The sequence below is a fragment of the Coenobita brevimanus genome, chromosome 62, assembly GCF_032717465.1.
Source record: "Coenobita brevimanus isolate Jiangsu-jjx chromosome 62, ASM3271746v2, whole genome shotgun sequence".
In the NCBI taxonomy this organism is placed as follows: Eukaryota; Metazoa; Arthropoda; class Malacostraca; order Decapoda; family Coenobitidae; genus Coenobita; species Coenobita brevimanus.
Genome location: NC_137015.1, coordinates 24,672,917 through 24,733,864, shown reverse-complemented (window position 1 = coordinate 24,733,864; position 60,948 = coordinate 24,672,917). Strand labels below are relative to the sequence as shown.

At 43.4% G+C, this 60,948-nt stretch overlaps 1 protein-coding gene across 1 annotated transcript; it reads left to right on the top strand.

The window, feature by feature from the left end:
• The first annotated feature begins 2,746 nt into the window (after positions 1 to 2,746).
• LOC145404009 (ionotropic receptor 93a-like) lies at positions 2,747 to 34,820 on the top strand. Its single transcript, XM_080275613.1, has 4 exons — positions 2,747 to 2,976; positions 5,731 to 5,865; positions 31,825 to 32,011; positions 34,728 to 34,820. Exons 1-4 carry the CDS (start codon positions 2,747 to 2,749, stop codon positions 34,818 to 34,820), a joined length of 645 nt encoding a protein of 214 aa, XP_080131739.1.
• Positions 34,821 to 60,948: the final 26,128 nt, after the last annotated feature.

Here is a 60,948-nt window from a genome sequence, read left to right as displayed (position 1 = left end):
AAGGTTACTACTTGACAGTATTGTGATACCAACTCTAACTTATGGAAGTGAAGCTTGGACCTTGTTGGCGGGACACAAGTCAAGAGTGAGAGCAGTGGAAATGAGTTATTGAGAGGAGCATATGGAGTCACATGGAGAGACTGATGGACGAATGAGGATGTGAAGGAGCATTGTGGCGTGGATGTGGATGTGATAGGAAGCATTAGGAGAAACACAATGAGGTGGCCTGGCCATGTGGAGAGGATGGAGAGAGAGAATGACGAGGAAGTGTACAGTATATTGTATGAGTGAGGTGGAGGGGGGGAGAGGGAGGGGGAGGCCAAGGATGAGATGGAGGGATGGAATGGAGAGGTATATGACAGAGGGGGGTATGAGCTGGGAGCAGGGCAATGAAATGGCAGGGGACAGGGCGACATGAAGGCGATTTGTTTGTAGCCACCCTTTTCGGGATTAAGGCGTCTGGCAATAGATAGATAGACCTTCAAACAGTATCTGGCTAGTCCATGTCATTTTTCACTTTTTTGGAAGGTGCAATACGTTATCAAAAAATTACATTTGAAAAAGCAGAAAAAGGAAAAAAATACCCTAAGAAATTGGACTTACCATGCAACTCCGGAAAAAAAAAAAAAATGGCACGAATGGCCTCATTTGAATTATACAGGGTGACCCAGAAAAAACTCCCACATTTTAAAGGTAAATGAAAAAAAAAATGGTTAAAGATAATCAAAATATTATTTGGACACATGAAACTTCATTCAATACAGTTTTCATTCATCATGTTTTAAAGATGACATCCTCCAAATGGTGGCCGTCATTGTCTATACACGCTTGGAGCCGATTTCTGAAGGCTACCATGGCTCGACGGGTCATGTCGGGTGGAACAGCGGCTATCTCCTGCTGAATAGCAACCTTAAGGGCTTCAAGACTTTGGGTTCAATGAGCATACACTCGTGATTTAAGGTAGTCCCACAGAAAAAAATCACAAGGGGCGAGGTCAGGGGAACGGGCCGGCCACCCAAAATCGCAACGCAATGAGATTATCCGATCCGGAAACATTTCCCTCAGCACTTGCAATGATCTTCAAGCTGTGTGTGCCATAGCTCCATCTTGCTGAAACCACACATCGAGTTCTTCAAGCTCAAGGTGTTCGAGTTGTGGCCTTAGAAAGTTTTCAGGCATATCAGTGTAATGGTCAGAAGTTACGGTAATAGTTACACCATCCTCTTCAAAGAAATAAGGACCCACGATGCCAACATCAGCAATAGCACAGCACACAGTCACTTGATCGGAGTGCAATGGTCTTTCGTGTAGTATGCGAGGGTTGTCTTCAGACCAATAGCAAAAATTATGTTTGTTAACAGAGCCACTCAAATGAAAATGAGCTTCGTCACTGCACAAGAGAACAGCATCTTCCGGAACATGTTGCAGAATGTTCTCGCATTAATCCCTGTGGCTTATCCAGTCTCTTGCATTGAGTTCTTGCACAACTATCGTTTTGCTTGAATGGAAATGAAGGTCTTTGTGTAAGATTCTCCTTGCAGTTTCCCGGGATATCCCTACAGCTAAAGCACGCTTCCACGCAGAATGTCTCGGAGACTGCACAACAGATCGCCTCAATGCTTCAACATTCTCAGGTGTATGAGTACTCCTAGGTCGACCAGGTGATTTTCTTTTTAAAGCTGAGCCTGTTGCCCTGAAATGCTCAACTCACTGCAAGACGGTTTTCCGATCTTGAACGTTTTGGTTCTGTGGAATACTGAAACGTCTTCAAAAGGCCCTCTGCACGGCGATCACAGAACGGTTGTTTGTGAAGAAAGCTTCAACAGCGAACGCACAGTGTGCTCCCGACCACGCCATGTTGGTGACTGAGGATGGTTGGGGTTGGGCTACCAACAGTCCCTAGCCCCGCCCCTCCCGCCTCACTACTGCCTCTCGAAATGTAGGAGGTTTTGGGGAGTCACCCTGTATGTTTTCCTGGCGGTATGGTGAATGGAGGTGCACTTTCTTTCAAGACTCCTGTTGTTTAAACCATTCCACTGTCCGAAACATCACTGTTCGCCCCCATAACAAAACAAGAATCATTGTCAGGGCACAGCAAACTGGTCCCCAGCAATCATTTTAGTGCTGACGTATAAACACAACAGGATATCTAATCAAACATGTTGCATATCAAATTTGGAGTAAATCGGGTGAAAAATGACCATTTTATGTCCATTTTAAATTTTAGGCCCGACCCACTTGACATTGCCCTCCCCACCGCTGCCTGGGGGTGACCCCCTTGATGTAATAAGGCATGTTATACGATGCAGATTTGAAAGGTGCACCTTTAGGTTTTAGTTTCATGAAGATATGACGAATTTGAAAGGAGTTGTGGTGAAAAAAAAAAAACATTCTTGGGCCATACAGACTGGGCCTTGTCCCAGTTTGGTCCAAATTTTATCAGGTGATCAGAACGTGATAGCCCAGCATCCATGTAATTTTAGTCAAAATCGCAGCAGTAGTTTTTGCGTAAAATCGTTTACAGACAAACTGAGTAAAAACAGTACCTGTCTCCGAACCCCTCCGGGGAGGGGATGGATAATAAAGAAACAATTACACACTCTTATCATATATATATATATATATATATATATATATATATATATATATATATATATATATATATATATATATATGTACTTGTGTGTGTGTGTGCTTGTGTGTGTTACAGATTACGAGGAGGAAAACGTGGCAAACGCGGCATGGAATGCTGAGTACTGGGTCGGTGGTGCTGGAGTCTGTGGGCACCCTGTTCGGCCAGGGACTGTATGGGCGCCTCTCAACCAGCCAATCCAACCACGTCCTGGTCGGCACTTGGTTGTTCTTCGGTGTGGTGGTGGGCACAGCATATCGCGCCAGCCTCATCGCTTCCCTCACCCTCCCAAGGCTGCCACCCAGACCAGAGACAGTTGAGGAGCTGGTCAAAGTAGTTGACAGGTGAGATTTTAAAGGACAAATGCTTGGATGCAAAGGTGTTGGATGAAATTGAAATGTAAGTTCATGCCAGGCCCTTTGGATATTTTTCTCTATCACTGCTTCCAAGTTCTTAAGCTCTCCCAGGAGTTCTATTTCTCCTCCGTTCACCAACACATCACACAGAGAATTAGTTTTCACCCAACGGCTGGTGTTTTATTCATATTCATCGATACATTACTTTAAGACCTGATTGTTCACAAGCAGAGCAACACTGAAGTAATCAACAAATGGAATTTTCAAGTACCAAGTAATACATCCTCCACTTTTTTTTTTTTTAATGCGAGGAAGAAGGAACCAAAGGCCATGAGCCCGCAGTAACAGTTCCCTCCAAGAGAAATACAAAATACAATAGAGAGCCAAATTCAAGATCCGATCATTTTGAGATGCCTGGACACACTGCGTTTGAAAGACTGGAGATCATAGGCAGCAGGAAATACAGACAGAGGGAGACAGTTCCAGAGCTGACCTGTTGCATAAATGAAAGACTGGGAGTAACGGTTAACTCTTGCATTAGAGAGTTGGACAGAAAAGGGATGAGAGTTTGCTGCCAGACGGGTGCTACGCACCCGTCGTAAAGGTGGAGGAATGCAAGCAGACAGTTCAGAGGAGCAGTGACCATTAAAGTACCGATAGAAAAGAGATAAAGATGCAACAGTGCGGCGAAGAGACAGAGGTTGAAGGGAGTCAGTAAAAGGAGGAGAGTTAATGAGACGAAAAGCCTTTGACTCCACCCTATTCAGAAGAGCTGTATGTGGGGAGCCTCCCCACACATGAGAGTTGTACTCCACACAGGGGCAGATAAAACCCCTGCATAGAGTCAACAATTGTGCAGGGGTAAAGAAAGAGCAGAGTCGGCTTAGCACACCCAATCTCTTGGAAGCAGATTTTACAAGTGATGTAATATGATCTTTTCAAGATAAGTCACGAGTAACTGAAACCCCAAGCATGTTCAAGGATGATGCAGGATTAAGCTGAATATTATTAAACATTAGTGGGTATAACTGTGGAAGACTTTGTTGGGTTGATAGGTGTAAGAACTGAGTCTTAGATGCATTAAAAACAACCATATTACTTTTACCCCAGTTAGAGATACGAGCCAAGTCAGACATTAGGTGTACCATAGCCTCATCCCTTGTTTGTTGAAGTAACTGTTGAGATGGGCGTTGCGGGAACCGAATGGAAAAGTGAAGGGTGGAGTCATCAGCATATGAGTGGATAGGGTTAGGTGTACAGCTTAGAAGATCATTGATGAATAAAAGGAAGAGAGTTGGTGATAGGACAGAGCCCTGAGGAACACCACTGTTGATAGATCTAGGAGAAGAACAATGGCCGTCTACAACAGCGGCTATAGAACGACCAGAAAGGAAACTAGCGATGAAGGCACAGATACAAGGATAGAAACCATAGGAGGGCAGTTTGGAAATTAAAGATTTATGCCAGACTCGATCGAAAGCCTTTGAGATGTCAAGTGCAATGGCAAAGCTTTCGCCAAAGTCCCGAAAGGAGGATGACCAGGAGTCTGAAAGGTAGGTGAGAAGATCACCAGTGGAGCGTCCCTGACGGAACCCATACTGACGATCGGAAAGAAGGTTGTGATAAGAAAGATGCCTTAAAATTTTTCTATTGAGAATTGACTCGAAAACTTTTGAAATGCAGGACTTTAAAGCAATTGGACGATAGTTGGAGGGTTGGGAGTGGTCACCCTTCTTTGGGACTGGCTGAATGAGAGCAAACTTCCAGCAAGAAGGAAAGGTACAAGTTGACAGACAAAGGCGAAAGAGTTTGCCTAGGCAGGGTGGAAGCACAGAAGCACAGTTCTTGAGAACAACAGGAGGGACCCCATCAGGCCCATATGCCTTGTTAGTACTGAGGCCAGTGATGGCAGAAAATACATCAACTGAAGAAATTTTAATGTCAGCCATGAGGAAGTCAGAGGGGGGAAGTGATGGAGGAACAGCACCGGAGTTGTCTAAGGTGGAATTGGAGGAGAAAGTTTGTGCGAAGAGATCTGCTTTATCAGTAGAAGAAATAGCTACAGAACCATCAGAGTAGAAAAGAGGAGGGAAGGATGATGAATATTCCATCCCTCATTATTTATCTCCAGCTTTACTTTTTTTTTTCGATTTATGTGCTCACCGCTTTCATAACTTTATTCACTTCCCCACGCACTGCTCTCCACGACCATCACTGCCATACAGTCTTTCATTTATGCTCCCCCCACTGTCCGCCTTACTACATGAACTGGTTCCGCACATCCTGTAGCACTCTGGAAATTATCTTGTTCATTGCTTATCGTATATTCAGACAGTTGTGTAACTTATTCATTATTATTCATATACCACAATAGGATAAATGCAAGGAATGTGCATTAATAAACGGTATAGAGAAAGGCCTAATAAATGCACTATACTTTTCAGTTTAATTTGACCCCGATTTTTTTTCCATTTGTAACTTATTTCACGAAACTCAGTGGCAGGAAGAGACAATACTGCATCTCGCTTCCTTTCCATAGCACTTCATCATGACTAGCATCATATATTGGTTTTAATTTATTGTCACAAATTACCAATAGAGATGCAAAAATGAAAATTTTAGACCAAGTTAGAGAAAAAAAAAATTACTGAATATATCATGAAGTTAAGTTTTGGAGCTGCATTATTCTAAGGGCCTCAGTTGTAATACTAATTAAATCATTTTTATTTGTACATGTTACAGGGTGACAATGGAATCTTATGATGGTGCATACAAGAAGTTCTTTTTAAACTCTGAATCAAGTGCCATTAGAGAACTTGGGAACATGATGGTCGAGGGAGATGTTATGGAAGGACTCAATGCAGCTCTGAAGATGAAGTGAGTTGGTTTTACTAACAGTGATATTTTTTTTTTTTTTTAATAACAAAACAGAGGATGGAAAATCAAATGCATTAAAAAAATAATCCAGACACCGTTACTGAAATCCTCCATTCATATGAAATCTGTAACAGTTGAACTTGAACAACTGTAGGCTGAAGTTTGGGGGGAAACAACTATGGGGACGCGAGTTCAAAAGAGATGCAGTTCGGGAAATAACAGATTTCTGACAGGCGGTAGTTCTGCAATATGGCAGTGTCACATGCCAGTCATGAGCTTTGCCAGATGACCATGTAGCACAGAGTGTAATGCTGGGAATTTTAGAGATTATGGAAAATGGGGTAGCGTGATCTTATTTGAGAATTTTAGAGATAAAGAGAAATAGGGTACCGTGATCTTATTTGAGAATTTATGGGAAATGAGGTAGCATGATCTTATTAGAGTTTATGGGAAATGTGGTAGTGTGATCTTATTAGAGGGTTTATGGGAAATGTGGTAGCGTGATCTTATTTGCGAGGGCGTGAGTAGGTAGATATTAGCACACCTTGCGGGCCACTCAATCTCGTCTACACCAGTCCCCAAAGGACAGCAAAACTCAAACTCGAATTAACTTGACCTAAGATTTACTAAGCATTAAGACTGAGACAGATTACTCTTCAAACTGTGAATGAACCCAAACGAAATATTAATGAAGATCTACATCACTAGAAATATGAAACTTTACAAGCTAAGTTAATATTGAAAGAATAGTTATACACATGATTATAATAATCCAGTGGTCACAGTTGGACTCTCGGGAAGATTCAAAGAATACAGATTACCACCAATATATTCTCTTAAACTTAAACTCGTATAACACAAGAATACACAGTATACAGTAAAGTTACAGAAATGGATTGTAATCAATATGGAGCAGCCGATATATTCGTTACATAGGCTACATGAACTAGGAAAAAAAGGGGGGGAGGGTGATTTAGTATGAGATGTTTGGCAGTGGCTTGAATGGACGATCTGTAACAACGGAAAGAGGAGCGGCGTCCCATTATTCAGTACAAGAGGGATCAAGGGAAATATCACAAATTTAACTTACGTGTATGAGGACTTATCACACGAGGGAGAGAGGGGGGAGGAGGGGGGATGAGAGTTCGACACTAACCTGTAATGATGAAAAGGGGAGTGGCGTCTCATTGCTTGGCTTTTTTTTTTTTTTTTTTTTTTTTACCTATCGACCATTGGGGCCAAAGCCCCTGGTCATTAAGGCCGTATATATACTGTATATGTACACACACACACACACACACACACACACACACACACACACACACACACACACACACACACTTCCATGAATATATATACAGACACACTTTCATGCACACATACATATATATATATATATATATATATATATATATATATATATATATATATATATATATATATATATATATATATATATATATATATATATATATATATATATATATATATATATATATATATATATATAATAATTTTTGTTTTATTTTTTCTATTTTTTTCTTGGTTTTATATTTTTTAGACCTTATAAAGAAAAACCTAATCTAGAGTCCCTAAAACTAATCACCTGACAGACAAGCGCTAACCTATACTAAATCCTACAGCGACAAATAGCTAGACCTACATTAATGGTAAAAATACCTTGACTAACAGAACACCATCGACTGCAGATATGTAATGCCTTCCTACATTACATACCTGCACTCATCACCTGGTGACTCTCAGTCGAGGTACAAACTAATATAGGGGACATCAATATATGAAAGGGAACCGGACGAGTCAGGAACAGTTCCATATACTTCAGCCGTCGGCCCTAATTAGGACAGTTTAATCAATATGGTATAATGTATTTACCTAATATGTACAAAAAGTTACGAACCTCGCCCAACAGACCACCATCAACTGCAAGTGCCCAATACCTTTCTATATTGCACACTTGGACTCATCAGCTGGTGACTGTCAGTCGAGGAACGGGGTTAATGCAGGGGACATCAATATTAGAAATAGGTCAATGGGAGGAGGAACTATTTCAAATATGTCAACTATCAACCCTAATTAATAGTACAATATATGCATATTTACAATCGATAAAAACCATAACCATATAGTAAAAAGGTCACATCACTCTGATCAGTCCGGTCTCTCTCAAGAAAGCCATCCATTTATCAGTCATAACAATGTCCCCATCACCCAGGATGGTGGCAAGGGTGAAGGGGACATCTGCTGCGCTGCAGTAATTTATAAGTGAAGTGCGTTCACGAATAAATCGCCGACAGCACAGGATGATGTGACTGATAGATAACACTGCATCACAGATGTCACAGGGAGGTGGGAATAGTCTTTCCATATAAGGTTTCATATGCGTTAACATGGTGGCAGTAAGCCGTAGACTAGCCAACACTTTTTCTTCCAGGCGACTGGGATGGTTGGCAGTGTCCCAGCCGCCCAGGTACAGCTTACACGTTCGAATATTTAGTCTGGTCCATTGACCTTGCCACAGAAGATTTATTGATTTCTTTCCGAGAGTGAGACTCGACCGTAGATCACGAGGAACGTCCCAAGTCTCCTCGAGCTCTACAGCCGACTTTGCAAGTAAGTCAGCCTGCTCATTGCCGTAGATACGACAATGACCAGGCACCCAGATCAGCGTGAATGACTTGTTGCATGAATGCAACTTATTAACGATGCGGCCCTGGATCTCGTGAGAGTCCGTAGTACAAGATGTAATTGCCTGGAGGGCTGATTTTGAATGCGAAAATATGACAAATGAGTCATGCCTAGAATTGAGAGCATAGTCTATGGCTTTGTCAATAGCAAAAAGTTCGAAGGTAAACACGGATGTATGAGTCGGCAGCTGATACCTGAGTCAACCACACACTTGCACCCACACATTCACTGGACTTGGAGCCGTCGGTGAACAATTGGTGGGACCCCAAGTGACACATGATGATGTTATGAAACAAGTGGTGGACCTCCGCCTCCGGCGCCTTGGCCTTTGGTGATGGGAGCCATGATACATCCACTGTAAAGCCGGGTGGCTCCCAAGGCGCTCTATTTCTTGACACCAACTTGTCACAGCCACTGCAGTCCACACCAAGCTCCTGAGTCAGTAAATGGAGGCGAACGGCAAGTGGCCGACGCACCCCACGCATAAGGTGGTAGTAATGATGCAGGGGGGTACAGGCCACATTGCTGATATTACTTTCCTTAAATGTTCTAAGTCCATAGGACCAAGCCAGGTGGTCAAGGCGAATACGGAGGGGAGGCACATTCGCCTCCACTTCCATAGGAGCTACATGGGTACACTGGACGGCTCCAAGACTCATTGTCAAACATTTGTTCTGCAACGCATCCAACCCTTTCAGCGTGGCATCGGATGCCGAGCCATACACCTGTGCGTCATAGTCTAGCTTCAGTCGAATAAGGGACTTATACACCATTAATAAAGATTTTCTGTCGGCACCCTATGTAGTTCCTGCTAGGTACTTGAGGACATTTACTGGTTTATCACAACAAGCAATCAAATTATTAACATGAATTTTGAAGTTCAAACAACGATCAAAATGTATTCCCAAAAACTTTACAGAATTTTGAAAAGGTACTGCCTGATTATCCAAAGTTAAGCACAAATTAGGTACGTTACGATTAGTGAAGACTATAGCAGCACACTTAGGGACGGAAAACTTAAATCCCCACTACAAGGCCCATTGGTGGACGGAATCAAGTTCAGCTTGAATCCGCCCAGTTGAAAATTGTGCATTATGGGAAGAGTGCCATATTGCACAATCATCAGCATAGAGCGAGTATTTAAGATTCCTCGTGATGGGAGCTGATGACAGATTATCATTGATCATAATACTAAATAAAGTGGGACTAAGAACACTTCCCTGCAGCACCCCGTTTTCCTGGATAAATATATCCGATGTTAAGTTACGGGGCAATTTGACAGAGGAAGTTCTGTCTCTTAAGAAATTTGAAAAAAAAAAAAGTAGGGAAATTACCTCTTAAATCATAAGCATAGAGGTTCATTAGTATACCGTGTCGCCATGTCATGTCATAGGCTTTATGGATGTCCAAGAACACCCTTATCATGAATTCTTAATTGGCAAATGCCTCTGCAATACAATGCTCCAAATTCATTAAATGATCTAGTGAACTTCTGTATTTACGGAAGCCACATTGTTGATCATTTAACAAATTCTTCGACTCTAAAACAAAAAGAAGCCTATTATTAACCATTCGTTCCATGACCTTACATGGACAAGAAGTCAACACAATAGGACGAAATGAAGTGGGATTCATAAGACGACCAGCCTCTTTGGGTATCGGTATGACATGCGCAAAGTGCCATGAGTTTGGGAACATTCGAGACGCCCATATCTCATTGTACAATGCTAACATCTTAATCAGGTTGTCCTGATTAAGATGCTGGATCATACCGTACGTGATGGTGTCTGGTCCAGGGCTGGTGTCTTTACAGGATTTAAGGGCAAGAGCAGTTCATCTAGCATAAACTCTTGGTTGTATGGGGAGTCTATGTCTTCTGTGGCAAAGTCTATTAATTGTAGCTCAGCCGTACATTTATGATGTTGGAAACGCTGGTCATAATTGCCTGAGCTACTTACATGGGAGAAAATCCTGGCGAGGATGTTAGTAACGTCCACGGGCTTGTCATAGATGGTGTTGTTCACCTGCAGGGTGGTCACAGGGATGTATGGACCTTTATTATTTAATATTCTTATAGTGGACCAGATTTTACTTAATGGTGTTGTACGAGTCACGGTGGACACAAAGGACCGCCAGGAGTCACATTTGGCCCTTCTTACTATTCTCCTTGCCTCAGCCCATGCCTGTTTGTATGCAATAAAATTTTCCTCAGTGGGCTGACTATCAAAAATCCTGTATCTCCTATTGCGTTTCCTTAATGCTTGTCGGTAATCCGGCGTCCACCAATGTGCTCTATGCTTCTCATGAACTATACAAGTCTTGGGAATAGCAGCCTCAGCTGTGTGTAATATGGAAGTAGTTACATTTTCGACCTTAACATCTATGGTCTCCCCAGATATATCTAACTGGCAATCCTTGAGAAGAATCCCCAATCTGCTTTCTTATAGTTAAATTTTGGAGGTGGAGGGTCAGAAACGATGTCGCGTGTATAAGAAAGACAGATGGGGAAATGATCACTTCCCATGGAATCATCATAAGGATCCCACGAGAAATCTTGATGTATACCAGGGGAGGCCAAAGATAAGTCAATGGCTGAAAAGTTACCAGTACGATCATCTACACGAGTCGCTCTACCATCGTTCAGATGACAGAGGTTGGACTGTAGTATTAGGTCAGCTACTTGCTCCCCACGACCATCGATCCTCAAGCTACCCCTTTGATAGTGATGGGCGTTAAAGTCGCCCAACACTAATTTATTCCCAGGAAGATGTTCAACTAGTAAATTTAAAGCAACACTATCAATGGGGCCATGTGGAGGACAGTACAGAGAGCAAATAGACAGATACGTGTTATTAAATTTTACTCTGCACACGACAGCTTCCAGAGTAGAAGTTAGAATCCCTTCCGTTTGTGGGTGTAATTTGTGTGTGTATATGCCAACTCCATGACCTTCATATCTTTTGTACGAATGATAGTGTTTGAACTGTGGGGGATCAGGATGATCCTCCAGGCGCGTCTCCTGTAAACAAACTAAGTCTGGCCTGTGTATCGAAAGCAAGATTGCTATATTTTGTACCTTATTCCCGACACCTCTACAATTCCACTGTAATATAGTGAATGCGACGGTTTAAGATTTACAAAGGTGGCCAGTGTTCTTAGTTTTTTTATGCCTTCCGCCAACAGGCGAGTGGCTACCGGGGGACCTCTCCCGGTGCTTGTTTATGGAGACCTAAATATTTTCGTCAATAACGAGGCTCCCAGAATCCACCAAGGAAGAGCTATTCTTCTCTCCCTCGCTGGACCAGGAGCGGGAAGGAAATGAGAACGTGCTGGCTTGGTGAGGGTGATCAGATAAATTTTATTGGACTTGTCGAACTTTGATTTTGGCCACACCGACTGCAAAGGAGCAGTGGCAGCCTGAGAGTAGGAAGTAGCGACAGGGATGACTGTAAGAGAGTTGGAACGTACAGGGGTCTAGACTGAGAGGTGGGGCGAGTGACAGGAGGAATGAAGGTAAGGTCAGTCTGTGTCTCCACGGTGCACATCACGGGACGGGACACAACCGCCGATGCATAGGAGATATTAGGCTTAGGAGTTGCATGCAACTCCTTCACCTTCTTCCTAGCATAGTAGAAGGAAATACCCTCTCTCGCTTTCACTGTGCAGACTTCCTTCTCCTACTTCCACTTCAGACAGTCCTTAGAGGAAGTGGAGTGAGTGCCCTTGCAGTGGAAGCAACACACTGTATCAGATGTGCAATGTTCCGCACCATGACCCTGGCCTGCACACTTGTCACACACTGGCTGGGAAGCCCAACAAGTCTTGGCACCTTGCCCATACAGCTGGTATTTCAAGCAATGCAAAGGGTTAGGGATGTAAGGCCGAACATGAACAATTTCGTATCCAACTTTGACAGAACTAGGAAGAGACACTTTGGCAAACGTCAAGACAATAGTTGACGTCTTCGTCCTTATGCCTTCCAAGTAATGAGTAATAAATCTAGCATCAATCACGTCTTGGTGCACCAATTCACTTACGATTTCGTCCTCACTCATCACCATGAGATCCCTGTAAGTGACAACACCCTTGCAAAAATTCATGGTGACTGGAATTTTCAGCTCGACATTGTAACTGTGGAATTTACGCAGTTTCAACAAATTTTTCACGTGTGCTGAGTTAACAGTTTTGACTAGGAGATCTCTGTTCGCAAGTTTTTTTTACTTGTTCCACCTCTCCTGCACAGTGGTCAATCACCTTCTTGATAAGGAAGGAATTGGGACTGGACAGGGGAGTGGAACCAAGCACATGGAGAATGACATAGGTTACATTGTCTACTGGGACATCAAGCAGGGATCGAGTCTGGCGTTCGTCCGTCTGGGGGTGGTCAGTCCGGTCATGCCTATAGTCGTCAGGACCACTTCCCCCCCCTGAAGGGGGGGGGAGGCAGTAGGGGCATCCACCATAGCAACCACTCCCCCCTCAGGGGGGAAGTGGGAAGAAGGAGAGAAACGAACAAGGGACAAACAACCCGGGACCCAAACACCTAATGCTGAAATTGCCCTCTCAAACTACTCCAGGGAGGCCCGACTGTGTCAGTTCACGCCCCAGAGCGGTCAGTGGGGGGGATCCTCCGTGGGCAATACACAAAGGTAATCTCAGTATATCGGAAAAGACACCTACTGTTCCAAACTAACAGGGAAGGAAGGTAACTGAGTACTAACTAATGCTAGACATCACCAGAAGGGTGAAAAAAAAAAAAAAAGCTAATGCCGGTGAAGCAGCCCTGAAAACTAGAGGAGAGAGCAGATGAAAACACGTCCACACCCTCAGCGATCATGCATCAAAGTCCCTCCATTGTTTGGTGCGGCTCTCCCCGCCTTTTATAAGCATCAACCCAGTGTTCAGGAATTGGCTAAAACTTTAACTAATTACTTTGTAATATTTTCTTTCTACTAGATCTCCAAATAATATAAGATATGCATTTACACTTGACATACATAGATAAATGTCTTACGATGTTTAAAATTTTTGTACTAAGCATGCAGGAACTTTAATCATAACGAAGCCAAATCAATTAGGACTTCGAACAGTTTTATTACCCGCATCAGTTTATAGCCTGCGTGACTGATGACATGACACAATAACATGAATTTCGCGCTTCAGAAATGACTATCATCAGCAACCTTATTATCGGGGGAGGCGGTGGCTGAATCGGTAGAGAGGCGGCTTGCAGTACTAATGGACCCAGGATCGAATCCCGGCTGGGGCAGGGAACAGTTTAAGATTTGAATTTCCTAAAAAGCAGACTTTCCTGATCTACCAGATGACCCGCCGACATGTCATAAAAGTATCCCCGCTAATACCAGTACACCAGTCCTGTATGAGACAGACATGTATTCAATATGGACGGTGGGAGTTAGCTCCGAAGTGGTGACATGTGGAGATGTAGGAGGACTACTGGGCCTTGGGATAAGCCACTGCCCCCAAGAAATAGGCCCTGAGCCTTTGCCCAGAGTCGGACACGTAAAAAAAAAAAAAAAAAAAAAAAAAAAAAAAGCTCTCAATCACCACTGCATAGTTCAAAAGGGGATTACTATTAACACTGACATGTAAATTTCAAGATCAGAATACGAAGGTTGATATTCGCGATTTTTAATCCTTACTAAAATTTTCGCAGCTGTACGCCTTTGTTAGAAAAGAGCTGGTCCATTATGTTAAAATATTAATCATATTTACATCAATACTTGACTTAGTACTATCAGTATCAGAATCATGCTCACATTATGAATATCATTTAAGACTAAACCTAAATATAGAACTTGAAAGTTAAATCATGAACTGTCCAAGCTAAACAGTAATGTTCGTACTATCCGGATGGCCGGACATTGCGGGCCTGGACCCTAGGGACCCAATTATGGCCAAAAAAAAAAAAAAATCCCCCCAAAATCTGAATTTTTTTCCACCTGTAATTTGATATTGCCGTGCGGCACCAAACAGCTGGTTTACACCATGGCCCCTTCACCCCTTCCTTCCTCCCCCCCTCCTCTCTCAGGGTTGCCATTTGGTATTTTTCATTACCAAATGTGGGCCAATTTGGTAATGAAAAATGCGTTTGGTAATGAATTAGAATAATGTATTATCAAACGGATTTTTCACATGTATGAGGATACACAGGATGAAGATGGTGGATTGTTTGCTCTCTCCAATTCACCCCCTAGCCTACATAGCGTGAAAAATCAACATGCTGTTAATTATAAGGAGAGTGATTATATGTATTTCCACTTGTGTTTATAATTTGTGAAGAATAAATGCCAGCTTTACGAGTTTGGTATAAATAGTTAAATTTAGATATGAAAATTGAGGAGCTCGGTAATGTGGCCATAGCGATCTGGCAACTCTGTTTCCCCGTCATCAACTGTTACTGCCTAACTGCGATGATGAGTAGATGCTTATCGCAAAGGAAGCCATTGGTGTTCCTTTTTTTGTGAATAAACAGTGAATAAACTGCAATACCTCACCACTAGACCACACGGGAATTTACAGTGTTGTGCAGTGTTAAGAAATTAGAACTTTGAGTGCAAAGGATCAACTGTGGAGTGCAAATTGGCAATTGAAACTGGTGTGATGCAGTTAACGCGCAGTGTTGAATAATTATAACTCACAGTGCAAAGAATTAAGTGCAGCACAACACTGGAGTACTGTACTTGCTTCAAGAGCATTTTCACCACTGCCAAATCCTTCGAAAAGGCAGTCACAGACATGCTGAAAGTACCCTGGCTGAGGAACAGTCACTTCTGATTCCTCATTCTTTGGTTCCTTTTCATTTATTTCATGCTTTATGTCCATTATTGGTGTGAATAGGGCCTTAAATAGGTTTAAATACAGTAGGTGCTATGCATGTCCGGTAGGGAGTTATTTAGGTTGCTTTCAAAGTTAGGCTGGGTTAGGGTCCTTAAGTACCAGTCCAGGAGCCAGGGGCCCACTCTCCGGACGGGACCACTTTCCGGACATGCCTTTGGCTCTATTACATCGGATAGTGGAGGGATCACTGTACTTATAACCTTACCTAAACTTAAGATTACACTTATAATACTAGCTTATACTAACTTACACTAATACTTAAAATTATGGCACTACAAGGGTCCTTCCTCCAGAAAAAAAAAATTAATAATAACATTAAGAGTCAACATTTCAACATTCAAATCATCCATCTACATTTCCTGGGGACATGTGTGCAGACGGGACGGACTTACCAAATTTGACTGTGAACCTCTCTATGAACAAAGATTTCCTTGACTCTTCCTCCAATGTGGCACCTGTCGGTGCACAAATAAAAACACATACCCAGGGGGTCGCTTCTCTGTCACGGTAAATTCTCGAAACCCAGTGGAGAGATGTGCCCAAGCCAACCTCCTGCCTGGGTGGCAAAATGGTCGTCTCACCTGGACTAACCCGTACTCTCGCTGCCAGGATCGTCCCAGGGGCGCTTCCCATTTACACATATACAGACTAATTGCATTCACATTCTTGTCCATTCATTCTTACGTTTCCAGCTCTCCACCCAGCAATTGACGAGCGCCTGTCAGGTCCTGAAGTCACTGTTTCACCCTAAACCGTGTTGACTGTAATGTGAAGGGTACGTGCACTCTGCCCCTCGAATTAAAGCAACCTATCCACTGAACTGGGCTGCACCCTAGACAGAAGATGAAACTCTGTGAACTCTCGATAGATGAAACTTCTCTAGAACTCTAAATTGTCATAGTCAATAGTCAGTCAGTCCGACCCACACACATTTCCCTAACCATCTCTTAACTTAATACTGCAATACCCAGCTTTGACACTCAACATTCTTCAATAAGTCTCCGGGGAGGGCGTCTCTCTCAGGGCGGTAATTGTTCATCAATCAGATCAGGTTCAAAGGCCTCTTCCAGGGGTTCTAAGAGCCACTCTTGACCTCCATAACAGGGCTTCACTTGTCCTGCGGCTCTTTGTACCCTTTTCCCCGTGAACACATTTTCTGCCACGTACACACTTCCATCCATCAAGACTTCCACTACATGGTATGGACCATCCAATTTCACATTAAGTTTTTGACATGTACCAGGTGCCACAGTTTCCTTCTTAATCCATACAAGGGATCCAACTCCAACTGTTTGATTTTTCCGCCTTCGTTTAGTGGTGTCTTTTTACCGACGCATCATCTTTCAGTGCGTTTCCCAAATGAGATCATGGGCAACAGCCATCTCGTCTTCCTCACCGTCAACAGAGGGTAAGGGTGCACTGACCAGCCTGGGTGGATGGTGAAAAAAGAAAGCGAAGTAGGGTTGCTGTCCCGTGGATGTATGGACTGCCTGATTCATGGCGATCTGACATGGCTGGAGCAGTTGGGGCCATTGAAGAGGGTGGCCCTGACACAGGACGGAGAGGACTGACTTCAGAGTTCGATGTATCCGCTCAGTGATGCCATTCCCTTGGGGATGATAGGGGATCGTGTAGTAGAGGATGATTTGGTGTCGCTGGCAGAATCGCTGAAAGTCTCTGCTGGTGAACTCGCCTCTGTTGTCCAGGACGATACAGCGTGGTGTGCCATAGTCTGCCACATACTGCCCAAGTTTATTTGTGATATGTGTGGATTGTTTTTGTTTTTTTTGAGGGGGAAGAACCTAACGAATCGGCTATAATGGTCCACAACTGTAAAAACATAATGGTAGCCCTGGACTCCAGCAACCATATCAGTAAGATCTATCCCTATCCTCTGCAGTGGCTTATTCACTGGAGGCAATTCCTTCCACTGTTGCTGCAATCCAGTGTCCTGTTTGAATCTCTGACAAGTTACACACTTTTTGACATATTCACACACATCAACCTTAAGATTTTGCTAATAATATGGTTCTTCAGCCTTTTTGATAGTTTTCTTTTGTCATAGATGATAGTTAACCCGCCCCGTCCCGTCGACTTATGGGTACGTTGCAACGATTTGCATTTGCCAATCCCGGTGATGTACTGGTACGTTGTGCAATTGCAAGGTCCCTAATTTGCACAATTTTCAATTTTTGTGCGTGATTTTTCGTATGTATACACGGGACACCTTCCTCTATTCCTCTACAAGATGCCAAGCAGGGACAATGCCTTACACCGCATAACCACCCCCCTCCCCCCCACGCCATTGTCTCGGCAATTCACCTGTTACCAGTGACCTGGCTAGTAAAGATATTCAGGGCCAGAGTGATTCCCCAATCGATGACAATGTGGAGGACAATGTTTACATAGCATTAGAAGAAGAAACAGCCAGAAATAATGATCAGGTAATTTGGCAAAAAAAGGTCAGGTATGGTGATTAGCTAGTGGGTGAAACAATGCTTATAATGCCTTTATTACTGCTTGAAAACCAATATACTCTCATACTACATATACATTCGTACCAAGTAAATAAATAAATACCGTTTATGAGTGGATAAAATAGTTACCCTCCCACAGAACTCGTTTTCTTTGGTCCCAGCATGTTAGAAAACCCAGTCAGATAAGGAGGAACTCCTACCTGAATTGAGTATTTTAAACCTCAAGTGAGCGATTTCTCTATGAATTTTCGATGTTTCTCATCAAAAGCGAAGGTTTTAGCCCAAAATTTTTTTTTGAAAATACCTCGGGACTGGGGGATGTCGGAGGTGCGGAAAACCTCGGGACGTGACGGGTTAACTCATGTGCATGTTGAAGGCCCTGTACGACTAGGGCACGAGGGACTATGAGTCTGTAATGAAGACTACTGTCTGCCCTCTGCCGCACAAAAAATAATACTCCATCTATTAAGGCAAATTCATCTAAGGTAGTTTTTGGTAGTCTATTGGCAGAAACTCTACCATCTTCGAGATGCTGCGCTAGTTCTCCCCACACAAGTTCTTCTCTTTGATGGGCCTTCATCTGTTCTCGATGTAACCTGAGCCAGGTGGCTTCAGGTGGACGGACTACTATTCAAACTAGGCGTGACAACTGATTTGCTACAAAATTGTTCTTACCCTTGGGATACTGGATATCATAGTTATATTCTCGCATCTCTAGGATCCATCGATTCATTTGAGGCGATTTAGTCTTCCGCCTGAATATGTTAGTGAGAGGTTGGTGATCAGTAACTACGGTAAAACGGGTACCCCACAGATAACGATGGAAATTACGACACGCAAGGACTAGAGCTAGGGCCTCTTTATCCGTCGCTGAATATTGAGTCTAACAGGGGTTCAACTTTTTTGGAGATATACCCAGTCAGTTGTTGGTAACATCTGATTGAATCTGGCTCAGGACTCCACCAACATGAGTGTTACTAGCATTTGTAGTGAGAATGAATGGTTGTTCTACCTGAGCTCTAAGACAGGGGCATTCACGAGGCAAGACTTTAGATGTTCAAAGGATTTCTTGCATTTGTCCATCCAGATAAATGTTACTCGAGATTTAGTTAAGTTGGTGAGGGGCGTAGCAACTTTTGCAAATGATGGAACATGATTTCCGTAAAACCCGCACATTCCTAGAAATCGCCTTACTTCCTTTACTGTGGTGGGAGGTTTCATCTGTGCGACCGATTCAACATTCTTCAGATCAGGTTTGCTACCTTCGGCAGAAATCTGATGACTTCTTTAAGGCCGAATTTGCACTTACTGAGATTTAATTTCACTCCATTTTCAGTAAGTAACTGGAAAAGTTGTTACAGGCGGTCTAGTAAAGTAAGGAAGTCTGGAGCTCAAAGAATCAAATCATCTAAATAATTCTTAACCCAGCCCTTCTCTAGGAGGGGTGTTAGTACTGAAACCATCCACCTGGAAAAAATTGCAGGGGAGCAATTAAGTCTGAATGGGAGTCCACTGAATCTGTATAGTGGGACCCCGTCACTGAAGATAGTGAGGTCACGACTTTCTTCATCTCATAGAATTTGGAAATACGCCTCTCGCATGTCAAGAGTGACATAAAACTGATGTCCAGCCGCTTGTGCAACTAGTTCATCCAACCGTGGGAGGGGGTAGATGTCAGCCACGAGATGTTGATTCACATGACGATTATTGAGATACATACGTTTGCTACAATCCGACTTATTTACAAGTACAGTGGGTGACAGTCAGGCTGCAGTAGATCGTTCTATGATTTCTCTGTCCTCCATATCTTTTAGCATGTCCACAATGATCTGTTTTGCTTGTTCGGGGTAGCAGTACGTGGATCCAAGACTGGGCTGAGGATCAGCTACTTTAATATGAGCAGGAGGGCCACTGATGAGTGCTAACTCACTTTTATGGAGAATAAAGAGAGGGTCATGTTTAAGGATTATCTGAGATAACTTTTCCTGCTGGGCACTAGTGAGATGTTGCCAGTTTAGTTCTCCAGTTAGTTCTTTCGACCTCTGAACACGTGTCCTGCTTTTTCTGACTTGATCATTTTCTGGAAGGTCACTGTGAATTTTAGTGACATTAACCCTACTAGGAGGTGGATTATCAATTCTCTCGTATAATCCAATAATTGTGCCCTTATTAAATACCTTCTCCTTCTTAGTCGCATTAGTGAGAGGAAAGTAGATTGAATTCTCAGAACTGATTTTGACCAAATATGAGTGACTGTCATGACTGACCTTAGGTTGAGGATAAATGATACCTTTAGTGCCTGCGTCTTCTCTACAGGGATGGGCATAAACTTAGACTGATATGGATCTACTTTCATTGTGGTAAGAAGATTGATTTGCGAGAAGTGTTGTGATGGGTTGTAGGGTTCGACTGGGTCAGCCTTCACTCTTTCGACTTTGTTCCTTTGTCAGTGAATATGATTCACAACGTAAGGGACACCTTCCCATACCATGACTCTCCTAACTCCATCCCACATGAGAGGAGCTTGACCTAGTACATCGCAACCTAGGAGCAGATCCGTATTTATATTAGAATTTGGCACTACCGGGAACCATTGTTTATGGATCTTCTCATCTCCAGCTTCGATTTCTGCCCACAACATTCCCAAAAATCTCAAAGGGGCGCCTGTGACTCCATGAAAACGAGGCAGGTTTCGCCGTGTATTTACTTCTCCCCCAGTTCGCTTGACAGCTGATTCCTTAATTAGAGTGTAGCTACTCCCGTTATCAGCTATAGCTTCTACTATCTTTCCATTAATCACTACACTGATGGTGGGGGATGTATGACCACCAGTTAGTCATACCTTCTGGGGTGGATTTTGTGAATCTTTTGATTTTGAGTCATTTTGTTCTGGATGTTTATTGTTACATCCAGGGCACTCACGGTCTCCACGATGACATCCGGGTCTACAGCACACAAAACAATGTCCGGGAGGAGGTTTCCACCAACACTCTTGAAGACTATGTGATGAATTTAACAGTGGACACAATATTTACCACTAGATGTTCTGGAGTTGCTAGGTTGCCCTTTATTCACTCACGCTAGGCTATATTTGAGCTCACAGACCTGGCATTTTAATTCTTCCACTTCATCTTTCTACCCAACTGGACTCAAGTGATCTGTCTGGTTCACCGAGGTGGACGGCAACGGCCGATTTTCGAATTTCCTTCCCTTGACATTATTCTCTGCAGGCACTGCACTGACACGAGGGGTCATGTTCAGCTTTATCTAGGAACTTTGATGGGTACTCATCATCTAGGAATCCCTCGAGATTTTCACGTGATGGGAGAAGTAAGCCATACCACAGCTTCCGTTTGATCGCTTTGGCGTGATTAGGGAACTTTTCGTTAGGAAATTTATGTTCTATCACCACATGCTGGCAGATGAAACGGTGAGTGAAGGCCTGGGGTGACTATCCAATCATAACACATTGATTGTAATTCCTGCCAAGCCCTATCAATAATGACTTCAATGGCAAACTCCATTCAAAGAAATTCCTTAAGTGCTGGCCATGTAACTACTCGATGCATTGTCTGGTTCTTATGAATGAAAATGGCAAGTTCAGGGCTCACTCTACCCTTCGCAATCTGCATGCACATCACATCATCAGAATCACATTGCTCAACTAATTCAAAAATCATTTCCAGACCTGCTGCTGCACTGATACCCTGTAACTGGTGGAGTTCTAGAACCGGGATATCGCGAGGCTTTGTGAGGTTCCCTTTTGCTGTCATTGTTGGATGAGGGTTAGAAGATGCATGGTAGGAAGCATTTGTGGGGGACAGTTGAGTTTCTGACCCGTCTATTTCATTCACTACCCAAGATCTAGATGAAGGTTTCTCCTCCTCCTCTTTAATTTTTAAATTTCATACTATCTCGCCAGTTCATGGTGTTGAGAGAGTGGGGTTTACTCATATTTCTACACTGTTTCACTCGGTTCCTCTTGACATGTGACCCTTAATTCCATTAACAAGTTATCTTCCACTTTACTTCTCCTTTCACTAGACCAAGCCACAACATACACAAGTTCTTTCCACGTCGATATTCATTCTATTATCGGAGTAAAATAATTTTGCTCGTCCTCCAGGGGATTTAAAGATCATTAATTCTAGAAATATCGCGAGATTAAGTGAGCCTCTAGTGTACTGTTACTGCGGGATTCTATCTCACAGCAATATCTATTCCACAACAATATTTTATCCCACAATAATATCTTATTCCACTACTTTAGCCAATGTAATCGGAAAATTTAGATACCACCACTATGCTGAGAATTAGTCACCAGTGGAATGCTCAGTAATTTAGACACCACCACCGCTAATGCCACCAGTGTAATGCTCGGAGATTTTGTCACCAGTGTAACGCAAGAAATTTTAGTCATCAATAAAAGTCATAAGTGTAATGCTGGGAAATTTAGAGATTATGGAAAATGGGGTAGCGTGATCTTATTTGAGAATTTTAGAGATTAAGAGAAATAAGGTAGCGTGATCTTATTTGAGAAATTATGGGAAATGAGGCAGCATGATCTTATTAGAGTTTATGGGAAATGTGGTAGTGTGATCTTATTAGAGGGTTTATGGGAAATGTGGTAGCGTGATCTTATTTGCGAGGGCGTGAGTAGGTAGATATTAGCACACCTTGCGGGCCACTCAATCTCGTCTACACCAGTCCCCAAAGGACAGCAAAACTCAAACTCAAATTAACTTAACCTAAGATTTACTAAGCATTAAGACTGAGACAGATTACTCTTCAAACTGTGAATTAACCCAAACGAAATATTAATGAGGATCTACATCACTAAAAATGTGAAACTTTACAAGCTAAGTTAATCCGAGGTGTCCCGATGACGTATGGATGAGTTGCCACGTTTGTCGATGTGACACCCAAAGACATATCAATACATTTTGCAATTGCGAGGTCAGTCATTTGCACAATTTTCAAGTTCCATGGGTGATTTTTGGTAAGCATATTTAGGAGACCTTCCTCTACCCAACGCCAGTTGGGGATAATGCCTGGCCCCACCTGACCCCCCTTCCCCTCACACGCCATTTTCTTGGCAACTCACCTGTTAGCAGTGACCTGGTCAGTATAGACATGTCACACCACGGTCTCTCCAGTGACGAATTTCAAGGCAAAAGTGATTCCCGAGGTGGAGGACAAAGGAAGAAAGAAGCCAGAGGATGAAACAAGCAGAAGTGAGGCAATAATGTCGTAAAGGAAGGTGCCATATGTTGATATTTTTGGTGAGTGAACAATGCGTATATCGCCTATATTATTGTGTGAAAACCAATATACTAATGTACTACATATAAATTCGTACCAAATGATAAATATTTACATATAATGAGTGGTTTGGAATAGTTACCCCTCCCAAGAAAACGTCTTCTCTGGAGCCTGGCCCCAAGGTGGGGGTACTGTTTCCTGTATTTGGTATTTCTAAACTCAACTGAGCACTTTCTGAATTTTCAATGTTTTTCATAAAAGGCGGAGGTTTTAGCTAGAAAAAAGAAAAAAAAACTGCCGGGATTGGGGGGTGGTCAGCGGTGAAACATATGCCGGGACGGGGCGGGTTTATATTGAAAGAATACTCATACACATTAATATATTAATCCCATGGTCACAAGTGGACTCTCAGGAAGATTCAAAGATTACTGGTGTGCATGGATATATTAATCCCGTGGTCACAGTTGGACTCTCGGGAAGATTCAAAGAATACTGATTACCACCAAGATATTCTCTTAAGTTTAAACGTGTATAACTCAAGAATCATATACAGTAAAGTTACAGTAATTACATGAACAGTGATCAAATGGACTGTAATCAAAATGGACCAGCCAATATATTTGTTACTTAGGCTACAGGAACTAGGAAAAGGGGGGGGGGTGATTTAGTATGAGATGTTTGGCAGTGGCTTGAACGAACGATCTGTAACAATGGAAAGAGGAGCGGCGTCCCATTATTCAGTACAAGAGGGATCAAGGGAAATATCACAAACCTAACTTAGGTATATGAGGCCTTATCACACGAGGGAGAGGGGGGGGGGTGGATGAGAGTTCGACACTAACCTGTAACGATGGAAAGAGGAGCAGTGTCTCATTGGAAGGGCCTGGCCGCAGGCGAAAATCATCTAAACTGCGCATGCGCCAGAGTCTCGCCGCTGATTGGCCCCTGTTTTCTCTCAGCTGACAGATGTAAACAACAGAATTTTAAGCAAATACAATAGTAGAAACTAACAAAATTTTGCACCTTTTGCTTGTCACAGCTTTAGATGGGTAGTCTATTATAATATTATTGTACTGTCACTCACACACAGCTTTGGAAGGTTGAAAATATATTTCCTTTAGTAATCGGCGATTTATGGACGAATTTGATAATCGTGTTGCAAATGACAGGTTTGGACTTGAGTTTTCAGATTGGCTTAGAAGTAAATATATATTTTTTTCTTGGCGACAAAAATTGTCTTAGGCTAAATACCTTATGCACGTTTCTCTTAACCTAGCTTATTCTACAGGAGCTGGGGCTTGTTTTTTTATTCTGGTTTTAGTCTCTAATCTGCGGAATATGAGGTTTTACCCTATAGGTCTATACTGATATATTATTTAAGTCATTCTGTGATATTTTCTTGTGTATTTGGATGTTTCCTACAATAGGTTACATAAGGTTAGGTTTGGTTATTATAAGAGTAATATTTTTACCATTTCTGACAGAAATGATTGTCAGCATTGAATTAATCACATTATAAAACATTAAAAAAAGATAAAGTAAAGCTTCAAAGTGAGTTGGGTGTAGTTCTGGAAATTTACCCTTTTAGTAATCGATGATTTATGAACGAATTTGATAATCGTGTTGCAATCGACAGGTTTGGACTTGAGTTTCTCTTAGCCTATTCTACAGGAGCTGGGACTTGTTTTTGTTATTCTGGTTTTAGTGTCTAATCTTCGGAATATGAGGTTTTACCCTATATACTGATATATTCACACCTACAATAACGACTTGCCTTTGCAGCAGGCTAAGTGGGCAGGCCTTGATGCAGGGGTAAAGGCATAAGAAATGGGCATCATTTAGAAATTTCGTTATTAGTGGAAATATGAACATTTTTGTTTGTTTTGTAATATGATATTAACTTGTGTATTTAGCCCTCAGGCTGCCTCCCCCTGAAGAAGGTCCAATCAGCGACGAAACTCTCTGGCTCATGCGCAGTTTAGATGATTTTCGCCTGCGGCCAGGCCCTTCCCGTCTCATTGCTTGGTGTGCAGGGTTGCCACACTTTTAGATGGGAATTATCGTACCGGCCCCTCAGAATTATCAATTATTCGCTGGAATTATCGTACATTGTTATTTTTTTTAACAGTGTTTAAGAATCTGATGTATTTTAAAACTCGCCGATGCCTTGGTTATTTTATGAAAACTTCTATCTATCTATCTATAGCCCGACGCCCTAATCCCGCAAAGGGTGGCCGCAGACAAAACGCCTCCAAGTCACTCTGTCACCCACCATTTGACTACCCTCCCCCAAACTCACCCCCCCCCCTCCCTCATATACCTCTCAACTTCATCCCTCCACCTCATTCTCGGTCTACCCCTCCCTCTCCCTCCCTCCACCTCACCTACATACACCCTCTTAGTCAGACTTTCATTCTCCATTCTCTCCACATGTCCAAACCACCTCAGTGTATTTCTCCTAATCTTTTCAACCACATCCACATTTACCCCACAACGTTCCTTCACTTCTTCATTCGTCAACCTGTCCCTCCACGTCACTCCACATGCTCCTCTCAAGTAACTCATTTCCACTGCTCTCACTCTTGACTTGTTCCCCTCTTGCAAGGTCCACGCCTCGCTTCCATACGTCAGGGTAGGGATCACAATACCATCATGCAGTGACTTCTTAACTTCCATACTCACCTCCCTATTTCTCATCACTGCTTTCAGTGTACCAACAACTTTTCTTCCCTGGTGTACCCTTTCACGTACTTCATCCCCCAAAGTTCCATCCTTACTCATCACACTACACAAGTACTTGAATGCACTCACATTCTCCATATCCTCACCATCCAACTTACCCATCACGATTATCTTCAGCAGAACCATCATTTCGTGAGGTACTGACGTATACTGAGGTGCATTTTTATCAGTTGATTTTGTATTAGAATTAGATATTACCATGAAAATCTCATAATGATAACATCACGATGGTATAATCATATCCTTTATTACAAAAATATAATTACGAGGAAAAGAAATGGCCTTAGTGCCACTCTAGAAAATCACTCTGACTAGCAGCAGAAAGCAGTCCATAGAACTTAGATAATTCGTAATGTGCTTACTCTTGCAGGTAATAACTCGGTAAGACCATAACAAAAAATATATTTTCAGAGATGACCATCACATTAGCCCTTAAGATCCCCATCTCTCAACTTGTGGGACAACTGTGCATGATTAGTTATGCGTGCCACAAAATTTATTGGCATGCTGGCTTTCAACCCAAAATTATCGTACAAAACGTACAATAATAGAAAATAGTATGTACACGTACAGTACCAAGGGCAATATTATCGTATGTATACGATAATTATCGTACAGATAGCACACTGTTGGTGCAGCTCTCCTCGCCTTTTATAAGCATCAACCCAGTGTTCAGGAATTGGCTAAAACCTTAACTTGTTACTTTGTAAAATTTTGTTTCTACTAGATCTCAAAGAATACAAGATATATTTTTGCACTTGACATACGTAGATAAATGACTTACGATGTTTAAAATTTTTGTACTTAGCGTCATAACAAAGCCAAATCAATTAGGACTTCGAACAGTTTTATTACCCGCGTAAGTTTATTGCCAACATGACTAATGACACGACTCAATGACATGAATTTCACGCTTCAGAAATGACTATCATCAGCAACCTTACTTCAGACAGCTCTCAGACACCACCGCATAGTTCAGAAGTGGATTACTATTAACAATGACATGTAAATTTCAAGATCAGAATACGAAGGTTGATATTCGCGATTTTTAATCCCTACTAAAATTTCCGCGGCTATACGCCTTTGTTAGAAAAGAGTTGGTCCATTATGTATAAATATTAATCATATTCACGTCAGTACTTGACTTAGTACTATCACTATCAGAATCATGCTCACATTATGAATATCAGTTGTCTAAACCTAAATACAGAACTTAACGGTTTAATCATGAACTGTCCAAGCTATATTTATAACCTCACCTAAACTTAAGATTACACTTACAGTACTAGCTTATACTAACTTATACTAATAATTAAAATTATGGCATTACAAGGGGAAGGCATGGCGAAGTGGCACAATGGATGCAACTTCGTATGAGAATTTGCCACAAAAGTATCTGTAAAATAATGCAAGGGAGGCAACATTCCTTCTTACCTGTTGGGGAGGTAGTTTATCTGTTATTGCATGGTTATTAATAATTCTAGCAGCTTTGGTCTTAATTTTGTGTAGTTGTTTTAGTGCAACCTCTCCACATACATTACACAACGGTGAGCAATATTCCAGCTGAGAGCACACATGACTTATAAACTATACCTAATTGCTTGTCAGTGGAGAAGCTACGAACTCTGTACAATAATCCAAGTTTCTCTGAGGCAGTTGCAGCAAGTGATCTGATATTAGAAATCATATGAGAGCATTGTTAGATGAAACAAAAAAAAATCAATAGTTTTGGAGCTAGGAATGTTAGTAGCTTTGGAGTTAATATAGGAATCTGGCAATATCTGTCAATTAGTAAACTGTACATACTTGGTTTTGCAAGCATTAAGTGAGACAGAGTTATTTTTTTCCCCAGTCGGTGATCCTAGATAAGTCTTGGATTATGGAGAGGGTTGTACTGGGTTGTGAGTTAAAGATAATAAATTCTGTGAATGGTGTTTAAGTGTGAATGAACTGTGAAGTGTTGAGTCATCTGCCTATCAATGGATGAGAATATGGGTGACAGAAAAGAGATCATTAATATGAATTAGGAATAGGGTTAGAGCCCGAACTGATTCTTGTGACAGGCCGGCATTAACTGGGGGGAAATTTGAATATACATCATCTACTTTTATCTTTCTGTCGCTGAGATATGAGTAAATCAGAGGAAGAAAAGATGTTAGTCCATAGAAAGGTAGTTTGGATAGCAGGGAACGGTGCCACACTGTCAGAAGCTCGAGAAATATCAAGGACTACTGCATGAATTTCTCCATGTTGGTAAATTTACTGATGGATGGTGTGAGTCAGGAGACTGAGGATATCAATAGTTGATTCTTCATGGCGAAAACCACACTGTGTTGGATTTAAGATTTTTTTTTTTTTTTTAAGTGCTCATACATTACAATTTCAAATCCTTTACCAAGAGAGGACATGATTGCTATTGGTCTGTAATCAGAGGTGTCAGAGGAACTTCCTTTCTTCGGAATAGAGTGGATATTGGCTTCTATCGAAGAATTAAGGAATGAAGAAGTAAGTATTGGTAATGAATAATTTAGCTAGAACTGAAACAACGTCTGGGAAGCACTTTTTCAAAACAACTGGGGGAATTCCATCTGAGCCTGGAGCTTTGTTGGTTGGTAAATTGTCTGCAACGGATTTAATGTATCTATTCTGTATTTTAAGTGGAGCAATTTCAAGTTCTAGTAATGGAATGTTCTGGCTGGCTTCCTGTGGCGGAAAATTTCTGGCAAATGTACTGGCAAGGATATTTGCTTTATTACGTGGGTCTTTTGTAATGTTACCATCTGAAGATTTTAGTGGGGGAGTGGGTGATGACTTCTTGCATAATTTATTGAAATTTCGGAGATACGTTGACTGACAAGATAAATGAAGTTATTGGGCTGCTTGGATGAACAAATTTGACTCTTTTCATGTATGTAAATCTTTCGTCATATACATTTGTAGTAGAAGAATTATGTTGTACTTTATATGAAAAGAGGAAAAGAAAAAGAAAAGGAAAAATGTATTGGCATTGTCAGTTATTTACGAGTATTGTTAGTTCTACTTTACATACTGTATATCATACGTCGTCTTTCATTACTGATTAAAGTAACATCATTTGATATGATAATTTTTGAAAATGTGTCCGAATCAGGGTGTGTAAGCACCAGATCCCGTTCCTTGAAGTCTAGCTGTCCCTCTACGTACTGTACCATACACCTTCACATGACACCACTTCTGACCTAACATCTGCCATCCATATTTAAAACATGCTAAGGCTGTCTCACACAGGACTGGTGTACTGGCATCAGGGAGGTTGTGGTTATGGATTTGAACCCGCATCCACTGGGATATGAGAACACCTTTCTACCGACTCGGCCACCGATAGATAACGATAATTATCACCCAGGGTCCGTTTATTAAGCCTCATTATCGCCTCCCTTTATGAAGGCGGAACGATAATTTGTTTTGTGCCTGTCTGTCCATCTCTCTGTGTAGCTGTTCCCAACATGTCTCGAAAAGTTGTGGACGAATTTCCACCAAACCTTCGGGAAATAGCAGCTGTGTGGATATGCAGAAGCATATTATTTTTGGTGTGAATTTGATCAATGAGAGCCGATCATCAGCCGCCTTATGTTTTTTAATATGGCCCGCCTTTTTGTTAAGCATGCTGACTGATTTCCGTAGAGTTTTGTGATTTTTCTTAACATTTATTTTGTAGGTAATTTGTATCCTATCCAGCGACCTAATTTTGTGACCGATTAGCATTCGGCTCATGAGTGCTTGTGTTTCAGTTATTCATGTTTCCTCACACGACACTGTTCGGCTTTAAGAAGATCTCTTCTCATGATGAGGTAAATGGACGCCCGATCCGTCCTCACGTGTCTGAAAAATCTCTCCAAACATGAACGACATTGCTTGGAGATAGCATAGCTAAAAAGTCAAATGTCATCGGACTGAAGGTAACAGTACAACGTAGGGGTCTCACTAGTACTTCTGTCGACTGTATTGATTCTCGACCATTTATAGCAGTGACTTCCATGTGATGTAATTACTTAAAACAATTACTTATTATCCAGAGGAGACAAATTCTGTATGGTGATAATATGTCTGGTATTAACCCGTGGATTGTGCAATTACCTTTTTTATCTCATCCCATGGTGCACAAAAATTGAATATTTTTTATTTTGTTTAATATAAACTTGAAGATAAACATCTAAGGCATCATCTGGTGGAAAAAAAAAAAAATCTCCCACTCTCTCCGTCTTTGCGTAGGGCCATCTGTAAATATACGTAGGGGAGTGGTGAAAAGTTGATTTAAAAAAAAAAAAAGTGATTATCATAAACTCGACGATAAACATCCAGGGCATCATCTGGTGAAAAGAACAAAATCTCGCTCTCTCCGTCTTTGTGTAGCACCATGCGTTAAGTTTGCGTAGGGATGGGGTAGTTAGCGGTGACAAATGGCCAGCACAGCCTGAGCTGTGGCTTGCAACACGACGCTACCCAGCCTTAGCTGTGGCTCGCAATCCACTGCTTAATGACCTCACAAAGTCATGATAATAGTTTTAGAACAAATAAAGCTAGAGCAAGGCAAATATATAACTATAATTGGGCAAAACTTATGAAGATTTTTTTCTCTACTTTTTTAAATTTTTCACAGTATATCATAAACACATTTTTCCCTACGGCTTTGAATCTCCCAAACTTTATCATACTGATCCGTAATCAAAATGATACAATTTTCAGGAATAGCAAAAAAGTACTTGTTTTAGGTTTAGTCTGTTCCGCAAAGTAATGCATCTCTTTCAGATAAAGGTCCGGTTTCTTGTTGGGTATGAAGGCTCCCTAGCACCTCATTGGTAGCGATTAATTTTTGGATGTGGCTGGTTTAAAACCTTTTGTACGTTATTTATGGAGAGTACGGCGATGATTGGAGGATCTATATAATACAGAGAATAGTAGTAAAGTGCAATAAGCATAATAAATCGCTTAGGAAATGATGATATGGATTTTCTTAGCCAACGATAATACGGGCCACAATGGCTATTACAACAGTGACCCCTGTTATATGAACTAAGTCTGTTACACGTCATTCAGAGTGAACTTAGAATACTGTCTGACATTACAGAGAGAAAATACAACACGTTTACAATGGATTTTTTTCCCTTTGCAATAAAATATTCCTTGGTACAGTGGGAGAAATTTATCAACTAAGAAACCGTTGACTAAACTGCAACAGTTGAAGTTAGGTTTCATACTACATCTGTTCACTAAATATCTTATATTATCATCTTACTGTCCCTACAGGATTATATTGAAGACCTTTTGAGGGTGAAAAGCCAGATGCTGGTATCAGTAATCCTTTCTAATCAGGCTGAAAACAGTGATCTGACTTTAAGTAGAACTAAATAGGAAATACGTCCTCCAAGTAAAGAAATTAGAGACTGAAAATGAAAGATTTGAGAAGAAAAAAAAAGGGAGATGTTGTACAGCCGTTTTTTAATCATTTCATCGTCCATATGTCTCTCAGTTGAGTAAATATGTCCTGGTATAAGCCTAAATGAACCATTATTTGTGTCCTCACTCACAAGAGTGGTTCATCCGCGTGAAAGGTATGAAGTTGTTTATTAATACTGAATACGCTTTTATTTATTGTTTTACCTTCTAATATTAACAGTCGGTTGAAAAGCAATTTGGCAGTTGAATTTGAAGGAGAAAAAACGTGTAGATGGTTTGGCATGTGACGAGGCGCCAGGATTCCGGAGGACTGAATGTTGTACGAATGATTTGTGGCCCATTCTACTCGGCATGCTGTTCATAATTCTCCCAGTATCGAATATTCCGTCGCTATATATTCTACCTCATGCTATTTCTTGGTGGTGAAAGCGTCTGGATAAATTATTACATTGTAATATTTTTGTGTTCATTTCAGGAGTGCTCATATTGGTGCCCCTCTGAACCTGCAGCTGATAATATCCCGGAACTTTGCTAAACTAGATGGCACTTCACCTTTCTATCTAGGCAAGGAAAAGTTGCTACAGGTTTCGTTAGCCTGGCCAGTGCCTCATGATGCCCCCTACACACCGCAGATTAATAAATGTCTGAGAATTATATCACAGGTGGGTAAGAAGATTATATACTTTAGGGTATTATATATTTTTTTTTTTTTAAATACGAAATCACACCTTACTAGAATAACAATGACTGCAGATAGCAATATTTTTAAAGATATCATTGTAGTAAAGAAGGTAATCATTTCATAAAGATGATTTCTTCCATATTATATTTTTGCAACCTTTGCACATTTACGGAGCTGCAGATATATCCCTAGTAGTGAATGAGTCATCACTGATTCCAAGCCTTCGAAGAGTTATATCTTGAGATGAATAAAAATTCTCTGCAGATGACAAGAAAATTGAACTGCATTATTGGAAAAACATTGTTGCCCTGCAATAACTAAATTATATAAAGCCAAATAAACGTTAAAACCTGTGTACTAAAATAAAATCGATACTTCTGTGAAAGAAAAATAGTGGCAACAAAGTAAATTATCAACCAACTATAAAAGGTGTAAGAAGTTCACCTTAAGAAAAAAATATCCATCAGATAGCCAGACGCTCCTCCAAACATGGACAGAGTAGGCACCATATTTTTTTTTTTTTTTTTTTTTTATGCGAGGAAGAAGGAACCAAAGGCCATGAGCCCGCAGTAACAGTTCCCTCCAAGAGAAAAACAAAATACAATAGAGAGCCAAATTCAAGATCCGATCATTTTGAGATGCCTGGACACACTGCGTTTGAAAGACTGGAGATCATAGGCAGGAGGAAATACAGACAGAGGGAGACAGTTCCAGAGCTGACCTGTTGCATGAATGAAAGACTGGGAGTAACGGTTAACTCTTGCATTAGAGAGTTGGACAGAAAAGGGATGAGAGTTTGCTGCCAGACGGGTGCTACGCGCCCGTCGTAGAGGTGGAGGAATGCAAGCAGACAGTTCAGAGGAGCAGTGGCCATTAAAGTAGCGATAGAAAAGAGATAAAGATGCAACAGTGCGGCGAAGAGACAGAGGTTGAAGGGAGTCAGTAAGAGGAGGAGAGTTAATGAGACAAAAAGCCTTTGACTCCACCCTATTGAGAAGAGCTGTATGTGGGGAGCCTCTCCACACATGAGAGTTGTACTCCACACAGGGGCGGATAAAACCCCTGTATAGAGTCAACAATTGTGCAGGGGTAAAGAAAGAGCGGAGTCGGCTTAGCACACCCAATCTCTTGGAAGCAGATTTTACAAGAGATGTAATATGATCTTTCCAAGATAAGTCCCGAGTAAATGAAACCCCAAGCATGTTCAAGGATGATGCAGGATTAATCTGAATATTATTAAACATTAGTGGGTATACCTGTGGAAGATTTTGTCGGGTTGATAGGTGTAAGAACTGAGTCTTAGAAGCATTAAAGACAACCATATTATTTTTACCCCAGTCAGAGATATGAGCCAAGTCAGACATTAGGTGTGCCATAGCCTCATCCCTTGTTTCTTGAAGTAACTGTTGAGATGGGCGTTGCGGGGAACCGAATGGAAAGGTGAAGGGTGGAGTCATCAGCGTATGAGTGGATAGGGTTAGATGTACAGCTTAGAAGATCATTGATGAATAAAAGGAAGAGAGTTGGTGATAGGACAGAGCCCTGAGGAACACCACTGTTGATAGATCTAGGAGAAGAACGATGGCCGTCTACGACAGCAGCTATAGAACGACCAGAAAGGAAGCTAGCGATGAAGGTACAGATAGAAGGATAGAAACCGTAGGAGGGCAGTTTGGAAATTAAAGATTTATGCCAGACTCGATCGAAAGCCTTTGAGATGTCAAGTGCAATGGCAAAGCTTTCGCCAAAGTCCCGAAAGGAGGATGACCAGGAGTCTGAAAGGTAGGTGAGAAGATCGCCAGTGGAGCGTCCCTGACGGAACCCATACTGACGATCGGAAAGAAGGTTGTGATAGGAAAGATGCCTTAAAATTTTTTTATTAAGAATTGACTCGAAAACTTTTGAAATACAGGACGTTAAAGCAATTGGACGATAGTTGGAGGGTTGGGAGTGGTCACCCTTCTTTGGGACTGGCTGAATGAGAGCAAACTTCCAGCCAGAAGGAAAGGTACAAGTTGACAGACAAAGGCGAAATGGTTTGCCTAGGCAGGGTGTAAGCACAGAAGCACAGTTTTTGAGAACAACAGGAGGGACCCCAACAGGCCCATATGCCTTGTTAGTACTGAGGCCAGTAATGGCAGAAAATACATCAACTGAAGAAATTTTAATGTCAGCCATGAGGAAGTCAGAGGGGGGAAGTGATGGAGGAACAGCACCGGAATCGTCTAAGGTGGAATTGGAGGAGAAAAATCTGTGCGAAGAGATCTGCTTTATCAGTAGAAGAAATAGCTACAGAACCATCAGAGTAGAAAAGAGGAGGGAAGGATGATGAGGTAAAGTTGTTAGAAAGATTTTTGGCAAGGTGCCAGAAGGAGCGGGAAGAATTCGAGTTGGAGAGTTGAGAGCATTTAGTATGGATGAAATTATTTTTAGTAGAGCGAAGAACAGACTTAGCACGATTCCGGGCAGAAACGTAAAGATTATGTGATTCAGGGGTGGGTTGGCTCCGGTACCTTTTGTAGGCCTTCTCCTTGTTGCGGACAGCATTAGAACAAACGTGATTAAACCAAGGCTTTCTTGCGTTAGTCAAAGGATATGAGAAAGGAATGTATGCTTCCATGCCCGAGAGAATAACCTCCGTAATGCGCAAGGCACACTCAGATGGCTCACGGCCATGGAAACAATAATCATTCCAGGGAAAATCAAAGAAGTCCCACTATGCCTATGGAGAAACCTCCAGCGCAGGTCCCCAACACTCGGACACAGGACTAGCAAGTGATAGACAGTAAGGGAAACAAAGCAGTCACCACAATACGGTTGAGCCCCACCACACAAAGGAACCCGTGAGTATACCATGAGTGCCCAATGCTAAGCTGGGCAAGAGCCACCTCAAATCGCTAAGACACAGAGTGGAGAACCGTCCCCAATACCGCCCTCTGAAAAACATCCCCTAATTTATTATTACCAACAGCATACCGCAGGCTCTGCCAGCAAATAACAAACTCATACTTCAAGTAAAATGTCATATCGGAAACAGGAAGGGGTAGTTGGTAGTTGGCAGGGGTCATCGAGAAGCATATTTTGCTAATGTATCTGCCATGTCATTACCCTCCACACCAACATCCACATGAACTGAACAAAATCGGAGTAGTTTGCTTCTTCTCTTAATCAGGAAAAACTACTCGAGAAAAGCAAGGATAGGGGATGAGCTGAACTGAAAGATTCACTGGTCGAAAGCACCCATTGATAATCACAAAAAAACTATAAAAGGAGCCTCCTCATCTGTTAAGATCAGATGCAGCAAATTCTGCTGTAAAAGTAGTGGAATTTAAAAGATGAATTCCTACCCTTACAAAATCTGGGAAATTCCCCCCAGGCCAGACACCAGTGTTTGACTCTGAACCATCTTTATATACAAGGACAGTTTCTCTGTGAACTGACAAATATTCCTAAACAGCTGATGGAGAGCCAGAGAAGAGGCAGAAGACTTCGTAACCTCAGAATCCATGCACATCTGCACCTCAGTTAGGCACCATGGGTTAGTTTTTGGGAGCCGGAGGGGCAGACACACTGCAGAGAAACCCAAATTTTTCATAATCTGGCTGACCCTGTAGGCAAAGGAATGTGGAGAGCTATGATGAGACACAGTAAGTGTGTGATTTTTAACCATCCTTATATACAGGGAGGGGTGCCTCTGCGAATGGACAAATGTTCCAGAAATAGCTAATGGCTGATGAGGCGCCAGTTTTTTTTTTTTTTTTTTTTCTGGCCTATCAACCATTGGGGCCGAAGCCCCTGGTTATTAAGGCCGGATATATATATGTATATACATTTAAACATATATACAAACATATATATATATATATATATATATATATATATATATATATACACACACACACACACACACACACACACTTCCATGCATATATACAGACACACTTTCATGCAAACGTACATATACATATAATAATTTTAATTTTATTTATTTTTTTGTATTCTTATTTTTTAAAATTTTTTCTTGATTTTATATTTTTTTTACTTTATATTATAAAGACAAACTAATCTAAAGACCCTAAAACTAATCACCTAACAGACAAATCGCTAACCTATACTAAATCCTACAGAGACAAATAGCTAGGCTTAAACTAATGGTAAAAATACCTCGACTAACAGAACACCATCGACTGCAGATATGTAATGCCTTTCTACATGACATACCTGCACTCATCACCTGGTGACTGTCAGTCGAGGCACAACCTAATATAGGGGACATCAATATATGAAAGGGAACCAGACGAGTCGGGAACATTTCCATACACGTCAGCTGTTGGCCCTAATTAGAATAATTTAACCCGCCCCGTCCCGGAGACGTGAATTCACGTCCTCACATGACGTGTACTCATATCCCGGAGACGTAAATTAACGCGGCAACATTGCAAGGTCCCTAATTTGCACAATTTTCAATTTAATTTGCACAATTTTCAATTTTCGGGAGTGATTTTTGGCACGTATACACGGGACACCTTCCTCTACAAGATGCCAGGCAGGGACAATGCCTTACCCAGCATGACCTTCTCCCCCCCCCTGCATGTCCTTTTCTCAGCAATTCGCCTGTTATCAGTGACCTGGCCAGTAAAGCCATGTCATGCCACGGTATGAAATTCAGGGCCAGAGTGTTTCCCCAATCGATGACAATGTGGAGGACAAACATTAGAGGAAGAAACAGTCAGAAATGATGATCAGGTAATGTGGCAAAAAAAAGGTCAGGAATGGTGATGAGTTAGTGAGTGAAACAATGCTTATAATGCCTATATTACCATTTGAAAACCAATATACTCTCATACTACATATAAATTCGTACCAAATGAATAAATAAATACCGTTTATCAGTGGTGTGGAATAGATATCCTCCCATAGAACTCGTTTTCTTTGCAGCCAGCCTGATAGAAAATCCTGTAAGGTAAGGAGGTACTCCTACCTGGATCGAGTATTTTAAACCTCAGATGAGCGATTTCTCTATGAATTTTCGATGTTTCTCACCAAAAGCGGAGGTTTGAGCTAAAAAAAAAAAAAGGGTCCAAAAATGTTGGGACTGAGGTGTACCACTGCCCAGAAAACGTCAGGATGGGGAGGGTTAAGCAAGATGGTATACTGTATTTACATAATTTGTACAAAAAGTGAAGAACCTCACCCAACAGACCACCATCGACTGCAACTGCCCAATACCTTTCTATATTGAACACACAATCATCAGCTGGTGACTGTCAGTGGAGGAACGGGGTTAATGTAGGGGACATCAATATTAGAAACAGATCAGTGGGAAGGAGGAACTATTTCAAATATGTCAACTGTCAACCCTAATTAATAGTACAATATATACATAATTACAGTCGATAAAAAACAAAACCATATAGTAAAAAAGTCACATCACTCTGATCAGTCCGGTCTCTCTCAAGAAAGCCATCAATTTATCAATCATAACAATGTCCCCATCATCCAGGATGGTGGAAAGGGTGAAGGGGACGTCTACTGCACCGCAGTAATTTATAAGTGAAGCACGTTCATGAATAAATCGCCGACAACGCAGGATGATATGACCGATAGATAACACGGCATTACAGATGTCACAGTGCGGTGGGAAGCGTCTTTCCATATATGGTTTCATGTGAGTTAAAACGGTGGCATTGAGCCGTAACCATGCCAATACTTTTTCTTCCAGGCGACTGGGGCGGTTGGCGGTGTCCCAGTCACTCAGGTGCTGCTTACAAATTGGAATATTTAGTCTGGTCCACTGACCTTGCCACAGAAGATTTATTGATTTCTTTCCGAGAGAGAGACTCGACCGTAGATCACGAGGAACGTCCCAAGTCTCCTCGAGCTCTACAGCCGACTTTGCAAGTAAGTCAGACTGATCATTTCCCTAGATACGACAATGACCAGGCACCCAGTTCAGCGTGAATGACTTGTTGCATGAATGCAACTTATTAACGATGCAGCCCTGGCTCTCGTGAGAGTCCGTAGTGCAAGATGCAATTGCCTGAAGGGCTGATTTTGAATCCGAAAATATGACAAATGAGTCATGCCTAGAATTGAGACCATAGTCTATGGCATTGTCAATAGCAAAAAGTTCGGAGGTAAACACAGATGTATGAGTCGGCAACTGATACCTGAGGGCACATTCAGTCGACCACACACTTGCACCCACACATTCACTCGACTTGGAGCCGTCAGTGTACAAGTGGTGGGACCCGAAGTGACGAATGATGATATTACGAAACAAGTGGTGGACCTCCACCTCCGGCGTCTTGGCCTTTGGTGCTGGGAGCCATGTAACATCAACAGTAAAGCTGGGTGGCTCCCAAGGCGCTATATTTTTTAACACCAACTTGTCACAGTCACTGGGGTCCACACCAAGCTCCTGAGTCAGTAAGTGGAGGCGAACGGCAAGTGGCCGACAAATCCCCCGCAGAAGGTGGTAGTATTGACGCAGGGGGGTACAGGCCACATTGCCGATATTACTTTTCCTAAATGTCCTTACGCCGTAGGACAAGGCAAGGTGGTTACGGCGAGTACGGAGGGGAGGCACATTCGTCTCCACTTCTATACGAGCCACATGGGTACACCAGACGGCTCCAAGACACATTCGCAAACATTTATTCTGTAGCACATCCAATCCTTTCAGCGTGGCATCGGATGCCGAGCCATACATCTGTGCACCATAGTCTAGCTTCGATCGAATAAGGGACTTATACACCATTAATAAAGATTTTCTGTTGGCACCCCAGGCAGTACCCGCTAGGTACTTGAGGACATTTAACGGTTTATCACAACGAGCAAGCAAAGTATTAACGTGAAGTTTAAAATTCATTCTTCGATCAAAACGTATTCCTAAAAATTTTACAGAATTTTTAAAAGGTACAGCCTGATTATCCAAAGTTAAGCACAAATTAGGTACGTTACGATTAGTGAAGACTACAGCGGCACACTTACGGACGGAAAACGTAAATCCCCACTGCAAGGCCCATAGGTGGACGGAGTCAAGGGCTGCTTGAATCCGCCTAGCTGAAAATTGTGCTTTACGGGAGGAGTGCCATAGTGCACAATCGTCAGCTTAGAGCGAGTATTTAAGATTCCTGGGGATGGGAGCTGATGACAGAATATCATTGATCATAATACTAAATAAAGTAAGACTAAGCACACTTCCCTGTGGCAACCCGTTTTCCTGGATAAATATATCCGATGTTACGTTACGGGGCAATTTGACAGAGAAAGTCCTGTCCCTTAAGAAATTTGAAATAAAAATTGGCAAAATTTCCTCTTAAACCATAAGCATAGAGCTTCATTAGTATACCGTGTCGCCATGTCATGTCATAGGCTTTATGGATGTCCAAGAACACCCCTATCATGAATTCTCTATTGGCAAATGCCTCTGCAATACAATGCTCCAAATTCATTAAATGATCTAGTGAACTTCTGTATTTACGGAAGCCACATTGTTGATCATTTAACAAATTCTTCTACTCTAAAACAAAAAGAAGCCTATTGTTTACCATTCGTTCCATGACCTTACATAGACAAGAAGTCAACACAATAGGACGAAATGAAGTGGGATTCATAAGACGACCAGCCTCTTTGGGTATCGGTATGACGAGTGCAAAGTGCCATGAGTTTGGGAACATTTGAGATGCCCAAATCTCATTGTACAATGCTAACATCTTAATCAGGTTGTCCTGATTAAGATGCTGGATCATACCGTACGTGATGACGTCTGGTCCAGGGCTGGTGTCTTTACAGGATTTAAGGGAAAGGAGCAGGTCATCTAGCGTAAACTCTTGGTTGTACGGGGAGTCTACGTCTTCTGTGGCAAAATCTAATATCTGTAGCTCAGTGTGCATTTATGATGCAGATAACGCTGATCATAATTGGCTGAGCTACTTACATGAGAAAAACTCCTGGTGAGGATGTTAGCAACCTCCATGGGCTCGTCATAGATGTTATTATTAACCTGCAGTGTGGTGATAGGTATGTACGGGCCTTTATTATTTAATATTTTTATAGTGGACCAGACTTTACGTAATGGTGTAGTACGAGTCACCATGGACACAAAGGACCGCCAGGAGTCACGTTTGGCCCTTCTTATTATTCTCCTTGCCTCAGCCTGTGCGTGTTTGTATGCAATAAAATTTTTCTCAGTGGGCTGACTATCAAAAATCCTGTATCTCCTCTTGCGTTTTCTTAATGCTTGTCAGCAATCCGGCGTCCACCAATGTGCTCTATGCTTCGCATGAACTGCAGAAGTCTTGGGAATAGCAGCTTCAGCTGCGTGTAATATGGAAGTAGTTATATTTTCGACCTTAACATCCATGGTCTCCCCAGATATATCTAAATTGGCGATCCTTGAGAAGGATCCCCAATCTTCTTTCTTATAGTTAAATTTTGGAGGTGGAGGGTCCGAATTGATGTCGCGTGTATAAGAAAGACAGATCGGTAAATGATCACTTCCCAAGGAGTCGTCGTAAGGGTCCCATGAGAAATCTTGATGTATACCAGGGGAGATAAGTCAATGGCCGAAAAGTTACAAGTACGATCATCTACACGAGTCGCTCTACCATCGTTCAGAAGACAGAAGTTGGACTGTAGTATTAGGTCGACTACTTGCTCCCCGCGACCATCGATCCTCAAGCTACCCTTTTGATAGTGATGGGTGTTAAAGTCGCCCAGCACTAACTTATTCCCAGGTAGATGTTCAACTAGTGAATTTAAACATCACTATCAATGGGGCCATGTGGAGGACAGTACAGAGAGCAAAGAGACAGATACGTGTTATTAAATTTTACTCTGCACGCGACAGCTTCCAGAGTAGAATTTAGAATCACTTCCGTTTGTGGGTGTGATTTGTGTGTGTATATGGCAACTCCGTGACCTTCATATCTTCTATACGAGTGATAGTGTTTGAACTGTGGAGGATCAGGATGATCCTGCAGGCGCATCTCCTGTAAACAAACAATGTCTGGCCTGTGTATTGACAGCAAGATTGCTATATTGTGTAACTTATTCCTGACACCTCTACAATTCCACTGTAATAGAGTGAATGCGGCAGTTTAAGATTTAGGAGGGTGGCCAGTATGCTTAGTTTTTTTATGCCCCCCGCGTCCAGACGAGTGGCTACCGGGGGACCTTTCCTGGTTCCTGTTCATGGAGACTTCCATATTTTCGTCAATGATAAGGCTCCCAGACTCCACCGAGGAAGAGCTATTCTTTCTCTCCCTCACTGGACCAGGAGTGGGAAGGACACGAGGACGTGACTGCTTAGTGAGTGTGGTCAAATTAATTTTGTCAGACTTGTCAGGCTTCTGTTTTGGCCGCACTGACTGCGAAGGAGCAGCGGCAGCCTGAGAGTATGATGTAGCAACAGGGATGTCCGTAAGAGAGTTGGAACGTACAGGAGGCTTAGACTGAGAGGTAGGGCGTGGGGCATGAGGAGCGAATGTTAGGTCAGTCTGTGTCTCAGTTGTGCGCATCACGGGACTGGACACAACTGCCGATGCATAGGAGATATTAGGCTTGGGAGTTGCATGCAACTCCTTCACCTTCTTCCTTGCATCGTAAAAGGAAATGCCCTCAGTTGCCTTCACTGTGCAGACCTCTTTCTACTCCTTCCACTTGGGACAAACCCTCGAGGAAGTGGAGTGAGCATCCTTGCAGTGAAAGCAGCACTCAGTCTCGGATGTACAGTTGTCAGCAGAGTGACCTACAGCTGCGCACTTGCCACACACGATGTTGGAAGCCCGACAAGCCTTTTCATGGTGTCCATAGAGCTGACATTTTGAACAACGAAGGGGATTGGGGATGTACGGTCTTACATTTACAATTTCATATCCTACTTTGACATTTGTAGGTAGAGAAACTTTGCCAAAAGTGAGGACAACAGTGGCTGTCTTCGTCCTTACACCTTCCTGAAAACGAGTGATGAATCTGGCATCAATGACATCCTGCTGAGCAAGTTCCTGTATGATCTCTTCCTCACTCATCACCATGAGATCCCTGCAAGTGACAACACCCTTGTAGGAAATCATGGATGTTGGGATCTTGGCCTCGATATCATGACAGTGAAACTTGCACAGCTTTAGCAAAGTCTTTAACCTGAGCAGAATTGAATGTCTTTACCAGGAGGTCACCATTTCCAAGTTTTTTTTACTTGTTCCACCTCTCCAGCACAGTGGTCAATCACCTTCATGACAATGAAGGGATTGAGTCTGGACAGGGGAGTGGAACCCAAAGCATGCAGTGTCACGTAGGTCGCGTTTGCCACGGGAACGTCAAGTGGGGATCGAGTCTGGCGTCCGTCAGTCTGGGGCCGGTCAGTCACGGGAAGATTGTCGTCAGGACTACCTCCCCCCCTGAGGGGGGGGGAGGCAGTAGTGGCGTCCGCCATAGAATCCACTCCCCCCGTGAGGGGGAAGTGGGAAGAAAGAGAAAAACAACCAAGGGACGAATTACCCGGGGAAGACACCTAGTCTGAGATTACCCTCTCAAACCACTCTCGGGAGGACGCGCCTGTGTGTATCTCACACCCCAGAGCGATCAGTGGGGGGTACACTCCAGAGGTGAGTAAGCAAAGGCGATCTCAGTAATTAGATATAGACACCTACTATATCTACTAAGGCCAGGGAGGAAAATTAGATCTAGCTAACCTAATTTTATTTGTCTATGTACAAAACTATTGCCGGTGTGGCAGCCCTAGAACACTAGAGGAGAGAACAGCGAATACACGTCTGAACTCCCCACGACCATCCATCGAAGTCCCCTCACCAGAGAAGAGACAGAAGTTTTAGTATCCTAAAAATCCCTGCACACCTGCACCTCGGGAAGGTACCATGGTGCAATTCTTGGTAGCCGAATGGGACAGACAAGCTATGCAGAGAGACCTAAATCCCCCATAATCTGGTTGACCCAGTGAAGTCCCAGGATGAGAAACATGATACTGAAAAAATGACTGCCTTGATAAACAAACAGCAGTAAATGGCTCTGGAATATGCCTCACACGGTTAAAGCAACGAATGATTAGCGAATTGTGCTATAGAAAAAAAAGAAGGAACACCAGCCTTCTCATGTTTGGAAGCGGGTAGGATCTGAAAGCACCAGTACCAATGTAGTGCCATAATTTTAAGTATTAGGATAGTTAGTATAAGCTAGTATTGTAAGTGTAATCTTAAGCTTAGGTAATATCGTAAATATAGCTTCTACAGTTCATGATTTAACTTAAGTTCTATATTTAAGTTTAGTCTTAGATGATATTCATATTGTGAGTATGATTCTGTTATTCATAGTACTTAGTTGAGTATTGGTGTGAATATGAATAACTTTTATTACTCGTACATATGAACAAGCCATTTCAACAAAGACGTATAACCACGAAAGTTTTGTAGAGATTAATAATCGCAAATGCCTTTCTTCATATTCTGATCTAGAGATTTATCTGGCAGTGTTAATAGTATTCCCCTTTTGAACGATGCAGTGGTGAATTGAGAATGTCTGAAGTAAGATTGTTGAAGATTGTTATTTGTGAAGCACAAAATTCATGTTATTGAGTCGCGTATACAGTCACGTAGACACATGAACCTTGCCAGGTAATAAAATTGTTCCAATTCCTACTTGATTTGGCTTCGTTATGATTAAGTTCCTGTACGCATATTACAAAAATTTTAAACATCGTAACTCATTTATCTACTTATGTTAAGTGCAAATGTATTTCTCGTATTCTTTGAAGATCCTAGAGAGTCGATAATAGTACAAAGTAATCAGTTAAAGTTTTAGCCGATTTCTGAATACTGTCTCGATGAGTATAAAAGGCGAGGAGCCATGTCGTCGCTCCTCTTCATCATAGGCAGGTTAGCGCCGAACTCTGCTCACCTCCCCCCCCCTTTTTCTCCCTCGTGTAATGTAAGTTTTCATATACGTTCATTAGTTAAATTGGTGATATTTCCACTAATCTTACTTGTACTGAATAATCAGATCGTCGCTCCTCTTCATCATTCACAGAGATCGTCCGTTCAAGCCACTGCCCAACGTCTCACACTAAATCCCCCCCTCCCTTTTTCTTAGTTCATGTAGCCTAATCAAAGAATCTATCGGCTGGTCCATTTTGATTACGGTCCATTTAATTACTGTTCATGTAATTACTGTATCTGGTCTGTATATGATTCTTGAGTTATACGAGTTTAATCTGAAGAGAATATCTTGGTGGTAATCTTTAATTCTTCCCGAAGAGTCCAACTGTGACCTCGGGATTAATATATCCAAGTGTATCAGGGAATAATCTTTGGTAGTAAATATTAGTTTCTTCCCGAAGAGTCCAACTGTGACCATGGGATTAATACATCCATGTGTATCAGTATTCTTTCAATATTAATTTAGCTTGTAAAAATTCATATTCTTAGTGATGTAGATCCTCATTATATTTCGTTTAGGTTCATTCACGGCTTGAAAAGTAATCTGCCTCGGTTCTTAATGCTTAGTAAATCTTAGATTAAGTAATTTCGAGTTTTTATATTTTGCTATCCTCTAACTAGTAGTATAGACGAGAATGAGTGGCCCGAAAGGGGTACTAATATGTATCGGCTCACGCATTCTCAAATAGATCACGCTACCTCATTTCCCATAAATTCTCAAATGAGATCACGCTACCCTATTCCTCTTAATCTCTAAAATTCTCAAATAAGATCACGCTACCCCATTTCCCATAATCTCTAAGAAAATTCTCAGCATTATACTGGTGACTAATTCTCAGCATTACACTGGTGGTGGATATTCTTTTTGTTTTTAATTACACTGGTGGCATTAGAGGTGTATTCAAAAATTTTTCATTACACCAAGACTCAAAACTGCACTGGATTGAGAACACTAAGCCCCGGCACAACAGAGGAGGAGTACACCTCGCAGCCATGGACAAGCTTAGATTCCACTAGGGCTTGATACTAGTGTAGGTGTGTTTTCCAACCAGCGCCTAACGAAGATGAGATATCGAGGTAGTACCTTCAACAAAACCATTGCTTCCGTACAAGACACTCGTAGAAGTTCCAAATGTAAGGCTCAAGTAACCTGACAGTCAAACGTTATGCCAAGAAACTTACTCTTGTCCGTGCACTGCAGCAGACGCCAGTCCCTTTAATCTATAAAAGTGGATAGCTACATTCTTGCCTGAATAAAAACAGAAATCTCTCCAGTCTGCCCGCTGGCAACCCTTTCCAGCACCAGGTGCATCCTCACTTCCACAGCACACATCTGGGACACAGCAAACTCCATCACTAGGCCATCCACATAAAGGGAAGAGGACACCCTCCTTGGCAGGGAATCAAGTATGCCAGTGATGGCAACAGCAAATAAGGAACGCTTAGCACACTTCCTTGTGCAACACCTAACTTGTAGGACAGAGTTAGGAGATCACATGAATCTGAAACCTTCAGTTCAACAAGAAATCACTAAAAACTAAAGGCAGGTGGCCGTGCAACCACAAACTGTGAAGTTGATCCAGAATGCCATGGTGCCATGCTGTATCATATGCCTTTTCCGGGTCAACAAACAAAGCTACAAGATGTCCAAATGCAGAAGCCTCACAGGCTTCTGACTCAAGTCTGCTTAGGAAATCCAATATACAGTTGCGGACATATCACACAGAAACACCCTGTCCACCAGCGAGGTGGTGTAGAGCTCTCCGCATCTGGTGACACTGGTTGATTTGGAACTGCACCAGGTTTCGTTCTGTCGCCAGGACGAACCGAACGCAGTGATCATTGCCGCTGTGTGCAGTTATTGGTGGTAATATATGAGCAATGTTCCGCCAGAAAATAAACTGATGATAGTAAGTTTTTCTTATATATATTATGTCATACAATACACCATCTACGTAATGGCAGTTATTGTGAATGACGCGGATTTCATGAGTGGTTTCGTTTCGAGTCATGAACCATGCAACAGTCAATACTTCATCATATAAGTCATAGTTATCAGCTTCCCCACAGCTATCAATGAACAGAAAATTATCGTGACGCCCATCCTCCCTACCGTGAACCTGACATTGGTAGACCTCTGAAATCGAAGCAAGTTCACTACATACAGGAGGTGGCCCCACAGTGTGCAGCAAGGTGGGGGTGGGAGACCTGGGAGACAGGAGGAGGGATGTGGGTGTGGAAGAGGGCAATAATGTTCGAACTGGGGGATAGAGAAGAGGGGTGATGGGGTAGGGGAACGTGAACTTTGGTAGAAGACAGGAGCTACAGTAGGAGAGATAAATTACAAGGTGATGACTGGGCCAAATCAGTGTTTTATGGAGAATGTGTAATTTTACAGTCAGATCATGAAACTTTACGTTGACGTTGCCAAATGTTGTTATTTGACGTCATGGTTTGTAACAATTTACGACACAATTTTCACTGGGTCTCATTAATATCTTTATGGCTCCGATGTAAAATAAAGGTGGATTTACTTAACCCAGATATATGTTACCGTTTTCTGTATGTCATGTTTGGCTGTTGATTTTACACATTGCCAGTGGTTATATAGTTATATTTAGGTTCATACTGAGCAACTGCCGCATGCCCTAGACATTCCTTCACAAACCCTCGAGCTAACAATGATGGAACAAGGTTGCAATGTCTGCGGTTATCCAGTCTGAGCATGTGCATATTACATCAACTATGCCATTAGTTACAGAAAACGCTTGTATTAAATACAAACACACATGTCATCTGTAGTGTGTTTTGTTATGCTAAGCAACCGAGTGGCGTTCACACTGTATGAAAGACAGGAGAAAGATAAATTCAAAGACCATTGCCTTGTTCACGCAGAGCAACTACTGAGCCACACATCTCAGCAGTGTCCGAACATGAAGCTGTTGCCCTGGCCGAGTAACGGTGTATATTGCAATCCACTAAAGAAAACATATAAACCACTGTCGTTGATGTATAAACATGTGATCCGTGGTTCATGGTGTAGCAGTCATTACGGTCATCTCCCCTCCCTGTCAGTACCCGTGTCTGAGTGCACGTAGTTGTCGGGCAGAGGGAAGGGGGGACAGAAAACTGGATACTATCTATCTATCTATCTATTGCCAGACGCCTCAATTCCGTTCGGGGTGGCCACAAACAAATCGCCTCCACGTCGCCCTGTCCCCCGGCATTTCACTGCCGCGCTCCCAACTCACACACCCCTCTCTCATATAACTGGATACTGAGGTTGGAAATCAGATTGCTTCTCAGTTACGCGTCCTTCATACCTCAGTTTACTCTATCACTCCAAGTTAACAGTAATTGTACATAAAGACCACATAATTCAGCTAATAACGCATTTCTCTACCCACCTATTAGCCCATCCAAGTATCGCCACCTATGTCCTGGGACCCAGTTCATCCCCCCCCGCTCCTAGTAAATCACGTGTTGGTTTACACCGATGCCATACAGATATTAACGAGAACCATGGGCACGAATCACTACTGTTAACTATTATTTATTGAAGCAAAAGAACATTCCTCCCTCCCCCTCCTCTGCTATCGATATCACAGTCGTCATCCACAATGTTACTACGTAAACGCAACAAGGCTAGCTCCCAGTCGCTATGACAACAGGTGACATCAAACAAACATTCTGAGGACGTTTCATGTATCACCGTGTGATGACATAGTCGTCACCACACACTAATAATGCAGGGTCTGTGTAATGTGCCAGCCCATGGGGCTAAGGTCGTCCTTTTAAAGATATAATAATATACTGGTAGACTGCATACCGTGCCAGAGTCTGCATAACATTTAACGGCCTGACTATCATATTCCATAATCAACGTAAAACTATAGCTGATTTGGCACCATGTCACCAGCGTATCATTATCCATTCCATCCTAGTTTCCTGCCACAGTCCAATCTCCCCTACGGCATCACTCGTCTCCTGCACAGCCGCCCTCCCATCAGCCAGACCAGTATTGCCCCCTCCTTACCCACCTCCCTTCTCCTGTCTCTCAGGGGCCCCACCCTGGCGACTCTAGTGACGCCACCTAAAAAGGCCTACCAAGTTCAGGTTCACGGTCAGGGACGAGGGTTGGTCACGGTAATTTTGTGATTATTATGATAGGTACGGAAAAGCAGACTGTGTTATAATGGCTTATATGCTGGCCTTCGGTAAATGTGAAATGGTTCATGATGTTTGTCGAAAGTCACACTTACGAAATCTGTGTTTCATGTAAATAAATTACGAGTATGTATGGTGTGAAATTATTTTATTACTACATTCACAAAACGCTGTTATTTTCAGTATATTGTCAGGCGGGACATTGTTTATAATTATACATCAGTAACTGCGCACAACAGCAGTGATCACAGCGTTCGGTTCGTCCTAGCGACCGAACGAAACCTGGTGAAGTTCCATGTCAATTAGTGTTACCAGATGAGGAGAACATTACACCACCTCGCTGGTGGACGGGGTGTTTCTGTTTGATATGTCCGCAACTGTACGTGTATGAAACTCACTTTGTAATGGACAGAAGAAACTTTTAGATACTGAACTAGCCTCACGCTAACCATCTTCTCAAACAGTTTGCATACACACGCTGTCAAACAAATAGAACTAAAGTTAGTCACATCAGAATAACTTTTAAGTGGCTTAGGAAGTGGAATAACAATGTCCATCCAATTAATGGATACTTTAACTTCATGTTCGTCACTTATCCCATTATAAATTTTTATTAAAAACAACAGACAATCGTACAGCAATTGGCAAATCATAGCGTAAGGAATGTCACTGGGTCCAGGAGCAGAGTCACCACACTCCTGGGAGAGTAGCCTGCAGTTCACATACAGCAAAGAAAACATACTGTTATGCTGAGTGTTTTTAGGCCGACTCCTCGTACTAAAAACACTAGCTACCAAGCGGGGTCCTCTTTCCGGACCGGAAGTAATGCACTAACAAAGGAACAGGACATAAAAACTAGGCAGTCCACCTTTAACACATCTATTACCTTAATTCTAACACCGTGACAATATTACATAGAATGATATTATGGACAGAGGATACAGATATACAAAGTTAAGTTAGTACAACACGGGATATTCACACACACTATAATTATCCTTTACAATAGGTTAAGGGTCCATAAGTGAATGAGACTAACTTGCATTAAAGTCCAAAAGGTCTTAGTGTACTGGTGCAATCGAGATGTCTGGGCTTGATGAGCCGGGGAGGGATTATTACTATAAAAGAACAAGGGGAGCAGATCACTATAATTCACTGTTTGGGCTCGGCGCGGCAACTCTCGCCCGCGCGTACACTAGCAAGGGGGGACTCCTCTAGACTGGACTTGGGAATAGCACTAGTTGTACAGGCCCAGAACTTATAGTCTTTTCCAAGGGAAGGTATTTACGGACGCTTTTTGGTGTTATCCCGCTGGTTCACTTTGTCACTGGATCACTATCTCTGTCTCAATATAGGAAAGGAAAAGTCACTAATCTTGCCCGAGTTTCTGGGACGATATCACTCTGTCACTATAAGGGGACCTCCGGGGGCTCTACCCGTGGCGGGAATCACCGTACCCGCTGGGGGGAGACTCGACCCGGGTCCGATGTTGCAGGGAGACCCTCTTGCCTGGGGTCTCGACCTGTTGTAGGCCCTCCTCTGGTCATGGTGCAGGGAGACCCTCTTGCCTGGGGTCTCGACCTGTTGTAGGCCCTCCTCTGGTCACGGTGAAGGGAGGCCTGTCTATGTTGGCCCTAGGGACTTGGGCCAAACAGGTGTAGCAGACGGGTCTGACGTCGTAGGGTCTGCGGCAGGGGGAGGTCGGCGTTGACGGGCTGCTGGGCTCGCCTGGGGGTCCGAGGGCTGCGGAGGTCTGCCGGGGGACGCGCCATCAGGTGTGGGCTGCGGCCTCGTCTCCTGCTGGTACCTGGGGAAGACAAGAATTTCCCGGGGGTGGAAGGTAGGTCCCGACTGGGACTGGGCCTCTGTTCGGGTGACACTTTCAGGGCAACTCTCCCGGGTGGTGTCCAGCTACTCCTGCAGGAGTTAGCTGACTTTAGAGGACACACGGAGGCCGTGGTCTCTCTTGTACTTAGGGAGGGTAGCACAGAGGCGACTCTCTCTCTTGTCTTCACAACTGCCGTGGCACCAGGTTGATCGGTCCTGGGACCCACTTGTGGCTTTGTGTGAGGGTCTCTTATCCTTTGTGTGGCTAGGGGTGTGGGCCCCGTAGAGTCCACTATTGGGCCTCCTGCCCTGTTTGTTATAGAGGGTTCTTCTCCCTCGTTAAAGGACCTCCTGTCCTGGTCGTGGCAGAGGGTATTTCTCCCTCGTGGCTCACGGTGGCAGAGGGTACTAGCCCCTCGTGGCTCACCAGGGTTATTGCGGCAGAGGATGGTACTTCCTCATGGCTCGCGGTGGCAGTAGGTGTAAACACCTCGTGGCTCACCTAGGGACCTCCTGTCCCGTTGGGGTGAAGCTGTGGTCGTCACCACAAAACTGCTAGGGACTGATGTTGTATCAGTCCCACCCCACTGCTGTCGATGGTCAACCCGCCGTTGAAGTTGTTGCGGATCTAGGCTCACCTGGCGTTGGGGCAGTTGCGGGAAGAAGGGGCACAGGTCAGTGGTGGTTGGATGACCCTCTTATCCTGGGTCATTAACCTGTCCGTTATCTCCTCCTCGGGTGGTGGGGTTGGTGGTGGCCCGGTGGTGGTGTGGCGGGGCGGAAGGTCCGGCAGCGGGCATTTTACATACGGTTCCCATTCAGTATACAGAAATGAAGTACCTAACCTTTTCAGTTGGCGCTGGAATAAGCTAAATGGCTTGGAGAGATATGAACAAAAAATGTTGTAAATGTGCTCCACCAGGGCTGAAGCAACTTCAAAGGAATATGATACAGAAGATCTCAGAATTTTAAGTACCGGGGAATGTTAAGGAGAATACTTACCTGTTATTATCATCACTTACAGACCAGTTGTACGGGAATAGGTGACGTAACAGACGAGACATAGGTTCTCCACAAGTGACGTGAGTTTTTCAGAACCCGCTGATAACGGTCACGAAGTTTCTTAAACTGAATTTAAGAGAAGAGATATTAATTCTTCCTTAATTTTTTACGAGCATTTTTGTGGACACACTTAGCTAAAGCACATTCCTCATCCCACTAAGGCACTGATCTCTTGCAAAGTTTCCAGACGTCCGTGGAATAGAAGAAAGGCCAGCCTGATAAACAGTAGATGTGAAATACTGTTCTGCATCATTAACACTGAAAGTTGGGAACATTTTAGTCAAGACTACAGTGTCCTGCAAACTCTTCCCAATCAATTGTACCCAAACAGTAGCGAGGGACACGCTTCACAGGCACAGAGCTGCATGCTTTAACCACAACAGGGTAAATATCAATACCACTGAAGTCAGACAAGATCTCACATGAAAAGTTCAGCGAAGAATAACGGGAGACCAGTGTAAGATGAATAACAGATAGAGTTCCAGTTTGTACATGGAATGTGTCAGGTCTCTCGTGCTCAGAGGAACCAGGTCCAAATCCTCAACCAAAGATGCCAGATCACCATAAGTGTTATCTATAGTTTCACCCCAAAAAGCATCATGCCCATTTACGTCACCTGGAAGAACAGTGGCCTAGGAAGCGGATGAATAAAGTGGTCAAGTCACAGAAGGGCGTGAAGGGGGGAGGGGTGAATAAAGAAAACAGAATATGTAACCCCTTCCCAGGTGTAAATGAACAGCCTCAGCCTGAAGGAGAGACCAAACAGTAAAAGAAGTAAATGGAACATCAGTAGAGGACAGGACAGCACAGCCACCTCGAGAACCACAGTCCATAAGAGCTGGTGAGTGGAGAACTGTATATATTATTAGAGCAGGAATAGTCTTGTCTCCCACCATAACCTCCTGAAGGCAAAGACAGAAGATGAAACTCAGGCAGGAGAAGTTGAAGTTTCTACCAATTTGCCCAAGCACCTCAACAGTTCCACTGCAGGCAACTATTAATGGACGAGGCATGGCTGGTTATCTTCACGCAAATGATAACAGGAGCTTGCTGCTGCTTCTAAAGAATACAAAGAATTCAGCATAGGCTGCGACAACTCCGATAAGGATGACACAAAGTGCAGGGTAGTGACCCAGTTTATTTCAACGTTTCACCAAGATTGGCTTCATCAGGAATCTCATACAATGTTTACATTCAGCGACTTAAGTAGGCCTCACAGCTCCAAGATAGTCACGTCATGCTCTTGAATAATATGACAACAACAAACTAGGATTCTGGTTTTTCAAGAGCAAGACATCACTGTCTTGGAGCTATGAGTGTAAACATTGTATGCCATTCCTGAAGAAGCCAGTCTTGGTGAAATGATAAAATACTGTAAACTGGGTCCCTATTCTGTACTATTTGTCATTCTAAAGGATATCATGAAAGGTGGATTACATACTCTGCCGCTACACTTAACCCTGAAAAACCGTGAGTTGCTGCAGGTGGAAGTTTGTGGGGAAGGTTCTTAACATATTACCATTCGTCGATTAGGTCATAGTCGCAAAGACCATAAGAACCAACCTGGGGTTCCCTCCTTACTTATGTTTTGAAAATGCAAAGAACCATCACCTCAGGGTCACAGTGGTTTCCATTGGGTTCGACTAGGAAAAAAAAAATCTCGTAAAGTCTGTTCAAACTCTGAATGACATGATAAACAAAAGCATTCAGGGACCGAATGCTAATCACCGGCAAAATATCTTGGTTAAGGTACAGGTGATCTACAAATGAAATTTTAAGAAACCATCTTTATCCATTCCCGACATATTGGCCAAATTGCAGTTTGATGTACGGCAGCTGATATTCGCTCACCTTTGATCAAATCCTGACCAAAAGTTAATGACTTATGCCCATTCACATAATTGCTGTTTCATCATGGTTTTGTGAAATTCTTCCACAACTTTTAGGGATATTTCGGGAACACACACACACACACAAACTCCATCGACTAACCTTGCTAAAAGTGGACGTTAAAAATCATTACTTGTCTGTAGCATCCCAGCTCTGTTTATGGGCTTGGTAACAGTGTATATTATAAACAAGTATGAATATGAAACTCTAATACCAGAATTATGTTAAATATCCAGGAGGTAAAGAGGAACAAGGCCTTATTGTAACACAGTTATATAAGTGACCTATTTGTTATTTTCCTCTCAACACTGCCTAGGGATGAAGTCACTTTTGTTATAACAGTCTCGTTACTCCATCTGAATCGGTTTTTGATATCCCTCCAGTGACGATTCCACATGGTACATTAACCTTCACATGCCGGGTAATATCTAACACAGTCGTCACCTCACTACGGACAATTTCTTGGAAACTGCTGAAAATTGCTTGTTTTCAGACCTTAATATCTCGGAAGCATAGCACTTAGGGAAACGAAATAACAACAGCTTTACTCACCAACTTATCCTCTTGCAAATGAAAGTATCCCCAGGTCTGTAGGTTCTTGTGTTGATGAGTAATGATGTGATAATCCTGTCCGTGTTGTAGAGACCCGTATACATCTTCTTAGGAAGAGACTTTGACTGATGATTTGAGTAAAGGATACCGCCAGCTTCAAAACAGTACTAGGTGAAATTGCAAGAATCATAGCATAAGTGAGAAAATGGCAGTTTTCAAAATGGCCACCACCGGGTTTTTTCAGGACTAAAAAGGCTTACAATTTCAAATAGAAGTGTAGTACCTGGAAGACTATTATGGGGTTTTCAGGCACGGCCGACAAGATGGTGCCTATAGGAAATCAATATGACCTTGCGTAGTACCCGAAATCCAAGATGGCCACCATACGGACCCTCCCCAAACAGAAAAGTCGTGGATCTTTTGAAAGAAACATCATGACTGGATGATTTTTATGTTAATTATGAGGTTTTCAGACACTGCCGACACAATAGTACCTTTAGTAATTCGATATCACCACATTTAATACCCAAAATTCAAAATGGCCACAAATAGCAAGTGAAAATATAAGCATAGAAAAGTATTTATTCAAAAATATTTCCCAGACATACAGATATCAGTACCATGTGAAGCTCATTTCACGAACATATGACTTAATCATAACTGAAAGATGGCATTTTTCCTTATTTTTACAAACTAAATCCTGTTTATAACAAAAAATTACACATTTGACACACTCCTTTTTGCACAAACATCGCATCGAGCCACACTTACAAATGACTAGCATTCTTTGGGGTAATGGATTCAGGCATTTTTCAGATAGTAGTGTGTCACTGTCTTTCACCCATCCGTATTTGGTAGGGTCTGTGGGAGGGTGGTAACATCAAGAAGGCATAGAACTTTACAGAGTAAAATGGTCTCCTGTTGTGGCCACGAATTGCACTTGTAGTTGATGGCAGTGCTTCCAACGATTTTGGAGTTGGAGCTCGATGTTGAACTTCCACCCAGAGCTGGTCGAATGTTCGCGATTCGGGTTCGCTCTTTGCACCACCCCACACCCGAACGAGATACTCCTCAGCTTCCATCAAGATTTCGTCAGTGAAAGTGTCAGACTGCAAAATCAGCCAAGTAATGCTCTGGATCACATGACAGAGAGGCGTATTTGGTACCTATCTTATCCACTGCATCATCTCCATTCAATATATGTGCCTTCACGATGACTTCAGATAGTCCTACTCTCAGCTTATCTGCAAGAGAGTGTAGTGGTATATGACGCCATGACTCACCGGTACCGAACTCTACCCACAATTCTTGGGGGCCTTGCTTTTGAAAATATTGAACATAATGAAGTAGACGTGCTACTGTGTCTGCATCATTAGAAACTACTAGCAGCCGGCTACTTCCCTGATCCACCTCCCATGCACAGTGCATCACTATGTGATCAGTGGGTTCTTCCACAACACATACCAGCATGTCAGTAGGTTCTGTAGATTCAGAAGGCGGTTGGGTGGACGGCCTTCCAGAGTGGAGAAGCTCTGCTGACACAACACCATCATCTGTGACGCATCTACCAAGCTCAACGTTCAACTTCACCATCTCAGGAATCGAGATGAGATTGCGAACGAGACGCTGTAGGATAGTTTTGTTGACTGAGGAGGTCCACAATTTGTTCATTTGTTGGGGGTATTGGGACACCTGCAGTGAGCTCAGTTAGGGCAATGGATTCAGCTCCACCGGTGCTACATAGCCTTTCTCCACCCTTAACAGATGACTCTAAGTTGCTATCAAACACGATATAGAGGCTGGACCTGGAACAAACAGAGTTGTCCGCTGATAACACAAACTGATTGCACTTTCGATGTTCCAAATGAAGCCAAGTTTGGAGAGAAACGTATTTTCGACATGAAGTCCAATATAAAGGATGCATCTAAAGGCACGAAAGTGGGACTTGCCGCCTGTTAAGCTCTTCTCCAAGTCTGCAATGAGCACACTTTTGTCAGTCTTGGAAGGAAAATCGCCTTCAAATAGAAATGAAACAGGCAGGATATCATGGGCATGGGTAGATTCAAGTTCCATGCCTCACTCTTTCACAATTTGGTTGTTGCACTGAGCCGCTGCTATCATTTTTGATGTCATAGCAGAAACTGCTCCCACATCAGTGGATGGTTTGCTGTCAAGTTGAGGTAATATCCTCTTCGATATAGTCGTAGAGAGTTTTTTGAACTTGTCAACAAACCTCTCTCTCCGGAATTCTCTTACCAGTTGATCCCCATTCACCTGCACGTGGAGCAGCCAGACGGCAAGTTCATCCAAAGCCAGTTGCTTAGTGATTAGATTGTGAAGTTTGACAGCAGGAGCCTTGATGATGTTACCCCTGTCTCGCACAAAGCCCAGGAGCTTTGAAACATTTTCATTCATCTGATGAGCTTTGTGTCCAGTAAGTTCATGATGAACTCTGTCCGATTCACTATGATTCATTGACATATAATTCATAATATCCCAGAAGTTGTTTGAGATGAGGAGAATTTTGTGGAAAATGAGTTGCCACACGATCACGACCCTTAGACTCCTTGTTTGGTTAACAATGCCACCAGCACTTTTTGATACCCTGTGGATGGTTTGTTCTAGCTTCAAATCTGGTTCAACAGCATTGATGCAACTTTCAACTCGATCCTTCACGACAAACTGACCCTGCATGAACTGCTGAAAAACATCCGGATGAGTTGCTTCTAAGGCTTTTGTGGATTCAAGGTAGAACATGCCATAGCAAAAGTAATTGATGCAGTTGCTCTCTCAGAAGATTGGCAGAGACGCTTCCATGGATGCTATGTATAGAGGGAAATTTCCTTCTCAATCTGATGCAGCCACATGTTTGATAGTAGCAGCAATCTGTTGAAACACTTGCAGGTACTGAAACACCTCAGATTTTGCACAGCATTCTTCCAGAAAGCACTCAAATTGTTCATGGAGATTTGATGACTGATCAAATAGTTCTGCGAACTTCTCAGAGGGTATTTCCTTTGCACATAGAGCTCTCTGTACTTCGTGTGCATGTTCTGTGAATTTGTCATTGATACTACAATCATTCCGCAACAACCGCTCCCAGAATGCCTCTCATGCCAAGGAGTTGAGAAGATCTGATACCATCATGATCCCATGGAAGGAATGTATGTAATGACTCCCTTCCAAAACTGAGTTCAAGCAGGCATTTACATTTAAAAAAAAAAACTGAAATAGCAATATCCAGTGAGTAATGCTATATACCAGCTATATCGAAAATTTGACAACCTTCTTGTTAGCTACGGAATTTTGAAGATGGCCATCTTGAATTCTAAGTATCAGATGTTGTGATATCGAATCAGTAAAGGTACTGTCATATCGGCAGTGCCTGAAAACCTTATAATTAGTGAGATACGCACCTCCGCAGAATCCTCCCCCCCTAGGACGGAGTTGCAACCCACCCGCACGTCAGGAAGACACCACAGTGGGGCAGGTAAAGGATGCGCCGGGTCCAGGCGAGATGGGCCCCAGAACGCCACGGCCCTATGCCTCTCTTCCCCCCAACACGACCAGCAGCATCCATGCAGTACTAGCCACCTACATCTCGGCCAGGCCAGCCTTCACCAGGATCGGGGTGGGACTTGTCTAAGCACAGTCCCAAACAGCACCGTCCATACCGGGGAAGGATCGGCCGCCATACATCCTTCTGCCGTTGCCTCCTGCAGCACTGTGGTATCGGCCACTATCTGTACCAGGGAAGGGACGGCCACCGTACACCCTTCTGCTGGAGCCTCACCTGGAACCAGCCCAGTGGTGGCGGCCACTGTACACCCCGGGTTGGACGTGACAGTCACAGTAAGCATCTCGGCTGGTAACCTGAGGGAGGCAGAACTGCGACATTGGCCACAATCTGTGTCAGGCCACTGTATGCCCTTCATCTGCCTCCTCCTCCTCCGGGAGCAGCATTGCGGTATTGGCCACTGTCCACACCGGGAAGGGTCAGCCACCATACGCCCTTCTGCTGCTGCCCTCAGGGTCTGTAGAACTGCAACGCTGGCCACCGTCTGCATTAGGGGAGGATTGGCAACTGTACGCCCTTCGTCTACGGTCCCTAGGGCTTCCCCATTGGAGGTAGTCCCTGACGCGGCCCACCTTCCACCCAGAGGCTGCGCAGGATGATCTTCCTACTCTCCCCACAGATGTGGTTCCCAGGAGGAGCTGCCATTCGAGAAGTGGTGGCAGGGCCTGATAGCAGAGGAGAGGATCCATGCCCTTCAGATCGCCCCTGGATGATGCCCAGACTTGACGGACACCACCTGGAAGGGATGCCGCAGACAACCCCTGACGGGGCCCCAGTCTAGTGGCAACCACAGTCTGCAGCCACCCAGGGATGTCCCCTGGACCCTTGGGCGGGACCTCCCAGGCTCCTCTCGCCGATGGCCCTCCGCCCAGAGCAGGAGACATCAGGAATGACTCCTGACCCTGTTCGGCCCCAGCCCCGAGGGCCACTCACTTCCACCAGAAGGGAGCCTCCCTGCACCCCAGACCAGGAACACGCCTGGACTACGACGTCCCCTGCAGTAGTCCTGTGCCCTGTATGGGAAGGCTCACCCATGGACCAGCCCCCTAAGCCCAGGTGCCACCTTAATTGAGCCCAGGTTTTAGCAGCCCAAGAAAATCTCTAGTGTCACACTGGGAAACAGAGACTGACAGTAACTGTGTTATGTGTTTGTATTTAGAGCAGTGATACAGTGAAAACTGACAGTGAACGTATCTACAGACAGTAGTGCCTTGACATAATGTGCGAGTTACGTAAGCCCAGAAGCCAAGAATGATACACAAGGACTGTGAGGAGAAAGGACTATTATGTCTCCAACCGCTTTGTATTATTGGTGTATATCACTGACTGAGGATAATCACATTGTATGTGTAGTGTGCTGTAAATACTGCCCCTAAAAAGCCTGTCACTGTACCTATGACCTGTATTGTATACGATTGTATGTACATTGTAAGGAAGTCGAATTAAGGCAATGTATGTGTTAAGGTGGCCTGCCGAGTTTTTATGCCCTGTTCCTCTGTTAAGGTGTTCTAGTGTGGTCTCAAAAGAGGACCCCACTCAGTAACTAGTGTCTTTAGGGCGAGAATTCGACCTAAAAACACCTAGCATAACACTGGTGTCCAACGGTGGTTCTTGACCTGATCAGAACACAGGAGGAGAAATAATGGGGAAATCCAGCACAATGGTGGCCAAACCCCACATTCGATTGCCAAAATTTGACCCCGAGCAATATGACATCGATGTACACCTGGCGATGGTCAAAGTCATATTGGACATTGGCTTTGAAAACAACAGAGAAAAAATTGTTGTCACGATGCCACACCTGGGCATGGCAGTATCAAGTACAGCCACTATAATCGTCCTGCAATTAAAATGGGAATAATTCGCACAAATAGTGAAGCAAGCAGTCACGCCATCCATGGGCAGAGTTGTAGCCCTGTCACAACTGGACGCCCTCACATATAATGGTAACCTGAACTATACTCTGATCTAGGCCAGGCGGCTCGTCACCACCGCTTACTCGGAGACAAACACAGAAACCTGGGAACAGCTTATATTTAACATACTCCTCAGGATCCCCCCCGGTTTCATCAAAGAACATTTCATAATACATGACCCGACGGGAGACCTGGATAAAGATATCCAATTAACGAGGTGCCTTCTAGCTATCCACTCCACCCCTCAACACATTGATGCAATCAGTTTCTCACGAACATCATCATGATTAACCCGTGGGAATTTTCTGCTTGCAGCCACTAACGCCCTATTCACGACATCCGTGAGCAGCTAAAAGCTGCCCAGCACAGCAAAATGACCCAAGGGCGCCTACAAGCCGCCCCACCATACGCTGATTGTCCCGAGCCTAAGGGAAACAAAACCTGATGAAAAAAGCACAGAAAGCGCCCCCACCCTCCCTGCACCTCACATTCCCCCCCCAGTCTACGACAGGGGGAAACGTCATGTTCCATTTCGCTCTCCTCCCACTATCTCTTCTCTTTTACCCTCCCCTATTCCTAACCTACTTCCTAAAACCACCTCCTGTCTACTACCTCCCACTTACCACCATGCACCACCCATCTCTCATGCCGCCTCCCGGTCATGCCACACTCACTCTCCCACCCAACACACTTCACCACCACTCGCCTTCCCCGCCAACACAACTAACTCATACGCCTCCTCTATCACACCCTCCTCCTCCTCACTCTCACCCACCTCTCTTTCCTCGCTCACCTTCCCAATCCCACCCTCAACCTCACCATCCCCACGGACCCCCAACGCACCCCCAGTGACCTCACCAGACGCCTCACCACCCACCGCCATGTCACCACTGCAGGCTCAGCCACACAACCAAGAGAGTCCCCACCTAACCATGGCCAACGCACCACACCTCCAGCGCCACACACCACCCACCACACCCCGCACCATGCCGCACCTCAGCACGTCGCCCTGCACCCCCACCACCCCCTCCCACTTCCCATCCCCCACATCACCAACCCTCCACCCATGTGCAGCAACACCCGCACCTTCTCACATTGCCCACACACCCTTGTGTTCCCCCCCCCCGATCACACCAGCTATACCAGCAGCCGCCGCACACATACGTCCCCACCACAACATACCACCACTTGAAACCAAGTCTCAAAACCACCACGCGGCTCCACCACCTCATCCCCAACACCCGACTTTACCACCACCACCACCAGATCTCGGCGACTCTCATGCTCACCAGTCAGATACACTGCTACGCCCTCACCTACACCCCCGACATCACCCCAGGCACAAGCAACTACACCCAACACCCCCAACACGACCCCCATCACACTGAGCCTACACCAAGCACAGTGGAAACTTCCACCCATCAAATTCCCCATGGGGAAGGACTGCACCTCTGCCAAGTTCCCTCATAAAACCCCGGGCGCCTCACCTCTCGCCAGCATACAGCCAGAGGACCCGCACCACTCACCACCACTGGAGATGAGAATGCACCACATCATCTGGCAACCTTCATAGGGGCCTAGTCAAAGAGTCGGAGGGACACCCCACCTACTCCGCTGTCTCCGCCACTCTCCACACACCTCCACCCTCCACCGTCACGTACACCCCACGCCAAGAACCTAACCAAATCACACAACACTGGAACACCCTCCTCCGCCATCTCACACCGACACACGAGACCTCCACCTCAGCCACATACAACCTCCAGCCATGGGGACGTGACTTCTCCCCCACCGACGGTGGTGACATACACACCCCCCTCAGAATCCCCCTCCCCAGTTTGGAATCGCAACCCCACCCCCACCTCAGGAAGACACCACGGTGGGGCAGGTAAAGGATGCACCAGGTCCGAATGCGACGGCCCTACACCCCTCTTCCCCCCAACATGACCAGCAGCATCCATGCAGTACTAGC

Bases quoted from the DNA above. Each gene is read 5' to 3' on its own strand.
- LOC145404009 (XM_080275613.1), top strand. From the start codon at position 2,747: ATGCTGAGTACTGGGTCGGTGGTGCTGGAGTCTGTGGGCACCCTGTTC. The intron at 2,977-5,730 runs GTGAGATTTTAA...TACATGTTACAG, and splicing joins CTGGTCAAAGTAGTTGACAG to GGTGACAATGGAATCTTATG. The intron at 32,012-34,727 runs GTGGGTAAGAAG...TAATCATTCCAG, and splicing joins GTCTGAGAATTATATCACAG to GGAAAATCAAAGAAGTCCCA.